The 72089-nt window shown below is 41.3% G+C and overlaps 1 protein-coding gene across 4 annotated transcripts; it reads right to left on the bottom strand.

Annotated features, from left to right (window-relative positions):
• Positions 1–2056: 2056 nt before the first annotated feature.
• NDUFAF6 (NADH:ubiquinone oxidoreductase complex assembly factor 6) lies at positions 2057–27279 on the bottom strand. Of its 4 annotated transcripts, XM_044245263.1 has the most exons (9): positions 27083–27279; positions 20583–20682; positions 18512–18634; positions 14841–14897; positions 10412–10514; positions 9241–9374; positions 8712–8813; positions 5061–5117; positions 2057–2200 (listed from the first exon to the last, which is right to left on the bottom strand). In XM_044245263.1, the coding sequence occupies exons 1-9, from the start codon at positions 27277–27279 to the stop codon at positions 2072–2074; spliced, it is 1002 nt and encodes a 333-aa protein (XP_044101198.1). In that variant the 3' UTR covers positions 2057–2071. The 4 variants fall into 4 exon arrangements, with proteins under 4 accessions (XP_044101198.1, XP_044101199.1, XP_044101202.1 ...); XM_044245264.1 differs by lacking the exon at positions 14841–14897; XM_044245267.1 differs by lacking the exon at positions 27083–27279 and having other exon boundaries at positions 20579–20677.
• Positions 27280–72089: the final 44810 nt, after the last annotated feature.

The following is a 72089-nucleotide window of genomic DNA, read 5'->3' on the forward strand; positions in this document are numbered from 1 at the left end:
GGTTCATCCAAATTTCTAAGCATCAAACTTAAAACAGCTCAGAGAGTATTTTGAAATTATTTACTTAGCGGTGCCTGGGTGGCTCAGGGGGTTAAAGCCTCTGCCTTTGGCTCTGGTCATGATCCCAGGGTCCTGGGATTGAGCCCCCCATTGGGCTCTCTGCTCAGCAGGGAGCCTGCTTCCTCCTCTCTCTCTCTGCCTGCCTCTCTGCCTGCTTGTGATCTCTATATGTCAAATAAAAAAAAAAAAGTTATTTACTAAATAGTAAATTGGCTTCTGAGCAAGTAAAGAATCCAGTAATCCACTTCATGTTTAAACCTTGCTTTTTAAGACCCTTGGACAGGAACCCAGATGCTCAGTAGCTGATTGCTGCCAGATTTAACCTGCGAAGACAAACAGACAATGCTTACTAACGAAGAATGTCACTAATGAACTCAACTCAATCCCAAGAGGAAATGGGGTCCCATTTCCTTGTACTTGCCTCGTTTAGATAAGCTAAAAGTTTCTCTAAAGCCACAGAATTAAACAAGAGGATATTCCTTCAGCATCTGTTATCAACTAAGAGTGTATGAACATATTCAAGCACAGTGCACATTTGCACAGGTCCACGTTCACTAATCTCTCATTTCTCTACTTGCTCTAAGTCAGAAGCCATTCTAGGTGCTGTGGGACCCCAAGATGCATGCACAGTTTTGCCCCCAAGCAGCTCCCAGTTTGAGTTTCATTTGCAAAAACGCCGTATTTTAAGCTATCACTAATTCACCATCAAGTGGGCACTAACTCGAACCGAAGGCTTAGGAGAGAGGAGATGGGGCGACAGAACACTAGAGGCGTGAGTGGGCAGCAGACAGGACCACTGACAGGGCAGGAAAAGGAAACAGCCATAATCCTGGTGTTGGGAGTCAGAGACTCAGAGGGCAGTTCTGCCAACTACCAGCAGTGCACACAGTTGAGTTTTTTTGCAGTTAGTATGTACTTGATGATGGGCAATTTTTTATTTACCAAAAAAAAAAAAAATCCTTATTTCTTTTTAAATATCAAATGAGAACACTGATGAAAGTATATTGCACAGAGCTTATCACTGGTTAGCTCAGCTAGTATAACTAGTTTTAAAAAATGTCATATCCCCCCTTAAAAAGATGTTATTTAATTGAGATGGGGAGAGAGAGAGTGAGCATGAGTGTGGGAGGGGCAGAGGGAGAGGAAGAAGCAGACTGTGCAGGGAGCCCCACCTGGGACTCAATCCCAGGACCCGGAGATCACTACCGGAGCCGAAGGTAGACACTTAACCGACTGAGCCACCCAGGCACCGCATAGTATCCCCTTTGTGGATGCTCAATACAATTTCGGTAATATACTTTACATTAGTGCAGATTTTGTTAATACCGTTTTGGTCACGATCATGATAATGCCGAAGGACAGTAAAGCAGCAGGGTTAACAAAACAAAAGCTTTCAAGTCAGCCAGACCTAAAGTCAAATTCTAGCTCTGGACAGCCATCTACCTTGTGTTAAGAAGTTATTTTCTCATCGTGGGTAAATTTGCAGAGCTGTAAAGATGAAATGTTTGGGATATGAAGCCATTAACATAGTGACTGACATTCCTCAATATTCACTTCACTCTCCGTGACCCGGGAGGAAAGGTATTTCCTCACTGGACTGGCCTGCTGAGTGTGGCTGTTCCGCGTGTTCCGCAGACGACGGTCACCTGAGCTCCCGGCGGGCCTCCAAGAGGGAGGAAGGGAGGAGGCAGGCCTGATTCCTGCCCCCTGGTGGCTGAAGGGCAGCCTGCAGGCTCAGTACAGCTAAAACCACAGGCCCTCCAAGGCTCGGACTTGACAGCACGCAGCACAATGGGTCTGGGCTGCTGGGGACAGAGGTGGTGCCCCTGGCAGGATCTGAGCAGCATCGAGGTGCCCTCGCCCCCCAGCAACGTCTCATCGGTCTGTGAGCCACGTACCCCCAACCTAAAAATCCGCTTTCTCGTCAAGTAAACAGTCAGCTCCTATTGTTTGCAAACCAGTGTACTTCTGTAAAACTAATAAAACTAAAGAATAGTGCCATAAAATTATTTTAATATTTGTTTCTCCATGACTGAATATACAATGATAATGGAAGTAATGTATTCTTCTGCTGTAAAGATGGGTGGAATATGTCAAAATCCACCCTCTGAATTTTCTTTAAGTAGTCCTCCAGGGCAACCTGGAAAAGGAGAGTAATAGTCATGAGGTCACAGAATGATTAACGTTTTCAAAGAAATTAAAGAAAAGGTTTAAGTATTAAGGCTATTTTAGTTTCCCTGAGATGGTCTTCCATGTACTAAGAACTTAAATAAGAATTTTAAAAGGGAGAGAGAAAATAAAGACATCTAAGAAGTTTCTATTAGACCAGTAAAACAGGACCAAAGAGCTAGTACTAGAAATAACAACTCAATTCTGGTCATAACTTATAGAAAGTAAATTTATTATAATTTGTTTTATACAAAATATGTAAAATACTACAGAAACTATTGTTTGTCAGGTGTAATTACTAGATTCTGTAGAAAACAGAAGGGGTATTTTAATCAAGGACACTGAACGCCACCACCACCGCCCCCTCCCTGCCTGCACAAATGCATTGTGCCATGAGGACAAGCTTAAGTTGTTTGTAAAAAAAAATTATTTTGTGGAAAAGTTTTGTTTTTTTTTTAAAGATTTTATTTATTTATTTGACAGACAGAGATCACAAGCAAGCAGAGAGGCAGAGAGAGAGAGGAGGAAGCAGGCTCCCTGCTGAGCAGAGAGCCCGATGCAGGACTCGATCCTGGGACCCGGAGATCATGACCTGAGCCGAAGGCAGCGGCTTAACCCACTGAGCCACCCAGGCTCCCCTATTTTGTGGAAAAGTTTAATGGGTCTCTATGTTCTTGTTAGAAAACAATCTGCAACCTGGGAGAACCACCGCAGGTTCCCTATCCATGTAACCCCATACTTCCCCCCATCACACAAAACTTCATTAAGCTTTCGTGGGGGATAGGGAGCAGGATGGAAAACAGCAGCAATGGGCCATCCTCTTTATTTTATGGTTTTCAGTTATTTTTATTAATCTGTACATTTTAAGTTTATTGCAATAACTTGATTGAAGAGAGAGCCACTTAGTTTTGCACGGCACAATCCTGAGATTGTGCCTTCTCCTGCCTTCTCCGTCCATGTGCACAGCTCCCCCTAGTGTCTGCAGGACAAGCTGGGCGATCCCACAGAAGCCCCGCTGGGGATTCGGGAGAATATACAGATGAGCCAGAAGACAATAAAAGGGATTGTATTTTCTCCCAGACTCTTTTCCGACACACAGACAGACAGGTGTACGTACAAATTTAGCATCTATGTTTTAAGCCCTAAACTTATAGATATGTACAACAGGAGACATGTGCACTGTCTGTACATCTGCTCTGTGTTGTAGTAGCAAAAAACCTGCAATCCAGGTCTTTGACAAAAAAAAAAAGCACTATTCACACAATGAAATATACCGCGGTGAAATGTGTGACCTAGACAGAAACAGGTATGACCCATTTTTATAAAGCTCAAAACCAAAAAACTAAACAACATGTTGGTTAGGAATATATAAAACGGGGAAGAGCCCTTTCGGAATAAAAGCAACAGAATAATAAATTCAAAATTCAGAGAGCTGTTTGGAGGCAGGCAGAGGCAAGGGGATGAAATGGGGGAAAGAACATAACTGTGGTTTGATGGTGACCTTCTCACTCCTGGACTGAGTGTTGAGCTCATGGGTGTTTGTGGTGTGATGCTTTATAATGTACACACATACGTAGTTAAACCACATTCACTTGCAGATATCAAATATTAAAAATTTTTAAAGAGAATGAAATAAAAAACTTTGAAGATATTTTAGTGTACTTTCAGGTTTTCTCTTTTTTTTTTTTGAAAAAAGAGCTCAAGTTATTCATAACATTCTGTAACGTTAAGTGACCAATAGTTAATATTTTGTGATCAACCTTCCATCTCTAAGAATTCTACGTTCACTTTAATAGTTTATAATATCTAATTATAAGGAACAGTTAATGAACTTGAGGTACCAGCACATGATAGAATATTATATAGCCATTAAATAGTAGATTTGTAAATATTTTAAACAATGTGGCTAGATGCTTGATAAGTAGGACAATGACATATAAAGAGTGATTTCAACTATACACAAAAATTCATTAAAAAAAGAGCAAAGAGGGCACCTGGGTGGCTCAGTGGGTTAAGCCTCTGCCTTTGGCTCAGAACATGATCTCAGGGTCCTGGGATCGAGCCCCACATCGGGCTCTCTGCTTGGCAGGGAGCCTGCGTCCTCCTCTCTCTCTCTGCCTGCCTCTCTACTACTTGTGATTTCTCTCTGTCAAATAAATAAATAAAATATTTGGAAAAAAAAAAAGAAAAGAATAGAATAAGCAGTGGTTATGTTTGGGTCTCGGCATTACAGGGGAGTGTTCTCTCCTTCAGAGAATGTAGTTTTTATAATTAGAAGAAAATTCCATTAAAATACAGATGAGGGACACCTGGGTGGCTCAGTTGGTTAATCATCTGCCTTCGGCTCAGGTCATGATCGCAGGGTCCTGGGATTGAGTCCCACATCAGGCTCCTTGATCAGTGGGGAACCTGCTTCTCCCTCTGCCTGCTATTCCCCCTGTTCATGCTCTCTCCCTCTCTCTCTGACATTTAAATAAATAAATCTTGGGAAAAAATACAGATGAAATCTGACCTCAAAATCAGAGCTCCACTGGCCATTCACAAACTAGGGTTTGACCCAAAGGAAAGTCTGGCTAATGGTGTACACAAACACACACACACACACACCTTATAGACCTATGCAGTCTGGTGACTCCCCTCACATGCCCCAGAATCACAGGCATGGCTGTCACCAAAAGCAGAATGTAATGAACAAAACCCACCAGAAGGGAGGGAAGCAAAACAAAAATCCCATGCTAAAGAACCGCATTGGGAACCTTACAAAAAATAGAAAAAGAGATCATGCACATCTGTTTCACTAATTAAACAGCCTTCTCTGTGAATCTACTTACCGTCTGAAGAAAAGCAGGAAATGCTTTCACAGGAACACTTTTGTGGAAGGACCTAGCCTACAAAGGAGGACAAAAGGAAACTGGCTTCAAATGTAGATATTTCTGGAAACAAACACTCTGCCTCTGAAAGTGATCACAAAGCAACACTAGAAGTTTAACAACATGGCTACGGCCTCTTTCAAAGACAAGAAAATAGCTCTCTTGCCAATTAAAATTAATTTCTTAAGCCTAAGGGACTCGGGAAAAAGTACTTTAATAAGAATCCCATTCTTCCTTGCGGACTGGCTTTGGCCTTTTCCAGCTGCCTTATAACATCTTACCACTTTGGCCCCCTAGCTCTCTAGTGAGGGGTGGGGGGAGAAGTACTCGCATCCAGGAGACCCCGCATGGCCCTAGCTTAGATCGTGGCATCTCCTGGTTACAGGAATTTAAGAGCCTCCTAAGTGATCTCCTGCCTGCATTCTCAACCTCTCATCAGTTCATACAGTTTGGCAAATGAACTTCCTTAGTCACTGTTTTATTTTTATGTTCTTTATCTTAACTCCCTGATACACCAAGTCTTATGTCTTCATTTTGGAGTTCCGAGGCCTCCACACTTGGCTCCGACCTCACCTATCCCACCTGGCTCACCAGGACCCCTGACTACGAAGCCGTGACCCACTCACGCGGAGCCCATCATCCTGCACTCACCAAGCCCGCTCCTGTCTACAGGTCTTCGTTTATATTGTCAGACATCACCTCTACTCCCTGACGTCTTGACCCCCGCATTCTGGTTTTCCCCTCACCTGTCTATTAAAATGGCTCTTTTCAAGATCATTCACAATTTACTTAAACCTCCATACCCATCTTTTCAACCTCTCTACGGCACGCAAAATTTTAATACTCCCCTTTCTTAGAATTTTCTCCTCCCTCGGTTTCCCAGAGATTGATTCTTAGTGCATCTACTTCTTTGATCACTAGTTCCTTCTCGTTCCAAATAAATGGCCCTTACTCCTTCGACCTGAGAGGCAGAGGTAAGCCTCGGGGTCTGCACCTGGTCCTCATGTCTAGATGTACATTCTCCTGAGACAATACCATCCACACTTAGAGCGTTAACCATAGGCTTTCTATGTGGATGACTCCCAAATCTCTATTTCTAGCTCTAGCCTCCCTTCAAAGTCACAATCCAGCAGTCTTCAATAGCCCCTCTCCCTGAATATTCTTGAATCCCCTTAAATTCAGTGATGACCAACAGCTGGTCCAGAGGCGACTAATCAGCACCGGCTGTCACGGTAGCCTCTGAATGGCACCATCACTACCTAAACTTGAATTCCACAGCCTTCCCTCTCCCCGATCCTGCCACAACCCAGTCTGTCATCGAGTCTAGTTGACTCCACCTCTGCTGTGTGTGTATAAATCGGTATACACATCCACCGTCTCTAAGTCAGATCCTCTTTCTCTCTGTCCTCAATAAGCCTCCTAACTGACCTCCCACTTCTCAGATTCGTCTCCCGCACTGCTGGCCAGGTTCTCTCACGTCCAGCACTACTGTCCCTGCTCTACTTGATGGTGACAATGAGGAAACACGTCACTTATGACATGCCAGGCACAGTTATAAAGTCTTTATACATGCTAACTCCATTTATCCAAATCACAGCCCTTTGAGTTAGGTACTGATATGACCTTCTACCCAGAGGAGGAAACTGAGGCACAGGGGTTAAGACCATGTGATTAGTAAACTGCAGGGCTAGGACTGAAAGTTCCCGTTCCAGAGTCCGCTGTCCTGTCTCCCATCCTCCAGTGCCTATCAAAAGCCTCCCAAACTCCATACTCTTTCTTCAGCCGACCTTCCAAACCTGTTTTCCAGGGTCCTAGTTCACGTAACCTGCAAACTAGTAGTTTTCAAACGTGGCTGTCTAAAATCATTTGGAAATTTTAATTCCTGGCCGCATCCCAGATTTACTGTATCTCCAGGGTATGTGGCCTGGGAATCTGTTATTTTTCAGGTGCCTTAAGTGTCCATCAACTGGGACTATTCAGGTTCCGACACAGGGCTTTCCTGCTTTTATGATTCTGTTGTGTTCTCAGATCTTACCTAAAACTCTGCTAATTTTAAGTAATTTCTCATCTAAAGTTCCATGTATTTTATTTATATCTCTGTCATGACAGATAATTGTGCTTCAGGAAATTTTTTAAAAAAAGATTAAGATGGACTATCTGCCTTCAGAAAGCTTACAATCTGATTACCTATTTACTATTTCACAAATATTTACTGAGTGCCTATAATGTACCAGGCACTTTAGATGAAGCAATAAGCTTAGAACTAAACAAAGTCACTTACATTCTATGAGGTGCGAAGGCATTAAAGAAACTGTTAGTATGTCAGGCAGTGAAAAGTGCTAAGCCAGGTAAAGGGATTGAGGGTGATGGAATGGGAGGAAGTTATTTTAGATATGGTGGCCAGGAAGGATCTTTCTGATAAGGTCATATTTAATACTGACTATGGGGTTGGCGGGGTGAAGGAGTTGAAGGGTAGAGAGCATCTTCCAGGCAGATAAACAGCAAGAACAAAGGCCCTGAGATTTGCAGGTAAATGACAAGTATTTAGAATCTACTGAAGCTCAAAAAAAAAAAAAAAAAGCAGAGGTGGGAGGTGGTTCACAGGAAGAACCAGGAAGAAATAGCATCATGAGAATCAAGGAAATAGAAATTTCAACCAAGTTTTCACGAGCCACTAAAATAAAGGAATGGTTTCAGGAGAATCAGGAAGGAATAGCATTGCTGGAATGAAGGACATAGTTTCAAGAAGGCAGGGGGCTGCTGGCTGGCTCAGTCAGTGGAACGTGAGAGTCTCGATCTCGGGGTTGTGAATTCAATCCCCACATTGGGTGCAGAGATAACTTAAAGATAAAATCTTAAAAAAAAAAAAGGAGGGGCAGGGGAGTCAACAGAAGACAAATCACCGTGTGAGAAAACATGAAGAATGAACCTTTAGGAAACACCGAAAGTGGTATGCAGGAGAAATCAGGAACCAGTTTAGGAGCCAAGTCAGAGAACCAAGGGGAAAAGATAGCAGAAAGTTTCAAGGAGGAAAAACTGTGTGTGGTGCCAAAAGCAGAAAGAGTTAACATGAATGAGAATTTCCAGTGCCCATTAAATGTGGCAATAGGATTATTTAGTAGGGCTTACTACTGGAGTGGGCAGGAGGGAAGTGAATGATGGCACAGTGAACAGTGCCACGGTGATGCTGGCCTTGAGGGAACCATGAATGTGAACCACTTACTCACACAAGTTTCACTGGGAGGGGGAAATGCCATGGAAGGGTCCACAGGCTGCCCAGAAAGGGGGCGAATTATCAGGCCAGCTGCGGATGCTGAGGACATGAGCTCCCGGGAAAGGAGCCATCAGCCCTGGCAAGGCAGAGACACACACCCTGCCCCCTGAGAGCAAGAGCTGGCGGGTGCACAGAGCAGACAGGAGCTCGGCGAGGAAGGATGGGTTCAGCCACTGAGAGGGAGAAAGCGGGACCGTAAAAAGCAACAGGCCCTGAGATAAATCTATTGGGATTTCAGCGAGAATCAGAATAAAGGCTGGGGACAACAACCAGTCTGTAAGAACGGCCATGTCTAGACATGGTCATCTCTTACATGGTTTGGGCGAGAGGCTACTTACATGCTTCAGGTGCAAGTGGGCCTGACTGGCAATGTCATAGATCACATCTCTCACATTTTTATCTTGGTTCTTCCGTAGAAAATCCTCTTGGGAAACACCATGCTGGGTGGGAAAGTACGTATCACATTGGGAATCTAAAGGCACACTTTAACTTAGTTCAAGAAAAACAGGTGGTAGAGAGTGTGTTCAGTATAATGCCTATTCTGTTTTGAAAATATATGTATTGAAAATATATGTATATGCACATGTGTGTATACAGACACACACACACACTCCTAGGAAGAACAAGATGTTAGTTCACCACCGCTGCAGGTAGAACAAAACTATACAAGCAAGAAAACAAACACATGAATCCATCGTGGATCGAACTGCCTGATTGATAAAATTCTGACTTGCTAACCAGAGCCAAAAAGCAATCAGCATTCGTTTCAAAGAGGTTACTTGAATAGATGAAGCAAAGAACCAAGAGACCATGGCCCTCCCCAAGTTCCCGAGGTAAATCATGAGAGGAAACAAGTAACGGTCTTACCAGCATACAAATATCCATGGGAAGGAACACCCTTCTTCTGCTTCCATGATAGGGCGTTGCTCTCAAGCAAGTCACAATGCCCTGGGCTTTTCCAATGTGACTCGCGGCATGATCTGCATGAATGTCCTTTACACCTACGAGTTCAGAAATTGAGCGACAGGGCTGCTCTTTACTCCTTAAATGCACAACAACTCAATAGAAGCAGCTTGGAGAAACCACTTACACATGGAAAAGCAGGTGTTGATCCTATGTTTTATATCTGAAAAACAGTACTTATTTGAGAAAATTGGGCATGAAAACAAGCTGACTGTTTACCACTGAACAGGTTTCCGAATCTCAACTTTTAAATAAAAGAGTCATCGTTGGACTACAACACACCGAGAACACATTTGGAATTTTAATCAGCTGTCTTGGAAAAACATTACAAGTCTTCCATTTCTTCTTTTCAATGCCATTTCCATATGACCTCATTTTAAGTATACGCTTGACAAACATTCTGCTCTTTGCTCCCTCCTTTCATTGTGTTGGCAAACATGTCCCTGGGTGTACAGGCCGAAGAGGCCTGGGAATCTCAATAGGGACTTGTGTTATTCCTTTAGGGTGACAGAAAGATATACGACCTTCTTCAAAAGAGAGGCTATTGTCTTTGGTCAAAATAATTTCATTACAAGAAGACTTCACCAACTTAGAGTCAGATGAGAAGTATCTAAATTCGTTTTTTTTATTTTTCAAGAGGAAAGAAAAAGAAAAATCTCATAAAAACTTTGAGAAATGCAGTTTTATATTTTCTACTCTTTTTTTTTTTTTTTTCAAACGTGGGGAAGTATTATCCACAGGGAAGGAAGAGTCGGGCCCCAGGCCTTTCAAATTGTAGGGGACGCTTAAAAAAGGAAAATCATCTGCGATTACCAGAGTATTAATTACAGCATTCCCATGAGGTAGCTAAAGTACTTTTATGAGAGCCTGAATATTTTGATTAGTCTGTACTCCAAAGAAAGCTACATATTCCCCCTCTTCGGGGAATAAAAGAATAAAGAAAAAACTGTTCATTTATCGGTGGTACAAAGAAAAACTTTGGTGTTACACTGACCAGACTGCCAAATTATGCAAAAGTCAAGTCTGAAGTGTATTTTCTTTGAAAAAGAGAATATAAAATAGAAAAAAGACTCACCCAATATTTCTAGTGTTAAGTAAAGAAGAGCGCTCTGTGTGTTTTCAGCGTAATTTTCCAATTCCTGGATATTACGGTATGCTTTGTCATCCAAATTTTTTTCCTATAGTCAAAATGGAAATAAAGTTTGATGAATTGTTAATGTATTTTTTTTTTTTAGAAAAAATTTTTTTTTAAGATTTTATTTATTTATTTGACAGAGAGAGAAAGTATAAGTAGGCAGAGTGGCAGGCAGAAGGAGAGGGAAAAGCATGCTCCCTCCTGAGCAGGAAGCCCGATGTGGGCTCAATCCCAGGACCTCGGGATCATGACCTGAGCTGAAGGCAGACACTTAACCAACTGAGTCACTGAGGTGCCCCCAAATTGTCAATATTTTATAAAGAAAAGGTACCATTTTTTTGCCTTAAAGAACTAAAAAAGAACTTTAAAAATTATATATTATTTAGTAAACAATAAGATTAAAATATTAAAGTCCTACACATTCAATACTTACAAATCATCCCTCAAAATAATACCTTGGGACTAATGTCAATGCACCAATCACCACAGCCATGTGGTTAGCTTAATTTTTAATTCCTTTGAAAGCCCAAGGAATACTGAGAAACAAACTTAACTGAGTTCTCATTAAGCACTTTAGACATTATCTTCTTAAACCTAAAAACCTCCTCCCAAAAGATATGGGATTTATGCTTTTTCCATGTTGCAGATAAAGAAACCGAGTCACAAATATATTATGCAATATGCCCGAGGTCACATAGCTAGTAAATGGTGGGGTTAGGATTCAAACCCATACATTTTAACTGCCAAGTCAATATTATTAATAAAAAAGATGCCTAGAAAAGGAAAGGAGATCATAACCAGATCCCTCCCCAAAGAAACCATGTTCAATAAAGTAACAGGGATGATTATGTTACCTGATCACACTATATTCCAGAAACAGAAAAATGTAAATCTCAGAGCAAGAACATCTGGCTGCTGCTTTTATAATATTTACAAAGACTCTATTGCTAAGGAAATACACCCTCCCCTCCTGTTTTTTGTTGTTGTTTGTTTGTTTGTTTGTTTGTTTTAGAAGAAAATGGCACCAGCAACTATCCCAGGGGGAAAAACTTATGTCTAGTCCAATCTTTTACATTTTTTAAAAGTTGAGACTTAATTCACATGCCATAAAATATACCCTTTTCAAATGTACAATTCAGTGGTTTTTAGTACCTTCACAAAGTTGTGCAATTATCACAAAGATCTAATCCCAGAATGTTTTCCCTACCTCAAAAAGAAACCCTGTATCCATTAAGCAGTTACTTCCCATTTCCCCCTTCCCTCATCCGCCAGCAAACCACTCATTTACTTTCTGTCTCCATGGATTTGTTTGTTCTGGACATTTAATAAAAATGCAGTGATACATGGGGCACCTGGGTGGCTCAGTTGGTTAAGCGTCTCCTTCGGCTCAGGTCATGATCTCAGGTTTCTGGGACGGAGCCCGCACGAGGCTCCCCGCTCTGTGGGAGTCTGCTTCTCCCTCTGCCTGTCCCTCCCGCTTGTACACACATACTGTCTCACTCTCTCTCTCTCTCTCTCAAATAAGTAAATAAAATCCTTTTTAAAAATGCAGGGATATGATACCTAGTTTTTTTTAATCTGCCTTCTTTCAGTTAGTAGATGTAAGGTTCATCTGTGTTGGAGCCATGTATCAGTACCTGATTCTTTTTAACTGAAGAAATTATTAAGAATATTCCATTGTATGGATAAAAACATTAGGTTTTTATTCATTCATTGACAGACTTTTTCCCACTTTTGGACTGTTACGAATAATGCTATGAACATTCACATGCAAGTTTTGTACGCACACACGTTTTCATTTCTCTTGAGTACAAATACAGGAGTGAACTGCTGGGTCAATGGTAACTGTGTCTAACTTTCTGAAGAACCACCAAACTTCTTCCAAAGCGGTTGCGCCATTTCCCATTCCCATGAGCAATGCATGAAAGTCTCTAATTTCTCTACATCCTCACCAACACTCGTGACTGTTCGTCTCTTTTATTACAGCATCCTAATGAGCGTAAAGGCGTCATTTATTCTGGTTTTGATTTGCATTTCCCTCATGAAAAGATGCTGACATCTTTTAGCTACTTATTAGTCATTTGTAGACCTTCCTTACAGAAATGTTTACTCAGATCCTTTGCCCAAGTTTAAACTGGGTTATTGGTCTTTTTATTGTTGAGTTATAAAAGTTCTTCACATACCCTAGATACTTGTTCCTTATCAAATATATCACTTGCAAATACCTTCTCCAATTCCATGGGCTGCCTTTTCACTTTCTTGAAATTTTTAATTTTGTTAAAGTCAAATGACCTCGGTTTTTTTTCTTTTATTGCTTAGGCTTTTAGTATCGTATCGAAGAAATCACTGCCTAACCTGAAGTCCCAAAGATTTATGCCAATGTTTTTTCCTAAGTGTTTTAGTTTCAACTCTTGCATGTAGGTGTTTGATCTATTTGGAGTTAGTTTCTGTACATGGTGCTAAATAGGCATCCAAATTCATTCTTTTACATGTGGATATCCAGTTGTTCTGGCATTATTTATTGAAATGGTTATTCTTTCCCCATTGGACTGTCATCACACCCCTGTGAAAAAAATCAATTAACTATAAATATATGAGTTTATTTCTGGGCTCTCAATTCTATGCCACTGATCTATATGTCTATGTCACGCCATTACCCCAGAATCTGACTATTAACTTTGGAGCTAACTTCCTTCTTTTTCAAGATTGTTTTAGTGATTCTGGGTCTCTTGCATTTCCATATGGATTTCAGGATGAGCTAGTCAGTTTCTGCCAAAAGGCATCTGGAATTTTTATAGGGACAGCATTGAATCTAAAGATCAATGTGGGAAACTGATTCCAGTCTTTGGAACATCCCTCCCTACAAATGCCAAATGTCATTTTCCATTAAACCAAAAAGTTATCTCTGTCTTGAATTCTCTGTCTTTACCTCACAAAAACAGAAAACACCTTTGGGGCTTGGGTGGCTTAGTTGGTTAGGCCTCTGACTCTGTTTTGGCTCAGGTCATAATCTCATGATCTTAGGGACATGAGATCGAGCCCCCCTACCCCAAACACACACACTCCACACTCAGTGGGGAATCTGCTTGAGATTCTCTTCCTTTTTCTCTGCATTCCCCCCTCAAACGCACTCGTGCATGTGCTCTAAGATAAATAAATCTTTAAAAAAACAAACAAAACAGAAAACACAGGAAAAACAGATCTTTTTAGTGCCAAATAATGCTGTAGGCCAGCTGAGCAATTTTTTTTTAAATGCTGAATAATTATCTCCCATTTTGGCTTACAATATAATTACTATAGCCTATGGATATTAATGGGTTGTATCCAAATAAACTAAACATATTTTCATGTCAACAGTATGTGATGAATATCAGGCTGATGAGGACACTGAGCCAGCAATGTGTCAGAAAGATTACGTAAGTTAGCCCAGGACAGACAGCAATTTGCATGCTTCATTGGACCTAGAACTCAGTTCTTAGAATCCAGTATAGTACTCCATTCTGTAGAACCATCAGACTTTCCTTATTTCCTCTACTATCTGGACAGAGATTCAAATACTGGGTGTACATAAAGGTATGTGCATGACTACTTAAGTTTGGATGGTATTAAGGAACTATCTGTCATTTTTTAAGGTATGATCATTTATTGTCGGTACGTTTCCTGAAAGCATTTTTTTAAAAGGTTTTATTTATTTATTTGACAGAGAGAGAGATCACAAGTAGGCAGTGAGGCTGGCAGAGGGGGAGGGGGAAGCAGGCTCCCTGCTGAGCAAAGAGCCCGATGCAGGGCTCAATCCCAGGACCCTGGGATCATGACCTGAGCCCAAGGCAGAGGCTTAACCCACTGAGCCACCCAGGGACCCCTGAAAGCATTTTTTTAATCTTTTCAAGATACATATATATTTGCAGATCAACTAATATGCTATCCGGGATTGACTTTACAATAATCCCTAGAGTTTAATGAGAGGAGTTGGTAGAATATAGATGAAACAAGAGTGGACATGTGTTCCTAGCTAAAGCTGGGTTACAGATACATGAAAGTATATTACATTCTCTCTACTTTTGTATAAGTCTGAACGTTTCCATTAAAAAAAAACCAAACTAACTAAAACCCACAACACAGTAGCACATGGCTGTGCACACATATGCCTCTGCCTGGTGCTTCTGTTTGCCTGTCTGACTCAAGACACGGAGGCAGGGGGCTGAGGTGGGTGGTAGGCAGTGAGGGAGAATGGACAGAAGGGAACAGTCCTCTAAAAGTTGCCTTCCTCCAAAATATAACACACATATTAAAACATTTCCTCCCTGAGGAATTAGCTTACAGATTAAAAAGGAAGAAAACACTTACAACCTGAGCACTTTCAACTTACTCTTTCATCAATGATTTTCATAAGCCATCTTTTGGTCAGATTATGTCTTTTGACAGCCTAAAAAAACAACAGTGTTGTAAATTTTTAGAAAGTACTAGAAATGACTTCAGCAGACCTTAATAAAATAAACACACCAATGAGGAAGTGGAGATGCAACATGGGGGAGTTAACGGGGTAGGAGAAGAATAAATGAAACAAGATGGGATTGGGAGGGAGACAAACCATAAGGGACTCTTTATCACACAAAACAACTGAGGGTTGCTGGGGGGAGGGGGGTTGGGAGAAAGGGGGTGGGGTTATGGACATTGGGAGGGTATGGGCTATGGTGAGTGCTGTGAAGTGTGTAAACCTGGCGATTCACAGACCTGTACCCCTGGGGATAAAAATACATTATATGTTTATTAAAACAAACAAATAAATAAATATATTTTAAAATAAATAAATAAATACATAAACATACCAAGTACAAAACTAGGTAAGGAAACATTTGTAATAACTCATCACCAGATAAACAGCCATATTAAAGAAATATCAGGGGAAAAGAGAATGTCTCTAGAAAACATTTCAAAACATTTCCAAGAACAGATGATACATCCAGAACATTTCCACTAGACTTTTTTTCTTATGCTATTAGTAATTTAACAATTGCACTTTCAAAACAAAAACAAAACATGAATTAAATATGAGCTTCTGTTACATGATGCGTCTTAACTTCTATGCTTCTTTATCTCATGTAAACTTTTTTCCACAGGATGAAAATCCTACTTAGTGAAAATAACCACTTCTCCAAATATGGAAAGTATAACTAAAGGTCTAAAGAAAATAATTCACAGGGCACAGTGTTATCTTAGCAAACAAAGACACTCAGTAGGAAAAAGCACATCTAGTGCTTAGATCATGGTCTCCAGGCCCATCCCTCCCAAAGGAAACGAGGCTCTTGGAGAAATGTGTGATTCCAGAGTTGGGGCAGGGGAGATTCAAGGTGATCCTAGAATATTTTACTGTGCTAGAAATAGAAAGTGCCCCCCCAAGTATGGGGTACACATCAAAAGGACACAGGAGCCAGTCTAAAAGGGGTTCTACTGTCCAAATCTGGGCCAGCTTGAACACCAAAATAATTAAATATAGTAATGAATTCTAAACTATGGAAAAAATAATTAATGAGTTTGTAGCAATAATTAATAAACAAATGAATAAACAAACACAAGAGGTTGAGGGCTCTTTCTTATGGTAGAATGTGAAGTGCCAATCAGTAATGTTGACGGCATGCTAGAGTCTGGAAATTATCATTTTGCAATTGTCACAAGACTGAATCAGCAAGAACCATCCACAAATGCTAAGTTTAGGAAGAAACTGAGGAGGCGCAGGATACATGCATCGTCTTAAAGTCAGTTACTCTGTAAGAGGAATTATAATTATAGGTTGGGAAAAACAGGCAACACCTTGACCTTGTGATGAAAATTAACAATGCCAATAAAGGACAGACGGACAAAGTGTGCCTCCAGACATGATACCCTGAGAAGAACATGTCACCTTTGCAGTATTATGGCCAAACACCCATAAACCAAAAACATTACGGAATCCTAATACTGCTTTATTCTTCATGTGTCTAAGTGGAGTGAGGCATGTCTGATCTTTGCAACCATCAAGCACCATTCCTGGTACATAAAGTACTCAAGAAATATTTAACCTCTGAAAGTCAGATTCCTGTTTACTCAAGGCTAAACCCATACCAGCTGCAGTTCCTTGATCACAAAATATAATTCTTCTGTCTAATTCTGGAGGAAATCAGAGAGCAAGGTAAAAAACAGGTATTTAATATGAAGCAGAAAATCTGCTGAATAAAGTATCAACAATTTTAGAAACGGAAGCCAAATAGAATACAAACGTTGGAGGGTGCCTGGGTGGCTCAGTGGGTTAAAGCCTCTGTTTTCGGCTCAGGTCATGATCCCAGGGTCCTGGGATCGAGCCCCACATTGGGCTCTCTGCTCAGCGGGGAGCCTGCTTTCTTTCCTCTCTCTCTCTGCCTGCCTCTCTGCCTACTTATGATCTCTATCTGTCAAATAAATTAAACAAACAAACAAACAAACAAACAAACTTTGGCTATAAATTCAAACTGCAACTAACATTAATACACAGAGAAATGAAAGAGTCCATATGAAACATGTATGGAATTACAGCTATGCAACTATTTTGTACCCTTAAAGCACCAATGAATCACTGTGGCAGAAAAGTGCTCTCTGAACAACACACTGTCACTCTTTCCCTATCCGATCTTCCAAAAGAACCTGACCCTCTCCAAAGAACCAATGGAAAGTTTTACTGGACAGTGGTCCAAAAAGCATATGCTCCAGCAAGATGGGGAGGGGGAGAGGACATGAATGGGGACAACTGCTCTGTACACTCCCTGCTTCTTTCAAATATTGACACGAACCTCAACACTGATCATATCAGAAAGCTGGCCAACAGCAATCATCCAAAATTAAGCAGCTGGACAAATTGGTACATTTGTAAACATTCTACAATTCAGATATGTCTTCTGTTTTTTTTAAGAGAGGCCAAGAACATCAATTTGTGTTGAGGGAAGCTCTGGTCTTCCACGATAATTCCAGGCAAAGGCCAGGACTTTCGATGCAAGTCTTAGCAAGAACCCCCACTGCAGTGACGCTTGCGTGTAAAATCATTGTTTTTCTGGGCTTTCGAGAAACTTTTCTTTAAACGGAGGCACCAAGGTGGAGGTTCTTAAAGTGAGATGAACAGAGGTAAACAACTAATCTAATACTCACAGCTTCCCATCCACTCTTTCTTCTCAGTCCCCAGTTGGGGGGGCCTGGCTTTCCATCCTTACTGGGGCTCTGTGAAGTCAATCGGGGGCCCAGGAATGGGGCCTGCCTCTGCTGGTGCGCAGACCTGAGAAGAGGGGCACCCCTGTCAGGTCTGTTCAGTGGTTCCGTCACAGAACCTATCTTTCCCTACTCATGACACTACAGTGGGGACACAGAGCAGTGACAAAAGACACCTAATTCCCTTCCTTCAGTCATGGTGTAGCGTATTTCCAGACTCTGCAGGGCTGCTCCTGAATGAAGGATCCATGTGAAACTATTTGCTAGATACATCTAACTCTCCAAAGAATAGGTTTCCATTCTCTAATACTTCAGATTCATCAGTGAATATGCAACTCTATCAGACTCAACAAGGCAGTTTTATATTTGGGTGGAGACAATGGTGAGGGCAAGTCTCCCTTCGCCAAAGATCAGTGTGTGTTTTTCAACAGCCCACAGTATGGACTGGAACACTAGAAAAAGGAGCTGCTGGGCAGATAGAACTATTAACCTGCCACTGCTTCAAAATCTCTGGGGTTTAATTTCTACAGCGAATATGTGGAAAATAAATATATAATTGATAACACAAAGAGACCAGATTCCTCTTTTCTCCTTCAATAAAGAAATTCACTGAAGATCTGCATAAATTATTAGCAGATGATTTTAAATTCCTCGGTCAAAACTAGCAGAACTCTGAACATTACATGAGCCTAAGATTATTTTCAGGATAGATTCCCTATCACCACTAGCTGAATTGTATGCATCAAAAGGTATGCTTAAAAAAAAAAATTTTTTTTTGCTCAAATAACACTTAAAAATTAAAAGTAGCATTTTGTTTTTGTTTTTTACCTTCCATAGCTCGAGGGCCACAGGCTGCTGGGGTGGGTTGTCATGGTATATGTCGTCCACTGTTTTTTTCCAAAATTCCATTCTCATCAATCCAATTGTTTTCTCAGAGACAGAGTCTTTAACCTGTAAACAGCGTTCAAATACCTCAGTAAATGCACTCTTCACAGACTCAAAATCTGTATCTGTGACTGCATAATCACAGAATTCAGCCAAAAACTAAGTTTAATTCTATACAGTTAATTTTTCCTTGAAAACTATATATAAATTAAATTATTGTCATTAGGGGCACCTGGGTGGCTCAGTGGGTTAAAGCCTCTGCCTTCGGCTCAGATCATGATCTCAGTGTCTTGGGATCAAGCCCCACATCGGGCTCTCTGCTCAGCCGGGAGCTTGCTTCCCCCTCTCTCTCTGCCTACCTCTCTGTCTGCTGTGATTTCTCTCTGTCAAATAAATAAATAAAATCTTTAAAAAAAAAATTGTTGTCATTAAGAGTTTCCTAAGTAAAACCTGCAAATTACTTCCAATTATTTTCGAGGTTTGCATTCCAAAATAGGAAATATTCTTCTAGAAATAAATTGCAGGGGCGCCTGGGTGGCTCAATGGGCTAAAACCTCTGCCTTCGGCTCAGGTCATGATCCCAGGGTCCTGGGATCGAGCCCCGCATCGGGCTCTCTGCTCAACGGGCCGCCTGCTTCCTCCTCTCTCTCTGCTGCCTCTCTGCCTACTTGTGATCTCTGTCTGTCAAATAAATAAAATCTTTTAAAAAAGAAAGAAAGAAAGAAAGAAATTGCAAGAAAAAAACATATTCGGGGGGGAAACATTAAGATTAAAAGAAATTTGATAGAGGAACCAGTTGCTGTATGTGGAGTTTATCTGAATCCTGATTTGAAGAGAAAAAAACAACTGGGAAAAATCTGAATACTGGATGTTTAATGATATTAAGGATTTCTTAAATTTTTAATGTATGACAATGGTGTTATAGTTACTTTTTAATGAGTTATCATCTGGAGATACGTACTGTAATATTTACAAAAAAAATTTATCTGAGACTTATTTCAAAAAAACAGAGGTGAGGAGGGGATAGGTGCAGATAGAGATGAAAAATCAAGATTAGCCATAAATTAGTACCTGGTGGAGCTGGGTGATGGGTTTATGGGAGTTTATTATACTACTCTCTCTAATTCTACATATGTTCAAAGCTTTCCATAATAGAAAAGTGTTTTAAAATAAGTGGAAGAGAAGAAAAACCATCTTCATTGATTAGTGATGGTAAAATTATTTCCAAGTCTGGCAATAAACCTAGGAAACAGAACCGGGGGCTTTCTAGATTAAAGCAGGGAAGGAAGTAACATGTATCAAATGTCCAGGAGTGCCAGCTCTTTGCTAGATGTTGTCCCAGAGATTATGTGATCACAGTCCTCACCACAAACCCGCACAAACATACCCATTTACAAACAGAGAAATTGTGGCTTAAAAAAGTGTAGTTTAGCTCATGCTCTGCATGCTCAGATCTCTTATAATGGAACGAGAAGGGTATGCAAAAGACTACGGGAGAGGGAAGCAGCTGACTACAAAGGGGCACATGAGGGAATTTTGGGGGGTTGACTGTTCTTTTCTCATGACTATGGTGGTGAATGCATGACTCTATGCATGTCTGAAACCTATAGAACTGTATACCACAAAAAGTTAATTTTATTATATGTACATTTAAATAAACTCATTCATTCACTCAACTAAGTAATTTCTCTCTCTCTCTTTTTCTTGAGAGCGCATGCATGCAAGTGGGGAAGGGGTGGAGCGGGGGGAGAGAGAATCTTAAGCAGCTCCACACTCAGCGAGGCACCCTACCCAGGGGCTCAATCCTAAAACCCTGATATCATGACAAACATTAAGTCTGTTAGCTAGTTTATGTTTGGAATTGAATTGGTAAACCTAAATAGTGGGACAAAGAAATCACCAGCAGAGACCTTATGCACATCTAACATATAACTGTTATTTCTTTATGGTTCAGCATTAAACACATTATATCACCATTTTCGCAAATAATTTTTTAAGGTATTTTAATACCAGCCTGAGCCAGTTCCACATTGAAGGCCCTCAGTGCAAAAGCAGAGCTTCTGGATTCTGCAGGGAGCAGCAGGGAGCATAAATAGCCTTCATAATCTCGTTTCCTACAACAAACAGGCAAAAAAAGACAAGTCACTTTTCACTTTCTAAACTGTACACACAAAAAATGCTGACTAGAAGTAACTGGAAAAAAAAAAAGAGGTTTCAATTCAAACTAGGCCTGAAATTTCTTATATTTTATACTTGTTTCTTTAAAATTACAAAAAAAGTAATTGCCCCAGAACAGTTAAAAAGAAACAATCTCCATTAATTCATTAGGATTTACATAGTATTTATAATTCTTATTGTTTCAGAATCACTTTTAGTAAGAATTCAAATGACCTACTGAGGTAGAAATCAAGAAAGTAATACCAGCAAATACTGGTATGAACTCACAGTTTTTAATACACAGATAGGACATAAGAACAGAAAGTAATATGGACATGTGGGTTTGTGTGCCTGGGTGTACACTTAGGTTTCCCAGCAGCATCTGCTGATGGAACCTAGGAGCAATGATACTCCCCACGCACCCAGTATCAGAGAACACACCTAACACCTAGATCTTTGGTTTCTAAATATCATTCTTCACTAGAAGAAACTAGGGCTCATTGGAGGAGGGACTAAGTCCAGGGTGGGGGCAGGGAAAATACAAGGTAAGCCAGAAACATCTTCTTGGACAGAAAGTAATGAAATATTCAGAGTGGAGGGACTTTTCAAAATGACAAAGACACTGACATTCTCACTGACAAAGCCTGGGACAATCTGAGCATCAAAAACAAAAAATAAAAACAAAAACAATGAGAGTAACAGAATGTAACAGAATGCCATAAGCCCATACCAATATAAAAGAATGGATGACTAGGAAGAGAAGGAAAATCTTGACAATAGTACAATGCCAAATTGTACCATTTGATAATTCTGATAAATCTAGAAGACATGCTGAAAATTTTTTAAATAAGCATTTGATAACTATCAATCAGTCAAAAATCATCAATAAATGTCTTAAAATGTTAAATGGGTGAAAGTTTGACAGAAACAGAATGTTGATATATCCTGTGAAGTATCTTTTCACAAAATACACAAAAATACAAAAAATACTAATTAACATTCTTATGAACTAAATTTATAGGGGAGAAACCCAAAAGATATCTTTTCAGCCAAGTAATAAAAGGTTTGCACCACAGAAATAGGATACTCAACATTATGTACTTCCTGAAACGTGACTGAGAAAAACACAGTGTCGCTTCTGTGATATTCCTGCCAAAAATGTATAAATCACAAGGAAACATTAAATAAACCCAACTGAGAAAAACTCTACATAGTAACTGGCCTGTTCTCTTCAAAAACCGTCAAGGTCATGAAGGATAAGGAAAGACTGAGAAATTGTTCAAGGCTGGAGAAGACTGAAGAGATTTGACAACTAAATGTAGCATATGATCCTGGATATATGAAAGTCATAATTGAAAAACCAGTAAAATTTGAATGGAGTCTGTAAATCCAGTAGTAATACTGGATTGATTTTAATGTCCTGATTTTGATGGTTGTACTACAGTTATGTGAAAGAGGACCCTTGTGCATATTAAAAAATACCCACCAAGGGGCACCTGGGTGGCTCAGTTGGTTGAGTGACCAACTCTTGCTTTTGGCTCAGGTCATGATCTTGGGGTTATGGGATCAAGCCTGATGTCAGGCTCTGCATCTGGTAGGAAGACTGCTTGAGAATCTCTCTCTCCCTCTCCCGCTGCCTCTCCCCACTCACACACACACTCTCTCTCTAGCTTGCTCACTCTAAAATAAATAAATAAATAAATCTTAAAAAAAATACACACCAACATATTAAGGGGAGGTAATGGGGCATCATGTCTACATCTTTTTCTCAAAGGGATCAGAATGTTAACAATGAGGGAATTTGGATGAAGAGTATATTGGAACTCTGTGTACTATCTCTGTAATTTCTATATCAATTTGAAATTACTTCAAGATATAAAGTTTAAAATAATATCCTTATTGGGACGCCTGGGTGGCTCAGTTGGTTGGGCTGCCTTCAGCTCAGGTCATGATCCCAGCGTCCTGAGATGGAGTCCCACATTGGGCTCCTTGCTCGGTGGGGAGCCTTCTTCTCCCCCTGCCTCTGCCTGCCACTCTGTCTGCCTGTGCTCGCTCTCTCTCTGACAAATAGATAAATAAAATCTTTAAAAAAATTAATAGTATCCTTATTATATACATCATAGGATGACTGCCTATCAACAAGGCTACTTCACTATAATATACTGGAACTTTATTATAACATTATTTCCTATAAAACAGTAATCTAAATAAAGGGGGTCCAACCTCCTTCTATGGAGTTTAGGTACTGAAATTCACGCTACTCCCACATTTCAATGGCTCACTTTTTTTTCAATTTAATTTTCTTTTTTGAGACAGAGAAGAACAATGTGAGCAGGAGGGAGGGGCAGAGGGAGAGAGAGAGAGAATCTCAGACTGGCACCATGCTCAGCGCAGAGCCCAACATGGGACTTGATTTCACCACTCTGAGGTCACCACCTGAGCTGAAATCAGGAGATGGACACTCAACTGACTGAATCACCCAGGGCCTCCTCAACTGGTTCACATTTTGTTGTCTGCCTAACAGAGAAGTTAAACCTCTTCTAGCCACAACCTTCACAATTTCCTCCCAACTTCCACATAGACAAAAGGAAGCAATAATGACAAGTAACGGTGCTATCACAAAATAGCTCTACTAAAAAAATTTCACCATAAGTGGCTACAGCTGCAAAATAGACAGTGTGGGCAAAACAGCTCTATAATTTATATTTTTACATACATACAGATATATTTTAAAAATTTAATTTTAATATAAAAAGTCTCTGAACTTCAAAATTGTTTAAAACACTAGGATGTTAATATGAAACAGTGAGAAAATAGTGACTTGGAATCAAGACCACTATCTTTTATTTCCATTCAAGTAGTCGACAGAAATGATACCTGCCATATCTATTTCTTAACTTGCAAAATAAGGCTTGATAACCAAACTGTTTCATATCTCCTAAAAATAATATGTGAAGTTCTTCAGGTTTCTTATAGCAAAATGAAAAATGAAGACATACTAGTATGGTAACAACCTTTGGGAAATAAGATACTCTACGCAGAGAAGGATTTCCCTGTAAGGTTTCTTTTTTTCTTTCTTTCTCTTTCTTTTTTTTGGGGGTGGTGGTGGAAATTTTTCTAAACAATACTACCAACTTCTTTATACTGAGTAAGGTACACTGAATATTTTATCATTTCTTCATCACTCAGGATCGCTGTTATAAATACTGATTATTGGCAGACAAGGGTATCTTAAGTAGCCAAATAAGGTCCAGTTACTGGATAAGTATTCCAGATAGTGAGAAATTCCATACTATGATGGTTTTATACAGCAACGGGGCCAAGAACCTTTCATTTTCATTCATTCATTGTAACATTTATCCAGTGCCCACTATGAGACAGCACTGTGTTAGACGCTGAAGATAGGTATAGACTTCCAGGTCTGGTAGAGAGAGGCAGACATAAGAAAGATAAGCATATCTGGTGTTAGGACTGCTGTGCTAGTTCTAGTTCCATAGACCTGTGCCATCAAGTCACAAAAAGGTGGTTCCCCAGTGAGGCTGTAGGAGAATGCACAGTACACTTTCAGACATCACCACTAACACCTCCTTACCTCCTTATAGCACTAATCCCAAGGCCTGAGGCAGCCTTGGGGTTTCTCAAAATGATACCCCCAAGAAACCTATGTAAATTAGGTTTGAGATATTCCCAAGAACCTAGCCTCCTAGCAGAGCTCTGGCTGGCTAACCTGAACATCTGGCCTGGTATCTTTTTCAGTATTTGGAGGCCTTTCATAACATACATGCCCCTAACAACCCTGCCCAGATCATTTCAGAGGTCAAATCCTGCAAAGATTAATGGTCAGTCAGAAGCTAGAAATTGTAATCTTTCTTTCAAGTTTTTGTTTTTATTTTAAAACTACTATTGTGCATATGTTCTGTGCCAGCATTTTTATATACATCATTGCATTTAACCCTCATAACCAGGCTATAAAGTAGTAGAAATTTACAAATGAGGAAATAGCTGAATCTTAATGTGAGTAACTTTCTCAAATGATGGACCTAGGATTAATAAACAAGACGAGGTCTGCCTGTAAAATCCAAGCTTTTTAATAAATCACTAGAGTCAAAGGTGTCCATCCCACTCAAATACCTATATGGACAGATTAAGTATCTGCCCATTTGTAAATAAATATTTGAGAAAACTATCATGTGATAACCATAGACTATTACTGGAAGAAAAGTATGATCACTATATATACATATATATAAACACACACTAGTGTATATACACAGTGTATGTGTGTATATATACACATATATATACTACTGTGTATATGTGTGTGCACACACACACATATATACTACATACATGTAGTATATGTATGTGGTGTGTACATGTACTATATGTAATGTATATGTAACATGTGACTACATGTATGTAGTATATCTATTTCTACATATATAGTATGTGTATACATATACACACACTGCATATATACACTAATATATGTGTAGTAATATTTATGTAATATATTACTACATATATGTAGTGATATATATTATATGTAATATAGTGATTGTACTATTACTTATACGTAATAATACATAAGAAATTAGGAAGAGTGAAGGTGCCTGGGTGGCTCAGTCGTTTAAGTGTCTGCCTTCAGCTCAGGTCATGATTCTGGAGTCCTGGGACCAAGCCCCACATTAGGCTCCCTGCTCAGCAGGGAGTCTGCTTCTCCCTCTCCCTCTGCTCCTCACCTCCTCATACTCTTTCTCTCGTTCACTCTCTCTCTCAAAGAAAATAAAATCTTAAAAAGAAAAAAGAAGTTAGGAAGAGTGAGTATTCACCTCCGGATAGGGAAGTTAGGATACTGCAAGTGTCAAAAATTGCACTGGACGGAGCGCCTGGGTGGCTCAGTGAATTAAAGCCTCTGCCTTTGGCTCAGGTCATGATCCCAGGATTCTGGGATCGAGCCCCGCATCCTTTCCTCTCTCTCTGCCTACTTGTGACCTGTCAAATGAATAAATAAAATCTTTAAAAAAAAATTGCACTGGACAAGTGGATATGGGTGGTAAACACTTTGGCAACTTGTGTCTTTTTATCATGAAAAAATGATTAAATATATAAAAATGAATACAACTTTTTGACAGTTTTGGCTTTTACAAGTTCTTATCGCTCTGATTTCCACAACTGTTATCTTGTTTCAGTTATAAGTAATAAATAGAGTGGGACAGGAACATTATTTTTAAAAGTGATTAAAAACAAAATTCTGAAATGCATGGGAATTCTGTTGTGTTATGCAATCTTTTGCTAAAATGAAATTCAAAAACATTGGATTTATTAGCCTAGTCAAATCCAAGGTAGCTTAATTATTCTAGCACTTCTCAGAAGTTAAAACCAGGTACATTAAGAATTTCACCACTGTTGTTGTTTTTTTTTCATTGCTTTGTTTTTGGGTTTTTTTTTTAAAGATTTTTATTTATTTATTTGACAGAGCACAAGTAGGCAGAGAGGCAGGCAGAGAGAGGAGGAAGCAGGCTCCCCACTGAGCAGAGAGCCCCATGCAGGGCTCAATCCCAGGACCCTGGGATCATGACCTGAGCCAAAGGCAGAGGCTTTAACCCACTGAGCCACCCAGGTGCCCCATTTCACCACTGTTTTAAATTAAAGGCAGCAGAAGGGCAGCAGGTCCTAAGCCACTAGTCTTTGCAGTCAGGCCCAATTCCAAGGCAGGAGCCTGCCCAGATCCACTGGGTCACCTGGTGACCTGATTCCATGTGCCAAGCCATTCCGTTGTTATCAGGGTGAACAAAATTGTCACCAGGCCCTGACTTGATGAGACTATTCTACTGAATCTCAGGCAAATTCCCTAATCTCTCGAAACCTTCATATCCTCATCCATTACATATGATAATAATGGCCTATATTGTACTCACTGGGCCCTTGCTTTGTGCCCTGTTCTAAATGCTTTAATCCTCAAAACCCTCAATGGTAAGGTCTACATTTTTGCCTCAATAATTTTTAACGAAGAAAAAAAAAATTGTAACGAAGGTAAGTAAATCACTTGTACTCTGCATAGTGCCTGACACGTAAGAGCTCACTTAGGTAAAAGTCGTCTGTCGAATTTTTAAGAAGGTGTGCATGCAGTACGTTTAGGTAAAAATTAAGTTTCAGTCAAGGTGACAGACGAAGGAGTTTTGCCACAATTCTGTGACCGCCGTGAAAGTTCCCATGGCCTCACTCCCCGCCAACCCGAGCGCAGGAAGGCAATGGGGTCCGCTCGCCCGGGCCAGCCCCGAGTCCCGCCGCGCCCGCCCGGGCCCCCTCGGGCAGAGCCCCGACCGCCAGCCGGGGCAAGCCGGGCTCGCTCACCGCAGCAGCTCCATGCAGTAGCGGTCGGAGCCCAAGGCGCCTGCTCCGCTGGCCGCGGCCACGCTTCGCGCGGACCCCACGAGCCCCGGGAGCCGCCGGGCTCGCGCCCACAGGCTCCGGGGCGGTCGGCGGCGACACAGACAGGGAAGGCCGAGCCGCAGCGGGCCGCAGGGTGAGCGCAGCACGGAGGCCGCCATGACACCGACGCCGCGTGCCCTTCGACCCCGCCACGCCCCCGCAGGTCCACGTGCCCGCCTCTCCGCGGGGGCCGGCAGGCCAGGGGACGCAGCTCGGAGCGGAGCCAGGTGTCGCTGTGGTCCTCTGCATCTGGGCCGCCGCCGCGCTCCTCTGCCCTGTGGGTTCCAGAAAAACCCCGCCGAAATCCGGTGGACTCCGCCCCGGCTCTCCGCCTTCCTTCCAGATCCTTCTGAAAATGTATTCATCGAGGTAGGAGGATAGAGAATATGGTATTTGACAGTTTATTAGCTTAACTTACAACTTTTAAGTATTTGTCACATGATATGTGAGCTTTCTTTGGTACTCTTACCCGCGGCCTTTCAAATATTAGAGCTGGGTCTAGTTGCCAAGACCTGCCCTGGTCCAAGCCATCCCTGCCTCTGTTTGGATCCCAGTGACACCTGCCAGGACTATTCATGCGGTAACCAGACAGGTTCTTTCAAATTATCCATCTGATCGTGATCCTTGCTTGCTTGACAGCCTTTACTGTGCATTGGATAACACCCCTCCACGATTATGGCCTCTACTTTTCAGCCTCAACCCTAGCTATTTGCATTTGTGATTCCATCTCCTTAAACCCAAAAGAGTGTACCCTGTTGCCTGGACCTTAAGAACTCCAGCCTGTTCACCCTGCTTTAGTTTTACTCCCTGAGACCGCCTCTCTGCAGCCTGCGCAGGACCTCAGTTCCTGCTGCATCATGTTCTCTTTTCCCTCTGGGCTTCTGTCCTTCAGCTCTGACAGACACACGCTAGTGTTTTCAATACCACAATTTAAACCTGATCCGTATAATGAATACTGTTTTTCTGAAAATAAATAAATTGGGAAATAAAATAAAATAAACCTGATCCGTAAAAAAAAAAAATCACTCATCTGATATCTCCAGTTCTGAGCTCCTGCCCAGCAGGACGTTTCTATCCTGACATCTTACCATTACTTCGAAGTCCACAGGCTAAAAACCAAATCAAACTACTGCCCTTCTTAGTCTCTTTATCTGAACAGTATTCCCCCGTCTCACAACTAGAGGAAACACTTTGGAGTCATCCTTCCCTTTTCCTCTTCTATATCTAATGTAATACAGTTGGTCAGGTCCATCAGTTTTGTTTTGTTTTGTTTTGTTTTTTCCCTTCACATACATCTGTGGCTTCATAGCTGATGAGAAACCTGGACTCAGATCCTGGCTCCACTTCCTATCTCTGTGACCTTGGGTGACAGATTTACCTTTTCTTATGCCTCAGATTCCTCCCCTATGAAATGGAAATAATAATCCTACCTCATAAGGTTCTTATGAGAATTAAATAAGTTAATGCATTTAAGGCACCTAGGCTGTGTCTGGCCCAGAAACAGCACTTAACACAAGTCAGCTATGTAGGGAAAATATTGAGAAAGACTGTTTAAAAGGAGCAAAAAGTGGTGTCTGGGTGGCTCAGTCCACTAGATGTCTAACTGTTTATTTCAGCTCAGATCATAGTCTCAGGGTTGTGAAATCAAGCCCTGCAATGGGCTCCGTGCTGAGTGTGGAGCCTGCTTCAGATTCTCTCTCTCCCCCTCTCCCTCTGCCCCCTTGCCCCCCAGGTGCTCTCTCTCCCTCTCTCTAAAAAAATAAAAGGAGGAAAAGATTGCTGGGTGTCCTAATGGGAAGCTAGACATCGGTCAGGTTAATTGAGTCTATGGGGTGTTTGTGCCTTTTACTATCTTTGAGCTGTTTTACACTTCCATAAGCTGCAGGATATTGACAATAATGCAAATAATTCTTGTCCATAAATATGCAAATTGTGTGTGTAGGAGATTCTGTTGATTAATAATAATAATGGATATTGACCAGTTTTGTGTCTGTTAAGCAGATATACTTAAGTATTCCTAACTGCCTATTTAGTCTGGTACTGTGATTACTTCTTTGAATACGTCATAACATCTTCCTGGTTCCCACATTAAGTAATGAGTTAAATGAAAAAACTTTTTTTTAAAGAGTTTATTTTGGGGTCTCCTGGATGGCATAGGTGGCTAAGCATCTGACGATTGGTTTCAGCTCAGGTGGTGATCTCAGGGTTGTGAGATTGAGCCCCGGGTCAGGCTCCATACTGAGCATGGCATCTGTTTGAGATTCTCTGTTCCTCTCCCTCTTCCCTCCTACTCATGCTCTCTCGCTCCCTCTCTCAAATAAATAAATACATCGTTTAAAAAAAGATTTTAAGTAATCTCTACACCCAACATGGGGCTCAAACTCACAACCCCAAGATCAAGAGTCTAATGCTCTACTGACTCAGCCAGCTGGGTGCCCTTTAAATGAAATTTTTGACCCGTGTTCATTTTCATCTGTATGAGAGTTGTGGTTATACAATCTTGTTAAAAATTATTCTTTAAGAACTACCATTAGGTGTTACTAACTTCTCTTCCGTTTTATTTCCAGTACCTACTTTCGCATCTTTCTGACGGACATATTTCATTTACTTACTTATCTTCAGGTCAATCAGTCTATATTAAAAAATTACCATTTCTAGGAATCACAAATTGATACAAATCTAAGTAATGTATACTATGAGCCTATAGATATATAAACCTTAAGGCAGAATTCCAAATAATGGCAATAGAGGAAAAATTAAGAACTTTTAAAATTATGCTATGGATAACACCCTGCTACCAACTAACATTTATAAGAACATCTATTGTTTGCTAATCTTCAAATTACTTTTTTATAATTATGAGCACATAAAATATTTCCTTAGTCTAATTACTTGATATCAAACCAATATATTTGAAATATGCATATACTTTTATTCAGTCAAGGTTATAATCAAGGCAGAAGCTTAACCCCAGAATTAACATTTACAAATAAATGACCGCAGAGCACAATTTGTTAACTTGGCCTTTAGCCATGGCATTTGCTCACTATATCCTTTCTGAGTATATGGTGATTATAACTGTTCCATCTGTGTAATTATGGATGAAATATGATAACATTTCTTTCCAAGCTTTAGCCCAATAAAGATTGTCCTATGGTTGATCTCTGTATTTTAAAGAGTTATGCCTTATTATTCCAGAATATTGCTCCCCCTCTTATTTTTTCCATGCCCTCTATCAAGAAATGAGTTTCATTCCTTATGTTAAGAGTCAGCCTGGCATTTTGGTTTTAACCAAAACCATTTTGGTTTTAACATGACACCTTGAGCATCTAAACAGTCTGAGAGGGTCTACACCAGATCACAGATGGTTAAATCTCCCAGAATAAGACTACTCCACACACTTTCTCCTCCTTCTCCAAGGCCCTCATTTCTTAGTCCATTTTATTTTGTTACATGTTTTTCATCATTTATATATATATATATACATATATATATCTTTTTTTCACACACACACAACATACATACATTTGCCTGTATTTTTCAGATTTCCTTTAATGATATATATATATATCACTAAAGAACACATATATATAATAAAGTATTTAAAGCTTCCATATATATTTTGGGAAAAAAATCATGCTAAAACCAATAATTCAGTGTAACAGTATTCATTGTTTTTGCACCACACCCAGTGCTCCATGCAATCCGTGCCCTCTATAATACCCACCACCTGGTACCCCGACCTCCCACCGCCCCCCCCCCGCCACTTCAAAACCCTCAGATTGTTTTTCAGAGTCCATAGTCTCTCATGGTTCACCTCCCCTTCCAATTTCCCTCAACTCCCTTCTCCTTTCCATCTCCCCTTGTCCTCCATGCTATTTGTTATGCTCCACAAATAAGTGAAACCATATGATAATTGACTCTCTCTGCTTGACTTATTTCACTCAGCACAATCTCTTCCAGTCCCTTCCATGTGGCTACAAAAGTTGGGTATTCATCCTTTCTGATGGAGGCATAATACTCCATAGTGTATATGGACCACATCTTCCAAATATATCATTACCAAATTTAGGAATAAATAAGCATAGGTGGAGAAGTTTGCATTGTTTTTCACAAATACACTGTTTTTTATGGAATATTTTATTTGGTTTATTTATTTTACATTATATGCCAGTCACTATTCTAATGACGTTATGTATATTAACTTATTCAAATATATCAAACTCTTTGAAACAGAAAAAAAAACAATAATTCAAACAATTACTGTTTACATTTTGGTATTAGCTCTAACTTTTTTTCCATCCATAGGCTTTTTGCTTGTTTTAAAATATTGCCTGTACAGTATTATTTGAATACCCAAACATGGTTATAAATATTTATTATGCTATTATTTCATTTATTTTAAAACATTTATTGGAAGTCTGCTTTGCTCCTACATGATACCAGGTGCCCAGATTCCAGAGTGAGCAAATAGACCTGATCCATTTCCTCAAAGAGCTTGTTCTTGAGCTGTGGATAAAGACATTTACCCAAAAATCATCATGAATAAATATATAATCATAAAATGTGATAACTGCTATTGTGTTAATAAGGGCATAAATTCAGCTGCTCAAATAAAAACGTAGAATAACAGTGCTGTAAACAAGATAAACATTTATCCCTCCGTCACGTAGCAGTCTAGATTGCATGGAGATCCCAGAGACTTAAGCTCTTTCAGTCTGATCCCTCCACCATCTGAGGAGTGTCCCCCTTGCTGGAATGTCCAGTATGGCTCTCTAATACTTCCACATGGCAGCCAGTAGCAAGAGTGAAAGGATAAGGGGCAAGATGCCCTTCTCTTTAAGAGAATAGTCATTTTTGTGCCATGACGTATGACAACGTATGTGCTTCTTTAAGCATTAACTAATAAACTTGCAGTGAGTCTAATTTCAAATTTCATAGTGGTGATGAACATAAACCATATATTAGATATATACAAGGGTGTCTGGGTGGCTCAGTCATTAAGCATATGCTTTCAGCTCAGGTCATGATCCCAGGTCCTGGGATGGAGACCTGCATCAGGTTCCCTGCTCCTCAGGAAGCCTACTTCTCTCTCTCCCACTCTCCCTGCTTGTGTTCCCTCTCTCGCTGTCTCTCTCTATGTCATATAAATGGGTAAAATTTTTAAAAATCTGATATATATGTATATTAGATATATGCAGAATGATTATGTGATATGAAAATGTCTGTTATTTCATTTGGTGACAGGACCACAGTTTCTGCCAAAATTTTTGTGCTTCATTGCTGTATTCATAATTGAAGCAAATGCTAAATTTCAGTTAGCAGTTCACAAAACACAGATGTAATTCTTTTCCCATTCTAATTCACAGGCTCTGAGAATTCTATCAACAACTTCTTTAGGTTAAGAACTTCCCTCCCACTTGGGACACCTAGGGGCATGGCTGGTTGAGCCTCTGACTCCTGGTGTTGGCTCTGGTCGTGATCTCCAGGTCATGAGATCAAGCCCTGTGTGGGCCTCCACACTGAGTGTGGAGTCTGCTTAGAATTTCTCTCTCCCTCTGCCCCTCCCCACTGAGCACACTCTCTCTCTCTCAAATAAATAAAGAAATCTTAAAAAAAAAAAACAAAACCCCAAAACGAAAAGCTTCTGTTTTAAGGGAACACCCCAGAATTTACACATATCACATCTCCTCATATCCCATTGGTCAGAATTTAGATTTCTACAAGAGAAGCTGAGAAATAATTTTTATTCTAGTCAGCCATGTGCCCAGTTAGAAATCAGGGGTCCTATTGTTTTGGGGGTTTTTTGTGTTTTTTTTTTTAAGATTTTTATTTATTTGACAGAGATCACGTAGGCAGAGAGGCAGGCAAAGAGAGAGGAAGGGAAACAGGCTCCTCACTGAGCAGAGAGCCGATGCAGGGCTCAATCCCAGGACCCTGGGATCATGACCTGAGCTGAAGGCAGAGGCTTTAACCCACTGAGCCACCCAAGCACCCCAGGGGTCCTATCGTTATCGAAAATGAGGAGAATGGATATTGGGGTGCCACTAACAAAAAAAGAAATTTACACTCTGGAAGAATTTAACAGGGAGTCCTAATCCAGATTATGGAGTCAGAAAAATATCTCTGAGAAAGTGACAGTTAAACTGAGATCTGAAGTGTAATTAATAATGGTAGTGACAATACTTGTTACTCATTGAGTGCTTACTAAGTGCCGGGCATTCTTCTAGTTTGCCGGCAGTATTAACTCAATCTCACAACCACACTCACTTTAGGGTGACTGTTGAGGTTTTAGTGCTGAAAGTCCTACATCCTGGGAAACCCCTCAGTCGGGGGCAAACTGGTTGGTTGTCACTGTGTTGGTACTGTTGTTATCGTGTCCATTTTACAGAAAGGGAAACCAAGGCATGAAAAGGTTAAGTAAATTGCCCCAAATGAATCCGCTAGTAACAGGCAGAGGCAAGATTTCCATCTAGGAAGGCTGCTCCAGAATCTACCAGCTTCGCTACCGGATGAGTTTGCAAGGGCTGCCCTAATGACGTACCACAGACTGGGGGACTTAAACGACAGAAACTTATTTTTGCTCACTTTTAGAGGCTTGATGTCCAAGATCAAAGTGTCAGCAGGATTGATTTCTTCAGAGGCTTCTCTCCTTGACTGGTAAATGGCCCCCTTCTCCCTGTGTCTTTACATGCTCTGTCCTCTGCGTCTGTGTCCTCATATTATCTTTTATAAGGACATCAGTCATCGGATTAGGACCAACCCTAATGACCTCAATTTACCTTAATTACGTCTTTGAAAACCCTATCTCTAAATAACAGTCACATTCTGGGGTACTGGAGGTTAGGGCTTCAAGATACAAGTTCGGGGAAACACAGTTTGAGCCCATAACAGCCACTCGATTCTGCTACCAGGCAAAGGGTGTGGGGAGGCGGGGGGTTGTGTTCCAGGAAAGGGAACTCTGTGCACAAACCCTGAATCACTAGAGTGTCCAGTGCATTCAAAGAGTGAAAGCCTGGGTAGCTAGCATTTACTGCATGTGCAGGAGGGCAGGAGGGTAGGCCAAGTCAAAGTGGAGATGTAAGCAGGAACCGAGAGATGTGATGTGTTGTGGGCTAAGTTGAGATGGGAGGATTTTAGTGCCCAAGGAAGCCCCTGGAGGGATTAAAGCAGGGGTTGGGCATAATCCAACTTAGATTTTAAAAGACAGCTCTGGTGTCTGTCTGAATACTAGACTGGGAACAGGAAGAGTGGTTAGGAGCTTGTGGCTGGAGCCTGGCCCAGCATTGTTGGTGATGTGGACAGGTGCAACAGTGGAGACAGAGAGAAGTTGGGTGAAGGTAGCACCAGCAACTTGCCAGTTCACAGGAGGGGTCAGAAAAAGGCTGTATCCTAGCTTCCTCCACCTGGCAGAACCCTTTTTGTTCATGTTTCCACCTTCCTCCCTTCAAGGGGCTAGATACCACCCTCGGCCCATAGAGATATATCTTATGAATGAAACTAGGCATGGTATTTCCACTTCCATCACCAGTGACTAGGCCAGTGCATGGTTCCCTGCTCTGTCCAGTGGCACTTAAGAAAAAGTTTACTGTGGGGCTTCTGAGAAATTTGCCTCACTAATAAAGGTACAATGAACCACTTAAGAAATATTATTGCCAAAGATTTAGCATTAATCTAGTTAAGTGCCTAAATCTAATTTTGAAGTTCACCAGAAATACAAAGACTAGAGGAACAAAATAAATGGCATCATGAGAAAATATATCAGAATGATTCAAAAGAAAAACACAAGGCAACACAATGCAATGAGAATCAAATTGAGGCAATGTTCTAAATGAAAAGGGGCTAAAGAAACATAAAACCGAATGCAGTGTATGAAACTTTATTGGATTCTGGTATAAAAAAGATAAGTTTTAAAATACATTTTAGGGACTACTGAGGAAACTGGAACTTGGACTGCATAGTAAGCAATACTGGGGAATTACTGTTAATTTTTCTTAAATGTGCCGTTATTGTGGATCTATAGGAGACGTATTTATTCTCCAAAAATATAGGCTGTTGGGGTGCCTGGGTGGCTCAGTCAGTTAAGTGTCTGACTTTGGCTCAAGTCATGATCTCTGGGTCCTGGGGTCAAGCCTGATGTCGGGCATCAGGCATGGAGTTCAGTGGGGAGCCAGCTTCTCCCTCTCCCTCCACCCCTCCCCCCAACTTGTGCTCACTGTCTCTCTCTCTCTCAAATAAAAAAATAAAATCTTTATAAAAAAGGAAATATAGGCTGAATCGTGCAGGGGTGCAGTGTCGTGATGTCTGCAGCTTACTTTCAAATGATACAGGAAAGAGTGAAGAAGAGAGATTGAGCAATTGTGGCATGTAGCAAAATGTTACCAGTTGTTGAATCTAGGGGGCTGCTATAGCCTTCCTCGTTAACTACTCTCAGCTTTTCTGTATGTTTAAGATTTTTCAAAATGAAGAGGTGAGGGGGCAGAGAGACACCAGGAAGACACCTACCTCTTCTCCCTCTGGAGGTCCTCTGTTCTGAACAGGACGCCTGTCACCGAAGCGGCCGCTGCGTGGCCCTGATGGAGACTAGCGTGAGCATCTGGCTAAACCGCTGACCTGGCCCTGGGCCCTGCTGACATTAGCAGTAGCTGCCTTTGCAGCCACTGCTGCTGCCTTCCTCCCAGCCCTCTGTTAGTGAAACAAGCCGTATTCCTTACGACTTAAGCATTTTGGGTTGAGCCATTATCTCACGTGGAGACAGGGAAAAAAGACCAAACACAGAGGAGTCAGGGAGGCAGCAGGGAAGCCAGAATGCCATGGTGGTACATGTGTAAATCGTAATTTGTGTATAGTGTTGCTCTGTTTATTAAAATATGACATAAATTTTTCCATACCATTAAAATTTACTTCTAGACATTTTTATTTAACGTTTTGAAGTAAGTAATATGTTCCTGTGGTAGGTTAAATAATGGCCACAGATTTTTTTTTTTTAATTAATTTTTTTTTTTAAGAGAGAGACAGCACAAGCAGGAGGGGCAGAGGGGGAGAGAGAGAGAATCTCAGGCAAACTCTACCCTGAGTGCAGAGCCCGACTTGTGGCTGAACCCCAGGACCCCAAAATCATGACCCGAGTCAAAACCGAGAGCGGGACGCTTAACCAGCAACACCACCCAGGTGCCCCTAAATATGGCCAGAGGGGTCTTGCTAGTTACTACTCTTGTCAAGAGGTAGAGTCTGTTCCCCATCCCCTTGAAGCTGAGCTGGTTTTATATTGTTTGGGGTTTCTTTTTCTTTTCTTTCTTTCTTTTTTTTTTTTTTTTTTTTTTTTTTTGAAGCACAGGTAGCTGTCAGTGTTACATTAGTTTCAGTTATCATCACTGTGTGTAGTCTCCATCTGTCACCACACAACATTGTAACTATTTTATCACTGATTTTATTTCCTATGCTGTTCTTTTCATCTCTATGATTCATTTATCTTACACCCAGAAGTTTGTACCTCTTAATCCCCTTTATCTATTCTACCCATCCCCTTCCACCCATCTCTCCTCTGGTAAACCACCTGTTTGTTTTCAGTATTTAACAGTCTGTTTGTTGGGATGCCTGGGTGGCTCAGTCAGTTAAATGTCTGCCTTTGGCTTGGTTATGATCCCGGGTCCTGGGATTGAGCTCCACATCCGACTCCTTCCTTGCTCGGTGGGAAGCCTGCTTCTCCCTCTGCCTCTACCTGCCATTCCCCCTGCTTACGCTTTCTCTCTGACAAATAAATAAAATCTTGAATAAAAAAATCTCTGTTCTGGTGGCTCTCAAAAAAGTCTTTTTTGTTGTTGTTGTTATTGTTTGTTTTGTTTCACCTATAAGTTCTCTTCACTTATAGGTGAAATCATGTGGCTTTTGTCTTTCTCTATCTGAAATCTGAGCTGTCTTTGACATTTGCTTTGACCAAGAGAAGATAACAAAGGTAACATTGTGCAAGTTCCAGAGCGTTTGCCTCAGAAACCTTGCAGCTTCTGCTTTCCCTGTCTTGAACACTTCTCTGTGTCCTCCATGCAAGGAAGTTGGTCTAACCTACCAGAGGCTCAGAAGTCATGGGGAGGAAAGCAAGAGCCAAGACCAACTGACAGCCACATGAACAAGGTCAACTTGGACCTTCGGGCCCACCACATCTCCCGCTGAACGCTACCACATTACCGAGGCCAGGTAAACAAGCAGAGGAACCACCCAGTCAACCCACAGAACCAGGAGAAATAAAAAGTCATTGTTATGCGGCAACTGATTATTAATACAATTTCCATGGTTTGAAAAATTTTAATATAAAATTATACAAGTGAGGACTCAGAGATATTTGTACACAGATGTTCATAGCAGTATCATTCATTATAGCCAAGGGGTAGAAGCAAACCACATGTTCACTGATTGATGAATGGGTAAAAATAGGATCTATCCATACAGTGGAATATTATTCAGCCTTAAAAAAGGAAAGAAATTGGGACGCCTGGGTGGCGCAGTTGGTTAAACGACTGCCTCCGGCTCAGGGCGTGATCCTGGAGTCCCGGGATCGAGTCCCACATCAGGCTCCCAGCTCCATGGGGAGTCTGCTTCGCTCTCTGACCTTCTCCTCGCTCATTCTCTCTCTCACTGTCTCTCTCAAATAAATAAAATAAAATCTTTAAAAAAAAAAAAAGGAAAGAAATTCTGACATGCTATTATGTGAATGAACCTTGAGGACATCATGCTAGGTGAAATAAGTCAGTCACAAAAGGACACACACTATATGATTTCCTCCTATATATGGTACTCGGAGCAGTCAAATTCAGAGCTAGAAGGAATGGTGGTTGCCAGGGCTATAGGGGAGGGAGGGGGCAGTTATTATCCAATGGGTACAGGGTTTGAGTTTTGACAAGAATTTTGGAGCCAGATGGTGGTGATGGTTGCATGACAATGAGAATGGACTTAATAATGCACAACTCTACCTTTAAAAATGGTTATGATGATAAATTTTGTTATATATATTTTACCACAATTCAATATACCAGTAAAAGTTTTTCTCTGACCTATTCCATATATGCCCATCTCCTCACTCTCCCATTACTCCTAGGTAACCACTATCATTAGTTAGTATGTATCTGTGGTAGTTTAAAAACCATGTCCACAAATTCTAAAATAACTCCTTTGTTGCAGAGATCAGGCTTAATTTCCTTCCCCATGAGCATGAAGCTATTTGCTTCTAACAAATAGACCGATATTCCTCTTCTGAGATGAGGTGATGAAAGGTCTGCCCTTGCCATCTTGGGATATCTGCCTCCACCCCACCCATCACTTGCTCTGTGGGAAGCCAGCTGCCATGCATGTGAGCAGCCCTGTGGAGAGGTCCCTCTGGCCTCTGACACCTCCTGCCAGCAGTCAGGAGTGAGCTTAGTAGCGGACATTCCAGCCCTTTCAGATGACCGCAGCCCTGAGTGACAACTTCCCTGCAGCTTCACCAGAGACCCTGTCCCAGAGACATCCAGGGCCACCCAGCAAAGCTGCTTCCTGATCCCCAGCCTTCAAAAGTCCTATGAGGTATTAAATACTGGTTGTTTTAATCCATTAAGGTTTGGGGTAATTTGTTATAGCGCCATAAATAATACAGTATCCTTTCCTTTATTTATGCATATATATGCAAATATGAATATAGATTTTATTCTCTCCCCCACATTTTTACATAAAAGTATATTGTTCACATTATCATAATTTGTCATAGACACTTCCATAGAAGTTCATAGTGAGTTTCACCATTTTTTTTGTTTAGATTTTATTTATTTATTTGACAGAGATCACAAGTAGGCAGAAACATAGACATCTTAACAATATTTGTTCTTCCACTCCATGAGCATGAATGTTTTTCCATTTCTTTGTGTCTTCTTCGATTTCTTTCATAGGTGTTCTATAATTTTCAGAGTACAAACAAAGAGTACCTCTTTGGTTAGGTTTATTCCTGGGTATCTTAATAGTCAAAGTACTGTTGAAAAAGAAAAGCAAAGCTGGAGGCACCACAATTCTGGACTTCATGCTCTGTTATAAAACTATAATCATCAAGACAGCATGGTACTGGTACAAACACATAGATCAATGGAATGGAATAGAGAACCCAGAAATGGACCTTAAACTCTATAGCCAACTGATCTTCGACAAAACAGGAAAGAAATCCGATGGAAAAAAGATAGTCTAAAAAACGGTGTTGGGAAAATTGGACAGCAACATGCAGAAGAATGAAACTGGATCACTTTCTTACACCATACACAAAAATAAATTTAAAAGGGATGAAAGACCTAAATGTGAGACAGGAATCTAACAAAACTCTGGAGGAGAACACAGGCAGCAACCTCTTTGACCTCAGCTGCAGCAACTTCTTGCTCTACATGTCTCCAAAGGAAAGGGAAACAAAAACAAAAATGAACTGCTGGGACTTCATCAAGATAAAAAGCTTTTGCGCAGCAAAGGAAACTGTCAACAGAACTTAAAGGCAACCTATGGAATGGGAGAATATATTTGCAAATGACTTATCAGATAAATGGCTAATACCCAAAATCTATAAAGAACTTATGAAACTCAACAGCCAAAACCAAAAAATGCAGTCATGAAATGGGCAGAGGACATGTACAGACATTTCTCCAAAGAAGACATCCAAATGGCCAACAGACTCATGAAAAAATGTTCAATATCACTGAGCATCAGGGAAATACAAATCAAACCCACAAGAAGATACCACCTCACATCAGTCAGAATGGCTAAAATTAACAACTCAGAAAACGGCAGGTGTTGGTGTGGATGTAGAGAAAGGGGAACCCTCTTACACTGTTGATGGGAATGCAAACTGGAGCAGGTACTCTGGAAAACAGTATGGAGGTTCCTCAAAATGTTAAAAATAGAGCCACCCAATAATCCAGTAACTGCATTATGGGTATTTAACCAAAGGATACAAATACAGTGATTTGCAGGGGTACATGCACCCCAATGTTTATAGCAGCAGTTTCCACAATAGCCAAAATAAGGGAAGAGCTCACATGTCCATCGACAGATGAATGGGTAAGAAGTGGTATACATACGCCATGGTATATTACTTGGCCATCAAAAAAAAATCTTGGGACGCCTGGGTGGCTCAGTTGGTTAAGCGGCTGCCTTCGGCTCGGGTCATGATCTCAGCGTCCTGGGATCGAGTCCCACATCGGGCTCCTTGCTCGGCGGGGAGCCTGCTTCTCCCTCTGCCTCTGCCTGCCTCTCTGTCTGCCTGTGCTCGCGCTCTCTCCCTCTCTCTGACAAATGAATAAATAAAATCTTTAAAAAAAAAAAAAGAAAGAAAAGAAAAGAAAAAAATGAAATCTTGTCATTGCGATGATGTGGATGGAACTAGAGGGTATTATGCTAAGTGAAGTAAGTCAGAAACAAAACAGATGATCATAGGGGAAGGGAAGGAAAAATAAAATAAGAGGAAAACAGAGAGGGAAGCAAACCACAAGAGACTGTTAACTGTAGGAAACAAACTGAAGATTTCTGGAGGGAGGTGGGGGGGATGGGGTAACTGGGTGATGGGCATTAAGGAGAGCACTTGGCGTAATGAGCACTGTTGTTACATGGAACTGATGAATCACTAAATTCTACCCCCAAAACCTTAAAAAAAAAAAAAAAGAAGAAGAAGAAGAAGAAGAATTCTCTATTGGATGTCCTTTTCAAGACTCTTGAAGATTTCATGCCACTTTAAAGAAGTTGAAATTTGAAATTTTGGGTAGCACATTATAGGTGCAATTTATGCAAAAAAGAGATAACAAGGATCCCCAGTGAGGGCACCAGGCTCAAAGAAAAGGCTTGGCCCCATGTCAAAATATTGGCAAATAGGGGTGCCTGGCTGGCTCATTTGGTAGAGTGTGGGACTCTTGATCTTGGGGTTGAATTTGAGCCCCATGTTGGTCACAGAGTTTACTTAAAAAAAATGTATATATATATATATATATATATTTATATATATATAATATTGACAAATAAATGACACGTTTTAAGTTAAATTATTTAAAATATAAAAAAGACAACTTATAGGAAAGGATATAAGAATAAAAAATATTCTCACTATGAATAGGATTCAAAAGTATGAAAAGATTCTCATTTTCACTTTTCAAGAGGGAGAGGGAGGGAGGAGGGAGGGTGGGAGGAGAGGGGCAGAGGGAGATGAAGAATTTTTTAAAAGGATTTATTTATTTATTTGAGAGAGAGAGAGAGAGGAGAGTAAGCAGGGTGAGAGGGAGAGAAAATCTTCAAGCAGATTCCCTGCTGTGTGTGGAGCCCAGTGCGGGGGTGGGGGGGTGGGGGTGGAGGAAGGGATAGGGTGTGGTAGGGGGCTGTGGGGGGGGGATTCTGAGGACCCTAAGGTCATGACCTGAACCAAAATCAAGAATCAGTTGCTAAACTAACTGAACCACCCAGATGCCCTTCATCTTCACTCTAAAGAGAAATGCAAATTAAAACTAAACTGAAACACCACTTTTTTATTTACCCAATTAGCAAAAATGTCCAATCTTTCGGCAAGGCTGTGGAGAAATGGGTTCTCTCACAGCTGGTAGGAGTGCAAAATGCCATAAATCCTATGAAGAGAACTTAACAGCATCCATTAAAAATGTAATTTTGACCCAGAAATTCTACTTCTGGAAATTTATTTATGCATTTGCATGCAAAAATAATGTGCAAAGCTAATAATTTAAGCACTAGTTGTGACAGGAAGTGAATAGAGAAAAACAAGTGTCTACCACTAGAAAAGTAGTTAAATAAACCAGTATGTACTGATAAAAAAAAAGTGGTGAGGGGGCGCCTGGGTGGCTCAGTGGGTTAAAAGCCTCTGCCTTCGGCTCTGGTCATGATCCCAGGGTCCTGGGATTGAGCCCTACATCGGGCTCTCTGCTTGGCAGGGAGCCTGCTTCCTCCTCTCTCTCTGCCTGCCTGTCTGCCTACTTGTGATCTCTCTCATTCGCTCTCTCTGTCAAATAAATAAATAAAATCTTTTTTAAAATAAATAAATAAAAATAAAATGTCTATGCTACCCAAAGCAATCTACACATTCAGTGAAATCCCTATCAAAATACTATCACCATTTTCCACAGAGTTAGAACAAGCAATCCTAAACTTTGTAAGGAACTAAACTGTCATTTCATAAGCTTTGCCCACTTTACTATGGGTTACAGGTCTAACATATTGATTTATAGGAGTTCTGTACACATGAGAGAGATTAGCCCTCTGTCTGGGACATAGATTACAACTTTTTTCCCAGTTTGTTTTGGCTTTGACCTTTCTTGTAGAATCTTCCCATGTAAAAATTTTAGAATATATTTAGAATATATTTTTATATAGTCAGACTTAATATTTATTTTTAAATTCTGGATTTTGAATCATCATTATAAAGACCTTCCCATTAAAAAAATTTTTTTTAATTTTTTATTTTTTATAAACATATATTTTTATCCCCAGGGGTACAGGTCTGTGAATCGCCAGGTTTACACACTTCACAGCACTCACCAAAGCACATACTATCCCCAGTGTCCATAACCCCACCCCCTTCTCCCAACCCCCCACCCCCCAGCAACCCTCAGTTTGTTTTGTGAGAGTCACTTATGGTTTGTCTCCCTCCCAATCCCATCTTGTTCCATTTATTCTTCTCCTACCCCCTTAAGCCCCCATGTTGCATCACCACTTCCTCATATCAGGGAGATCATATGATAGTTGTCTTTCTCCGATTGACTTATTTCGCTAAGCATGATACCCTCTAGTTCCATCCACGTTGTCGCAAATGGCAAGATTTCATTTCTTTTGATGGTTGCATAGTATTCCATCGTGTATATATACCACTTCTTCTTTATCCATTCATCTGTTGATGGACATCTAGGTTCTTTCCATAGTTTGGCTATTGTGGACATTGCTGCTATAAACATTCGGGTGCACGTGCCCCTTCGGATCACTATGTTTGTATCTTTAGGGTAAATACCCAGTAGTGCAATTGCTGGGTCATAGAGCAGTACTATTTTCAACATTTTGAGGAACCTCCATTCCGTTTTCCAGAGTGGTTGCACCAGCTTGCATTCCCACCACCAGTGTAGGAGGGTTCCCCTTTCTCCGCATCCTCGCCAGCATCAGTCATTTTCTGACTTGTTAATTTTAGCCATTCTGACTAGTGTGAGGTGATATCTCATTGTGGTTTTGATTTGTATTTCTCTGATGCCGAGTGACATGGAGCACTTTTTCATGTGTCTGTTGGCCATCTGGATGTCTTCTTTGCAGAAATGTCTGTTCATGTCCTCTGCCCATTTCTTGATTGGATTATTTGTTCTTTGGGTGTTGGGTTTGCTAAGTTCTTTATAGATTTTGGACACTAGTCCTTTATCTGATATGTCGTTTGCAAATATCTTCTACCATTCTGTCAGTTGTCTTTTGGTTTTGTTAACTGTTTCCTTTGCTGTGCAAAAGCTTTTGATTTTGATAAAATCCCAATAGTTCATTTTTGCCCTTGCTTCCCTTGCCTTTGGCGATGTTCCTAGGAAGATGTTGCTGCGGCTGAGGTCGAAGAGGTTGTTGCCTGTGTTCTCCTCAAGGATTTTGATGGATTCCTTTCTCACATTGAGGTCCTTCATCCATTTTGAGTCTATTTCCATGTGTGGTGTAAGGAAATGGTCCGATTTCATTTTTCTGCATGTGGCTGTACAATTTTCCCAACACCATTTATTAAAGAGGCTGTCTTTTTTCCATTGGACATTCTTTCCTGCTTTGTCAAAGATTAGTTGACCATAGAGTTGAGGGTCTATTTCTGGGCTTTCTATTCTGTTCTATTGATCTGTGTGTCTGTTTTTGTGCCAGTACCATGCTGTCTTGATGATGACAGCTTTGTAATAGAGCTTGAAGTCTGGAATTGTGATGCCACCAACTTTGGCTTTCTTTTTCAATATTCCTTTGGCTATTCGAGGTCTTTTCTGGTTCCATATAAATTTTAGGATTATTTGTTCCATTTCTTTGAAAAAGATGGATGGTACTTTGATAGGAATTGCATTAAATGTGTAGATTGCTTTAGGTAGCATAGACATTTTCACAATATTTATTCTTCCAATCCAGGAGCATGGAACATTTTTCCATTTCTTTGTGTCTTCCTCAATTTCTTTCATGAATACTTTATAGCTTTCTGAGTATAGATTCTGTGCCTCTTTGGTTAGGTTTACTCCTAGGTATCTTATGGTTTTGGGTGCAGTTGTAAATGGGATTGACTCCTTAATTTCTCTTTCTTCTGTCTTGTTGTTGGTGTAGAGAAATGCAACTGATTTCTGTGCATTGATTTTATATACTGACACTTTACTGAATTCCTATACAAGTTCTAGCACTTTTGGAGTGGAGTCTTTTGGGTTTTCCACATATAGTATCATTTAAAAATTTTTTAATCTTTGTTTTCTTCTAGTACTTCTAGAGTTTTAATTTTTATATTTCTATGTCTTTCTTGGGGGTTTGTTGTTGTTGTTTTGGAGGAGATAAATGTTGCAAAGACATGGATCCAGTTGTTTTCTTTGTATCTTTCTAGTTTTCTTGACATCATTTACCCATGGGTCCACCTTTTCCCCTTTGACTTAAGATGCTTCCTTTTCCATGGAATGAACTAATGTATGTATTTTATGTCTGTATTGTTCCATTTATCTCTCTATTCATATTCTAGTACTGTACTCTCTTAACTCTTGCATAAAATGTGTTTTCATGTACATCTGGTAAAACTGGTCCTTTCTTATTGCTTTTTTCCCTTGCCAGTGTTTTCCTGGCCATTCTTGTTTATTTTTCCATTTGACTTTTAGGATCCATTTTTCTATTGAAAAGATTCTAAATATATTTTTATTAGAATTATGTTAATTTTATATCTAACTTATGGAAAGTAAGTATTTTTAGTACATTGAGACTCATAAACATTTTTTTAGGATTTTTTTTTTTTTTTTTTTTTTTGAGAGTGAGAGAGAGAAGCGGACTCCCTGAGCAGAGAGCCTGATGGGGGACTCAGTCCCAGGACCCTGAGATCATAATCTGACTCAAAGGCAGACACCACCCAGGTGCCTCCAGAAACATTTTTGATGGCACTATTATAATTTACCTTAATGTTAGAAATAATGCCATTTATTTAAATGTGCTCTTATTATTTGATCCTATGTTTTCCCCACTTTTTGATTTTATAAATAATTCTTCGATGAACCACTATAATTTAATCTTTGTCCATATCTATAATTTTATTACCTTGTGATAAATTTCTAGAAATAAAATCACTAGTCAAAGGCTGTGAGCTTTGGGGGCATCTGGGTGGCTCAGTCAGTTAAGCGTCTTCCTTTGGTTCAGATCATGATCTCATGGCCCTGGTATCTAGCCCTGCCTTGGGCTCCCAGCCCAGCCAGGAGTCTGCTTCTCCCTCCACTCTGCGCCTCCTCCCATGCTCTTGCACTCTCTCTCTTAAATAAAATATCTTTTTTTTTTCTTTTCTCACTTTTTTTTTCCAATTTATTTATTTTCAGCATAACAGTATTCATTATTTTTGCACCACACCCAGTGCTCCATGCAATCCATGCCCTCTATAATACCCACCACCTGGTACCCCAACCTCCCACACCCCTGCCACTTCAAACCCCTCAGATTGTTTTTCAGAGTCCATAATCTCTCATGGTTCACCTCCCCTTCCAATTTACCCAAAAGCACATACCCTCCCCAATGTCCATAACCCTACCCCCCTTATCCCAACCCCCCTCCCCCCAGCAACCCACAGTTTGTTTCGTGAGATTAAGAGTCACTTATGGCTTGTCCCCCTCCCTAGCCCATCTTGTTTCATGGATTCTTCTCCTACCCACTTAAGCCCCCATGTTGCATCACCACTTCCTCATATCAGGGAGATCATATGATAGTATATACACAATGGAATACTATGCAGCCATCAAAAGAAACGAAATCTTGCCATTTGCGACAACATGGATGGAACTAGAGCGTATCATGCTTAGCGAAATAAGTTAAGCGGAGAACGACAACTATCAAATAAAATATCTTTTTAAAAGGGGAGGAGACTGTGAACTTTTGAGATATCTGACATTACCAAAATTCTTTTTTTTATAAAAGATTGTATTTATTTATTTGACAGAGAGAGATCACAAGTAGGCAGAGAGAGAGAAGAGGAAGCAGGCTCCTTGCTGATCAGAGAGCCTGTTGCAGGACTCAATCCCACGACCCTGACATCATGACCTGAGCCGAAGGCAGAAGCTTAACCCACTGAGCCACCCAGACGTCCACATTGCCAACATTCTTACCAAAGAAATTATGTATTCTCACAAAATATGGATGAAAGTGAGATTTATTAAATTTTTTTAAGTCTTGGTACCCTAAAATGTAAAAAGTGTTATCTCACTTTTATTTTTCGTTTAGTTGATTATTAGTGAGATAGGACTTTTTTCTTTACAACATGTTTAGATTTTATTTTCAGTGATTTATTGTCAATATCCTTTTTTTGTTAAAAACCTAGTAGTTTATTTCAAAGTATAATTTTTTCTTACCCATTTTTTAAAAGATGTATTTATTCATTTGTGAGAGAAAGTGAGTGTGCACGTACATGCACAAGCGGTGAGAGGGTGAGGGGCAGAGGGAGAGAATCTTCGAGCAGACTCACTGCTGAGTGCCCAGTCCCTTGACCCATGAAATCATAACCTGAGCTGAAACCCAAAAGTGACTGCTCAATGCACAGAGCCACCCAGAGACCCCTTTCCTTACCCATTTTAAGGCTGATGGTCTTAATGTTCTTCTTTTTGATTTGTATGAGCTTTTATATATTAAGACTATCAAATCTATTAAGTCTTACCATATTTGTGTCAAATTCTTTTCCAGTTTGTTGTTTATTTTTAGTTATTTATCACGTTTTGGTGTGTGCAATTTTCTTTATTTTAAAAGACACATATAGGGATGCCTGGGTGGCTCAGTCAGTTAAGCCACTGCCTTTGGCTCAGGTCATGATCCCAGGGTCCTGGGATCAAATTCCGCACTGGGCTCCTTGCTCTGCGGGGAGTCAGCTTCTCTCTCTGCCTAGGCCTGACACTCTGCCTGCTTGTGCACTCTCTCTGTCTCTGACAAATAATAAATAAATATAGTCTTTAAAAAATAAAGAATAAAAAATAAAAGACACATATATGCACTAACTAAATTAAAGAATACAGAAACATGCATAGTGGAAATTGAAATTTCTCTTTGCTCCAGCCCTCTCACTTCTGCTAAGGGATATGTGTGGTGATATTTTTTTTGACATTCAGAATTTTAAGCTTTCTTTGTTGTCAGATATATGTAACTCACCCTTTCTTAATTTCTTCCATCAGTTTATGCTTAGAAAGACCTTTCCATACTGAAATCAGAGATGGAGGGGAGCCAAAGTGAGTATAAAGAAACCAGTCCATGGGATATTGAGGTTGTCTGGGCAAGAGATTATTGTGGCTTGGAGTGGGATGGTAGCAGTGGACATAAAAAGAAGAGGACAAATCAATATATAATTTGGAGGTCGGCTTGCTGACAGACTGATGGGAGGAAAGTAGTGGAGAAAAGAGAGAGAAATAAATGATGGCTCCTGGATTTTTGGCATATGTGCCAGATAGAATGGGGTATGTTTTTCATTCCTGAGCTGAAGAATGTGAAGCCTTTTTAGGGCGATTGAAGACATTTTGGAGCATGATACTTTCCCAGTGCTATTCATTGACATGTGATCCCTTTTGCAGGATCCTTAAATACAAGCTGACATACCCTTCAGCTCTCTGTGGCTGCCCTTGGTCTTTTTTATTTCATTTTATTTTGTTATTTTTTTACCTGCCATGTTTTAATGGGCCTGCCTACTTTGCAGGAATGTTCTTTTGTGTTTACAAAGTGTTCTTGAGTTTGTCTCGTGTTCTCATTGATGACTCCTACCTGGGTACTAAGATAGGCCAAGGTTTTCCATTCCCTAGTCAGTGGGAGCCTCCAGAGGAGTGTTTTGGGCACTGGAGGATCACAAACATGGGTGGGGAGGTACTGCCTAGTTCTTGTTGCTGTTATCAGATTGTTGCAATGAGGGCCCTCAGGCAGTTCCTGAGGGCTGGTGCTGCATAACTCACCACCTCCTTTTATTTCAACATACAGGCCTCAAAGGAGAGCCTAGTTTATGAGTGTGTGGCCTGGAATAGCTAGTTTGCAACTAATCAGTAAAAACACAGTCAGCAGGTTTGTTGCTGTTGTCCTTATTGTGCTGAACAGTGCCCAGTGAAGCTTCCAGTCCTCCTTGAACTCCACAAACAGGTTCAGAGGACACCGTCATTTCCGTACATCACAGCAAAGTCAGAGTACCTACAGTAGGGGCCAAAAGAGAAGTCATTGCCACTGATCCCCCACCCTCTACAGTCAGTGCAACTGTCGTTCTGACCCCTCTCCCTTACTGACCCAGGGAAGCGCTCTCTAGCTCTCTAGCTCCCTGCGGAAAGGACATACACCTCCCTGTTTTTCTGACAAGTGATGGTGGCTTCTGTGGAGCTCTGCTGTGCACACGCCTCCTCCTGATTCTTCTAGCAACCAGTAGAACATGCCAACAGAGGGAAAGGTTCATTAGAGTCAGAAATGGAGTCCGTGGTCTTTGAACAGCTTTTCTGGGCAAAACTAACTGATCCTTCTAGGGAAATAAGCAACCTAGGTCTTTCAAAATTTACATTCCAGCTGATCCACAATTCTATTGCATAATCAAAGGTCACACCTGCAGCCAAATTAAATGTTTGTCACTAAGGATATTTCCATCTGGCAAACAAAATACTATGTATTATACTGCCCCCTCTTCCTGGAATGTCCTTGTGTGCTGTATCTTCAAGGAGGCCATTTGGCCATGTTCCCAATTCCCTGGCCTTTGACCAGCCACCTCCTGCCTCCGCAGACTCCCAAGAGAGCTATGTGGGGGGACAGTGCTGGCAAATGAACACTGTTTTTTCACGCTGTTTATACGAGCCCCGCTGCTGAGCTTGTCTGGATCACTTCAAAGACAAAAAGAGACATAGACAAACCCAACAAAAATGGTGGGACCCAAAACCTAGATCAAAGTGTTGAAGCTGACGCTTGGGCTTTCCTGAGGCTGAAGCTACAGGAAGAGACTCCCAAGCTTATCCTTGTTATCAAAAGCCCAAGTGCCCTTTTCCCAGCTCACGAACTTCTACTCATTCTATGAACCCCAATTCAGAAGCCTCTTCCTCTGAATTTTCCTTGACCACAGCCCCATCTGAGAAAAATGAGTGGCTCCTTCGTTTGTGATTCTGTTTGTGTTTCTCTTTGATCACTTTACTAGGTCTTATTGTGGTAATCTGTTTATATGGCCCTCTTCCCAGACACCAAAGGTAGACTCTGTCTTATTCTCCTTTTTATTTCCAGCACCTGGCCAAGTGCCTGGCACTAGGAGGTGTTTGGTGTAGTGTGCCATGTTTTTTTGGCACCGGCAACAAGGCACCTGGTTGTACGGTGGGTGCAGTGCACAAACGGGCTGGGCGAAGTGGGTGAGTGGGGCTGGTGTGGGGTGGTTTGGGGCTGTTTCTGAGGAAAGGGAGCCTATGTTTTCCCATAGAGGCACAAGCTCCCAGGGGTGTGTGAGCCCAAGGGGGCACTTCCTAAATTGCACCAAGATACTACATAGACTTGCAATCTTCTTGATTGCAGACCCAGACAAACCAGACCCAGCAGAATGGCAGAATGTGAAGAAATTCAAGCTTGAAAGGAATAGTTTCCCTTGCAAAAAGTTTCCACTCCTCATCTAATAGGCAAGCCTTAGAGTTATCTGATTTTAGAGAACTTACCGTCAATTATGAATAAGAGGAATTTGAATACATTATGCTTTTCAATGTAGTATACTTATCCTCAGTTACAATTTAAAAAATGTATGCAGTTGTACAACTTTAGACCTGGAAATTATCTATTGGGTTTTTTTTTCAGCATTTAATACTGTCTATATGCTCAGTACAGACTAGGTATTAGAAACTGTAATAAAAATTGACTAATGTCGGGCGCCTGGGTGGTTCAGTTGGTTGAGCAGCTGCCTTTGGCTCAGGTCATGATCCTGGACTTCCAGGATTGAGTCCCGCATCGGGCTCCCAGCTCCTTGAGGAGTCTGCTTCTCCCTCTGACCTTCTCCTCTCTCATGTTCTCTCTCACTCATTCTCTCTCAAATAAATAAATAAAATCTTTTTTAAAAATTGACTAATGTCATATATCTATTTAATAGCAGGTTTTTCATTTGCTAAAAGGGCATCTACTGTACAATTTGTATGGACCACATCAGTGGATGCTCATGACTTCTGCCTTCTAGTTGGGTTCAGTTAGAAGTCAAAGAGAAGGAAGAAGGAGAAGGAGGTCAAGTTGTTTGATCCCTTTGTTCTGTTGCTTTTTTTTTAAAGATTATTTATTTGAGAGAGAGCATATATGTGAGTGGGGGGAGGGGAAGAGAGAGAGAATCTTCAAGTAGACTCCTCACTGCACATGTCACTTGACACAGGGCTGGCTCTCACAACCCTGAGGTCACGACCTGAGCCGAAACCAAGAGTGGGACACTTGGCCAACTGAGTCATCTGGGTGCCACCCCCTCATCGTTCCCTTTCTATAAAGTTGCCTCCAGCTGACTGTGTCTCTCTTTTTTTTTTTAACATTTTTTTTTAAGATTTTATTTATCTGTTTGACAGAGAGAGAGAGAGATCACAAGTAGGCAGAGAGGCAGACAGAGAGAGAGGGGGAAGCAGTCTCCCTGCTGAGTAGAGAGCCTGATGCGGGGCTCAATCCCAAGACCTTGGGATCATGACCCGAGCCAAAGGCAGAGGCTTTAACCCACTGAGCCACCTAGGTGCCCCCTGACTGTGTCTCTTGACTGAAGGTCATTGCTCCTCTCTGATACAGAGTAGCAACTCTAGATGACTCTATATGACTCTCTGTAGATAGATAGTTATCTTGTCTCTTCTCTTAGGTCTAATAACCATCTTTTCTCATCCCTGCGGACTTATGTATTAAGAGCTCATACACACACACACACACACACCTTTGAGAACAGTGCTTTCATATTTAAGACACCCCAAATTAGCCCTTTCTGAGTGTGACATCTATTTTCTCTTTGGACCTTGATTGATCAAAGGCCTGGACTATGACATCCGAGTTTTTCCTCCTCCACAGTAGTTAGCACCCAGGCTTCTGTCCTTCACTTAGCAGATGCCAGAAGAGAACTTTAGAGAATTACCTATAAATACTAACCTCCTCTCCATAGGTGTTATCCTCAGCTCTTTCTAAGTCCTTTTGTCCTCTTCTTTCCTACCATGAAGTTATGGAAACAGAAGTGGTAAATGACTGCAAAACATTTGAAAATATATTGCCAGCATGAAATAATTATAATCCTCCTTTCATCAATTCCATTTTTTGATCACTTTTGGTCACTTTGCCATCTTCGTATACCAATACATTAATATATATAAATCATAATCAGTGGGGGAAAATCTAAACATTCCATCTACTATGTAATGATGTGAGGGGAATGTGTGTGATTTAGTTAATTTGAAATATCATGGAAAGCAACGAACAATAGAAATGGTAAGCATCTGGAATAATGTCTCTGGGCCTGGGCAGGGATGTCTGGTGATATCAGAAACTCTTTAACGCCTTCGCACATACTATTCCTTCTGCCTGGAATACTCTCCCTTCCTCTCCCACTCTTCTGGCTAATTCCTATTTATCCCTTAGTATTCTGCCTAAATGGCACAACTTCAGATAAATCCCTGATCCCAATCTAAATTAACCCCCAACCTCCTGTTAATTTTCTGTGATAGACCCAGTTCTTGTCCTTCTTCATACTTATCACAATATAAGTATATATTTATTTGTGTGTTCATTGTCCAATGTCCGTCTCATCCATGAGGACAGGAACCAGGTTTGTTTGGTTTCACCCTATTTGTAATTCCTGACGTAATACCTGTCAATATTAGGGGCCAATCTATAGTTGTGAAGTAAATTAGTGCCCAAAGTTCTTAGGAAGAGCCATGCATGTGTGAACCATAACTCCATTTATGCTACTGTCATCAAAGGCAAATTATTTGCTTGCCTTACACTCAAGAGTGTGCCGTAATTAGGACTATGGGGTATCATTCTTTAGATAAAATATAATATGTATATTTCTGCTCTAGATTTGCATTTTATGAGTCATATTTTGTTCTAGGAAGCGAAATGTCCAGCCAACTTTGCATAAGAGACTTTTAAAAAAAAGAGTTCTTTCTTAAAGTTATAAATGATTAGTTTTGTAATTAGATGTACTAGAGGATGCCTGTTGTTTTTGCCTGCACAACTTCTTTTCCCTCTTCCTTAGGTTAGAGAACCAGGGACCACCATGTATGGTCTCTTAGGGATTGTACACTGCAGTGGGTCCCGTTCATATAGACGTTAACATGAATCAGAGTTCTGAAGCTGTACAACATTGTGGTCCTGACATAACACTTTTCTTTTGGTGAATGCTCCTCACCCACCTAGATAGTCCAACCTGTAGGTCTGCTTCCTTGACCCAGAAGCAGACATGTGATCTAAGCCAATTAGTCAAAGAATTGTCTCTAGAAACGACCATTGATTATTGTAGAACTAGGCTCATGACCAAGGGAGCCAAACAGTATTGTTTGGGAGATTATGTGAATGGTAGGAGAGAAAGAATCTCTAATACTAAGAAGCATGAAATCTAGGGCTGCTAGTGGTCCTTTTGCTATATTAATAAAAGCTTACCTGCAAATAAAGTCAACATAGAAGAAAGGAGAACTGAAAGAAGGAGAAAGGGAAACAGATTATTGATGATATGGATTCATCCCCAGCTCTGCCTAAATTACTCATGGGCTTTTTAGTTATGGAAGCTAATAAGTTCCCTCCCTTGCATGGGAGAGTTTGAGCTGAATCTCTGTCCCTTGCAACCCCAAGAGTCCTGGATAAAACAGATGCATAAGCGAAACTATAAATCAGAAACTCAGAACTTGTCTTCTGCTCAACAGAAACCTAAACATGCTACTTTTGACAATGATTTCACTTCTCTGCCTACAGCCCTCCAATGGCTTCTCATCTTACCCAAGGAAGAAGACAACTATCCACACATGACCAGTTGGTCCCTACATGGTCTGACCTTATCTCTCCCCCTCCTCCCCACTTTCCTTCACTTTGTCACTGTACTTCAGGAACCCTGACCTTGGCAGTCCTTACCCTTGCCACTCATGTGCTCCCACCAGAAGATATTTGCACTTGTTTATCCCTCTGCCTGGCCTCTGCTTCTCCCAGTGTCTCTCTCGCCAACATTCTGTTCTCTTTTTATACGCAAACTTCCCTCATCACCCCATCTAAAATCTTACTTTCCCCTTTTGGTATTAGTTTCCTAGGGTAGTCATAACAAACTGTTACAATCTAGGAGGCTTACACAACAGAAATTTATTGTCTCACAGTTCTTAAAGCCAGAAGTCTGAGGTCAAGGTGTTGACAGTTGGTTTGTTCTGGAGGCCATGAGAGAGAATCTATTCCATGTTTCACTCCTAGCTCCTGGCGGTTTGCTGGCAATCTTTGATGTTCCTTGGCTTGGAGAATCATCACCCAGATCTCTGCCTTTATCTCCATATGATGTTCTCCCTTTGTGCATGTCTCTTGTGTCCCATTTCTCCTTTTTTATAAGGACACTAGTCATTGGATTACGGCCCGCTCGGAGGGCCTCATCATGACTTGATCATCTGCAAAGATCCTATTTCCAAATGAAGTCACACATTCGCAGGTACTGGGACTTCAGTTTTGGAGGGGACACAAGTCAACCCAACCCATGATACCCTTCTTATCTTGCCTTATTTTCCTTTATGGTATATATCACTTTCTGACATATTATAAACTTACATTTTTGCCATTTAATGTCTGTCTCTCTCTCTCCAAACTAGGATGTAGATTCCATGAACATGTGGATATAATGTTACTTAAAGCAGTGCCTAAGTGTATAGAAGGTATGCAATCAAATGTTTGGTAAATGAGTGAATACTGAAAAGGAAAATAGATTCTATAGTTTTAAAATAGTAAAGTCTGAAACTTCTGTTTGCATAGTCAAGAATTTGAAGAAACTGGGGTGCCCGGGTTGTGCTGTCAGTTAGGCGTCCAACTCTTTCTTGGTTTTGGCTCAGGTCGTGATTCCAGGATCCAAGTTCAGTGTGGAATCTGCTTAAGACTCTCTCTCTGCCCCTCCCCCCTCACGTTCTCTCTCTGTCTCTCTAAAATAAAATAAACAAATAAATATTTTTTTAAAAAATGATTTGAAGAAACTAAGACTTCTGTTTCTTTAATGTACATATTTGGAGTCTAAGACTCCCTAGAGATCTTTCCTAAATCTCTATCACAATCTAACAATTACCATTACTTTGAAAATAGAAGACTGGCTAGAAACACTCAGGAAGAATGGAATTTGGGAGTGGTAGGTTGAGAGAGGACATGCGAGAAGCAGTAGAAGTTGAATGAGGTCAAAAGTGGTCAAGTTAAGGCAAAATCTAAAAGTAGTGCTCTTTATGCCTGACTTCATGATAAAAGTATGCCAGGGGCCTTCAGTGGAGTTACATTGAGTTTGTTACACATTAAAAAGCATTTTTTTAAGTGCACCTGGGTGGCACAGTCAGTTAAGCCTCTGACTCTTGATTTCGGGTCAGGTCATGATCTCAGGCTCGTGGGATTGAGCCTCACATGGGGCTCTGCATTCAGCAAGGAGTCGCTTGTCACTCTCCCTCTGCTCCTCCCCCCACTCTCTTTCTCTTGCTCTCTCTATCTCTAAAATAAATAAAATCTTCTAAAAAATAAAAAGCATTTTTAACATGAAACCAAATTTTGCCTGCTGCAGATATTAGAAGTGGCTCCTAGGGCATTTATTGTGATGTATCATCTGTAGATAATTTCATCAAGTTTTTTTATTATTATTATCTGTCTTTCATCTGATGTCCCCACTAGACTGTGAGTTGAGGGGCAGGAAGCTCTGTCTTTGCTGGTCCATAGGCAGTCAAAAGACAAGTAGTGAATTAAAGGAAAATATTTGCAGCAAATACACACACAAAAGAGTTAAGAGCCCTGGAGCGCCTGGGTGACTCAGTGGGTTAAAGCCTCTGCCTTCAGCTCAGGTCATGATCTCAGGGTCCTGGGATCAAGCCCGCATCGGGCTCTCTGCTCGGCGGGGAGCCTGCTTCCTCCTCTCTCTGCCTGCCTCTCTGCCTACTTGTGATCTCTGTCTGTCAAATAAATAAATAAAACCTTTAAAAAAAAAAAAAAAGAGTTAAGAGCCCTTACTTACATAAGGTTTCCCTAAATCAGTAAGAAGACAAATGACCCAGTGGATCAAAGAAAGTGCAGGTGCCATATAAACATTAAAAGTTGCTCAATCTTGCCAGTAGCCAGGGAAATGCAAATTAAAATAATAACAAAATTGAATTTCTGCCCATCTGCTTGGCAGAAGTTGAAAAGATTGATAACTTCCAGGCTGGTGAGGGTGTGGGTGATCAGACACTTTGAAACTTTTGGGTGTGGGACAGTATGTGGAACTGTATTGTTTAGATTTGAAATACATTGACCTTCTGACCCAAAAATCTCATGTTTAGGAATCTGTCCTATAAAAGAGTCAGCCTTCAAAATGATAAAGATCAGTTAAGACACCAGAATTTCAATATAGGAAAGATCTAGGGGTGCTCATTTGGTTTTAAACAAATCAAGAATATGATATTTCTTGTACTTTCAAATTTATGGAGTAAAATTCCTGCTCCGTACAGAATTAATTATGAATTAAATAGCATAATCAGCATTTATCAAATGGCAAGTAGTGGCAAGGGGCGTAGTCAGTTTCCTTGAAATGCTGTGCTGGGGATTTGGTTGTGAATATTTAAGACAGTAATTCTTCAGCTTCTGCCATTCCCTCACTTACCCAGTCCCTCACCCAAAGGTGAACTTAGGTGAGAAGTGGGAAGGGCAGGCATGTACCCAGGGAAGGAAATCTCTCAGCCTTTTCCCCAAATGTCACTTTCTGCTCTCACCACCCCTGGTTGTTTCTGTTGGTAATGAGAAGGGGAAAGCGCGACTTAGAGCAAGAATTTGGCCACAACCACTTTGTCATATTAAGGGAGTGGCTTCGTGTTTTATATTTTTAGCCAGGGAAAAGACGGTGGTGGGCCTCTTTGAATAGAAAAGAGGAAACTCCTCTGACTAGGAAGGAAGCTATTTTTACCGTGTTAACTGCCCTGTAACAAAGTGAGAAGCGCCTGGACTTTAGCATGAGGAAGGAGAGGAGGGTCAGGGAAATGGGTGAGATTTGAGGGGGTTTGAGAGCAAACGGGAGATTCAGCCAGCGCGGGGTACTGGAGGCCTGGGGAGTAGAGCTGCTCTAATGCTCCCTCCCCATTTCGGCAGCCCAGCTGGGAGCCACATCATGCGTGGTTGGCCAACAACCTCCAGCTTCTACCTCCTTCAGTAGCCACTCCAGCGGGGCTTTGTTGTTTTTTAGGAGGCGGGGAGGCATCCCTCTCTTTTTAGGGTAGCCCCCAGAACTGACTGAGGCAGGCCATGGACAAGGCCTAGACGTTTCTGCTTTACTGGGCAAGCTGTGCTTTAAGCGTCCCTGATTCGGGCCCAGCGTGTCAGGTGGGCCTGGCTTGGAGGGCGCCTGCCCCCTGCCCAAGCAGGCTTGCCTCCCCTTTGTCGTCACAGCTTTTACCTCCCCAGAAGACTTTCCCACCCTTTCCCGTCTCAGCACCCGTTCCTGGGAGAGCCCACCTGGCTCAGCCAAAGCCCCCAGATTTGCAACTGCAGACGTTTCACACCAGTGGGGATCGTTAAGACACCAGAAGGAACTTTTTCTCATTTTAATTTCAAGTTCATAATTTAAAGCCGAATAATTGCCAATCTGTTCTTTGCCACACAGTCACTATTTAACCTTGACTGATAACTGATTTTGTCTGAGCAAACAATCACAAACTCCTTCCGGAATATATTTTTTTTCTTTTCTTTTCTTTCTTTTTTTTTTTTGTTGTTGTTGTTGTTGTTAAAAAGAAATGAAAGAAGTTCTGGAGGGAAAAGGCCTAACAAACATTGCAACAAAACTTTCTAACTTTTATGAACAATTGATTCGCAGCTTTAGAATAAGAGCTTGAAATTCTGTTGCTTTGCATGGGAGCATTCATCCACAGAGCCCTTGAAAATTGTCATCTAGATCTCCAGTTACAGAAGCAGACAACAAACAACACAACTTTGCAACCATGTTAGTAAAAAGAGTTAACGTTCCAAATAATTATAACGAGGTTTGCATTATTCAGGATTAACTGTCATACTTGGTGGTAACATCCACCTAGAGAAAGTAGCACTTAAGTTACTCAAGGAGAACAAAAAGTTCAATCTTTAGCATCTTTTCTTCCTGTTGGATACGTTTTCCCTTTCCATTGTTTTAGTTAACTAATTGTATGTCTTAAAAAGACGACCCAGTTTTCTTTTTCAGAAAAGCAATACATAAGGCCATTTGGACTTTTGATTTTTCTATGTGCTTGGGGAATTGGTAATCATTAACTCAATACAGTATATTTTTGTGGGGAGGGGCATTCTTTTTTTTTGTTGTTAGGAAGAAAAAGGTTACTTTAAAAATGTGTAACTTTGAAAATAACATTGATAAATAGTTATTACTTGTTTAATAAGCCTTTTGAATACGTTAGGGGGGAGGTTGACATTCAAAATTATTTTTCTGGGTGTTTAATTAGGGGAATATCTTTGTCAATTCCTTTTATTCTCTAAATGCTCAGTTCTCTGCCCTCTTTTGTGATCTCTGCTGAAATTACATCTGTGCTTGGCACTTTCACCTTTGTGAAAAGGAAAAGCTCAACTTCGGACCCAGGTTGCTTGACCTTCACTTATCCACTTTCCACCCCAGCTGGCCTAGAGTAGATGAGGTTACAGGGAGATTTCTCAGCCTCTTAGAAAGACCTTGGTCCCTAGACCTTTCTCTGCTGCTGCTTTGATGAGCTCTGCTGCACCATCCACCCTCTCTCTCCTGTGACCCACTGACACCGGAGTTCCCACAGCAAGATGGCTGATGATCTAAGTCCAGCTCTACCTGGTTTCTGTTGACACCATGGAATAGCCAACTTGTCTGTATGAAAGGGTACTTTCAGCTACAAATTACACACAGATGGTTGCATATCTTTTCTGTGCTACTAAAACTGAGACAGGGTGTTTCCAGGAGGCAGTCCTTTGAGTGAAGGGTATTTGCTTATGTGTCCTTGTATGTATGTATTATATATTGGCTAAGAATGATGGGGTGTGTGTTCATAAGCATAGAGTTCAGGATATTTCCACAACTCTAATATGTATGTGTAAATGTTAATATAGCCCATATCATAAGTGGAAAATTGTTTTCCTGCTTAAATCTTAAAGTAGTGTAAATGGAAACTTCCCAATGAGATTAATTACTGTTTTTAGTAACAGCCTGGGATAGAGTTCCTTTGTAAGGAGCTTGTGATCTAAACAAGACTTATCAAACCAATACCTATAAAAACTGGCTAAGAAAAGCCCATTTGCTACACTTCTCCAAGCTAGGATTATTTCAGAGTTTTGAAATAGATAAGACCCAATGATTATCATCTTTAATTCATTATGTTTTACTAAATGATAATCTAGTTTCCCACTTATTAACTAAATATTCTTGGCTTATGGTAAGGGAAAGGAAGAGGAAGAGGAGTAGGCACAGAGTTGGAAGGCTATCTGGCCGGGTCCTTGCATTTATAAAGGGCCTTGAATTTAGGCTTTTGACTTTATCTCCAAAGAAGATTACACAAAAATATGCTGATGGGATTGAAAGAAGACTACCTCATCGAAATTTAAAATTGAGATCCCTGACTAAAATATATCACCTTTAGTGTACTATAGATTTTAAAAATTAAATCTTTAAATTATCTTCTGACAAGCACAACTGTTTTGTGTTGTGATTTTATTGTGTTACAGTCATCAGTTGTTAAAAATGTGAACATTCAAAGCTCAATTTTTTTTTAAATACTTATTTTTGAGAGAGAGAGAGAGAAAATGAGCTGGGGGGAGGGGCACAGTGAGAAGCAGACTTCCCGCTGAATAGGAAGCCCGATGCAGGACTCAATCCCAGTACCTTGAGATCATGACCTGAGCCAAAGGCAGATGCCCAAACAACTGAGCCACCCAGGCGCCCTTAACACCATAATTTTTAATCCTTATAGCAATTTTTAAAAACTTAATATACTGGTAACGTCCGGGTGCCTGGGTGGCTCAGTGGGTTAAAGCCTCTGCCTTCAGCTCAGGTCAGGGAGCCTGCTTCCTCCTCTCTCTCTCTCTGCCTGCTTCTCTGCCTACTTGTGATTTCTCTCTCTCTCTCTCTCTCTCTCTCTCTCTCTGTCAAATAAATAAAATCTTTAAAAGAAAAAAATATATATATATATACACATACTGGGAACCTCAAAAATAATGGAGGTAGCCTAGATCTCTCTCAGCCTCTGAGAAGTTCAGCAATTATTTGGTGAGAATGCAAGAATTCCCATGAGGTAGCAGGGGCATTTTCATATAAACCTAAGAAACCATAGACTAAGCAATCTAGAAAATAGGAAATTACAGGAAAGAATAAATTGTATGTTTCAAATAAAAAGTCATTGTGTGGATGCCTGAGTGGCTCAGTGGGTTAAACCCTTCTCAGGGTCCTGGGATCGAGTCCCGCATCGGGCTCTCTGCTTGGCAGGGAGCCTGCTTCCTCCTCTCTCTCTCTGCCTACTTGTGATCTCTCTCTATCAAATAAATAAATAAAAACTTTAAAAAAAAGTCATTGTGTATTCTTTTTTTTAATCTTTATATTGGATTTTATGGACTTTGAGTATTTCAGTCTTACCATCCCAACATATTAATACATATTTAAGATATAGAATATCTGCACCTTGAAAGCAGATTTTCTCAGTATAAAGTCACTTACTGGCTTTGGTAAACTTATAGAACTCACATGTGTGTGAAGCCATGACTATTCAACCAGAGTAAGCTGAATGCTGAACAAGAATTCTTGGACACCCGAGGCTTGGAATGCTAAAGTAAAACCTGATTGATAGAGGGTCTTTGAAAGACAGGTCTCTCAGTGATGTCTTAAAGGAGAAAGGAGGGACAACTAAAATCAAAAGAAAGTCAAATGTCATGAGTTAGAAGGGAAGGTTAATCCTGGGTAACAGGTCAACAGAGGTCATTATCTGAATTATAAATATCCTGAAAAAGAACTTCTTCCTCTTGTTTGCCCAGTTCCCACAACTGCCTTGTCTGCTGGGGAAGCATTTATGTTTATTTCAGCAAATTCAGTACAGAGTCATAGAGACAACCATTTTTTAACAGACATAACAAACCATTATTTAACAGACTGAAATATGAAGGCGTCTGTCCAGTTGGAGTTAGGAAATTAGATCTTTGAAACCAACAGGCATTGGTCTGGCCAACGGCATTTAGAGAACAGGGGAGACAAAGATGCAAAAGGCACCGTAGGTGAAAGAAAGCCTTGAGTCTGGATTCCATCTCTGCTATGGAGTTAACGTATTCCTGCTGGTCCAAACTCAAGTGCCTAAGGTAAAAGCACAATGAAAGGAGGAAGACTCATATCGGCAGCCCCACTTTGAAGAGGCCAGTGTTCTTGGAGCTAAAATATAAGCTAATGACCAACCATGGCACAAGTTGTAACTTTCTAGGACTCCACAGAGGGTAGGTAGAGGAAGATTTTTAAATCTGCAGTGGTTTCCAGAAAGGAACAGGACAGATACAACTAAGGGTCTGATTCATGGTAACCTGAAATCTCCTTCTGGAGGAACCCCATGAATGGTTCCGAATGTGCTGTGTAATCTCAGGTATTCCTCATAGCATCTCTGTGAGTTGGAGATTTTTACTCCCATTTTACAGAGAAAGAAACTGACCTCAAAGAAAGTTAATCAGGTCATTTGCCCAAGGCTGGGGAGGAAAGTTGGGCTTTCGATCCATCTGACTCTAAACATGATGCTATTTCTACAGTATCTTTCTGTGTCATTCTTACTGTTACTTTAACTACTACTTGTAAATTGACTTGATTTCCCCAGGTACACAGACTTGAACCTTGGAAACTTTAGTGATCCTTCCAATCAGTCATTCCACCACTATTTACTGAGCATCTAGTAAGAGCTAGGCATTGGGGTTAAAGAATTAATGAAATAAAATTCCCACTCCCAAAGAGCATGGAATCAGTTACTAAACTGATTTAGTATATATCATTTCTCATATATATCTCTCCCCATATTTCTCTTCTGAGTCTCTGGTACAGCCCTCACTGCCTGGACAGTAGTCTTGCTGGGGACCACTTTCTGGGTGGCTCAGTCCGTTAAGCTCCAGTTCTTGGTTTCAGCTCAGCCCATGATCTCACAGTCATCCTGGAATGGAGCCCCGCCTCAGGGTCTGAGCTCAGTGCAGAGTCTGCTTCAGATTCTTTCTCCCTCCCCCTCGCTCTTACTCTCTCCCTAAGAAATAAATAAAATCTTAAAAAGAAAAAAAAGGGGGGGTGCCTGGGTGGCTCCGTGGGTTAAGCCTCTGCCTTCGGCTCAGGTTATGATCTCAGGGTCCTGGGATCAAGCCCCGCATCGGGCTCTCTGCTCAGCAGGGAGCCTGCTTCCCCCCACCCCACCCCACCTACTTGTGATCTCTGTCAAATAAATAAATAAAATCTTTAAAAAAAAAAAAAAAAAAAGAAAGTGATTCTGTGTTATTAGCCAGGTAATGAGAGATCTACTCAGAGGTTTGGGCAGGGTAAAGAATTTGTCTGTTTGTTTGTTTGAGATGTGGGGGAGGGACATGGGAGCAGAGGAAGAGGGCCAAGTGGACTCTGTACTGAGCATGGAGTCTGATGTGGGGCTCAATCCCACAACCCCAAGATCACGACCTGAGCCAAAACCAAGGGTGGGATGCTTAACCAACGGAGCCACCCAAGCACCCCAGGGCAAAGAATTTTTTTAAGTCATAGGGAGACATCCAAAAAGTAGCAACAGTGAGAAACTGCAACCCTGCCTAGGGCCAAGATATTCCAGAGCTGTCTTTCTTCAGGAGCTACAGCCATGGAAGGAGGGAGCTGGGATACGTCTCTCTTCTTCTGCCCTTCTGATCTCTTGGAGCCCACCCCCTGCTCCAGCTCAGAAGCCAGATGACCAAACGGAACCAGGACTGCAATCCCAGGGGTCAGCTGCCCCATGCGTGGGGAATGGATCAGGTAGGGGCAAATAGAGCATAGGCAGCACTCTCTCTCTATTCACTCACTTAACAAATGCATCCTGAATGTGTGGTCTGCGACAGACCTAGTGCCTAGAGGAGTGAACAGACCAGATCTTCTCTTCACTGAGCTTCCAGTGTGGCAGAGGCCACTGAGAATGAGCCTGATTCAAACAGAAGGAAGAGTTGTGAAGAAAGGGAACAGAGGTCAATAAGAGAGTGTAAGGAAGGAAATGGAACCAACTTTGAGAGCTAGGGAAGGTCTCCCAGAGAAAAGGACGGGAGTTGGGAGATCAAGGAGAAGATTAGAGAGGAGAGAAAGGACTGGGGACAGCGTCAAGCAGAGGAGGGAAGTGCCAGTGGCGGCAGGGAGCAAGGTTCATCCAGAAACAAAGAGAAGCACGGAGTGGGGGAAGGGGGAGCGCTAGAGGGACCAACGGCCCATCATGGGAGGGTTAGTGGGCCAGGCTAAGGGTTTTGGCTGGTACTCTAACAGCAAGTGGGATTCTCAGTAACAGAGAACTTTAATTTAGGAAGGGCATGAGGATGGAGTGGCTCCAGTCAGATATCAGAACTGGTAGGAAGATCACTCTGGCTATAGCACAGAGACTGAATTGGAGAGTGAGTAGGGACCACCTCTCGGTGACTGTGGAAGTCCAGGAGAGAGAGAATGAGAACATGACCTGTGATGGTGGAAACAGAGACAGAGGACAGTGAAGATAGGAAGAGCAATTTAGGAGCCATAAGAGGACTTGGCTTTGGACATGGCGGCAGGAGCGAGAGAAGTGCCGGGATGACTCCTAGGTTTGTAACTTGAACAAATGATTAAGGTAGTCCCTAAGCTAGGAAAAACATGGTGGGCCACATTTGGGGCTTGTTATGGGTTGAATTGTGCCCCCTCGAAAAAGGGGTGTTAAAATCCTAAGCCCCAGTACCTCAGAATGGGACCTTGTGTAGATAGTGTTTTACAGTGGTAATCACAATAAAATGAAGTCCTTAGGGTAGGTCCTACTCCAAAATGACTGCTGTTCTTATCAAAAGGGGAAATTTGGACCCAGAGACATTCATGGAGAGACCATGTGAGACACAGGGAGAACACCATCTGTAGGTAAAGGCATGCCTGAGGCTACCGGAAAGAAGTGGAACAGAATATTCCCCATTGTCCTCAGCAGTAATCAATCCTGCCAACATCTAGATCCCAGACTTCCAGCCTCCAGAACTATGAGACAACAAATCTCTGTTTTGTAAGCCACCCTGTTTGTGGTACTTTGTGATAAGAGCCCTAGGAAACTAACATAGGAATGAAAACCAGAAATCTAATTCTGGACCAACTGAGTTTAAGGGGCTATTTGAGAAAAAACATAACAAGGTAATTAAAAGTATGGACCCTGGAGCCATCTGCCTGGGTTTGGACACAGGCCCGCTATTTACCAACTGTGGGAGCATACTCGAGTTAATATAAATCTGTTAGACACAGCCCCCTTGTCTGTAACTAGGAATAACACTACCTTTCTCCTGGGGTTGTGATGAGGAGAAGATGAGCTGGTCGTAAAGCTGTTAAAATAGTGCCTGGCACAGGGGTGCCTGGGTGGCTCAGTGGGTTGAGCCTCTGCCTTCGGCTCAGGTCGTGATCTCAGGGTCCTGGGATCTCAGGGTCCCGCATCGGGCTCCCTGCTCAGCAGGGAGCCTGCTTCCCCCTCTCTCTCTGCCTGCTGCTCTGCCTACTTGTGATCTCTGTCAAATAAAAAAAATAATAATAACAAAAAATTTAAAAATTCTTAAAAAAAAAAAATAGTGCCTGGCTCATGGTAAGCACTACAGAAGAGTTGATTTCCACAGACAATACATAAAGCCTCCCAGTACTGAATGGATTTAGTAAAAGAATCTGGAATTCAGGAAAGAGTTCTCCATTTTAAGGTTGGGATTCACTGGCATTTACTGAAACTGTAGATAGCACGTGTGGGATGAGAAGAGGAGAGGGCTTCTGGACAAGTCTTGACACCTTAAAGTCCAACCTTTATGGCTAGAAAGAGTAGATTGAATCATCAAAGGGGATAAAAGAATGTCTAGAGAAAACCACAATGAAATACCATCTCATCCCTATTAGGATGTCTGTTAGGGACTGATTTGTGTGTCTCTCCAGCCCCAGATTAATATGTTCGAGCCCTAACCCCCAACGTGACTGTTTGGAGATGTGGCCTTTGAGATCATTAAAGTTAAATGAAGTAATAAGGGTAGGGCCTTAATCTAGTAGCACTGATGTCCTTATAAGAAGAGGAAGAAACTCCAGAGCGCTCGCTCTCTCGCTCTCTCTCTCTCTCCTAGCATTAACAGAAAAAAGGACATGTGAGGACAAGTGAGAAGTTGCTGTCTGCAAGGTACGAAGAGAGGCCTAATCAGAAACCAACCCTACTGGCATCTTGATCTTGGAATTTTGGCCTTAAGAATGGTGAGAAAATCAAGTTGTGTTGTTTCAGCTACGCACCTGTGGTATTCTGTTATGGCAGACTGAGCAAACGAATGCAAGGCCTGTAATTTATAGAATGGGAAATAATGTGTTGGTGACAATGTAGAGAAATTGCAACGCTCGTGCATTGCTGGTGGGACGATAAAATGGTACAGCCACTGTGGAACACAGTATGGGGGTTCCTCAAAAAGCTAAACATATAATTACCATAGGACCCAGCAATCTCACTTCTAGGTATATATCCTAATTAATTGAAAGCAGAGACTCAAACAGATACTTATATGCCACTGTTCACTGGAGCATTATTTGTAGGAGCCAGAAGATATATCAACGGATATAGTATATCCATACAGTGAAATGTTTTTCAGCCATAGAAAGAAATGAAGTTCTCCTACTCGCTAAAATATGGATGATTCTGGAAGACCTTATAAGTGAAATAAACCAGGCAGAAAAGGACAAACATTATATGATTCTATTTATATGAGGTATCTAGAATAGGCAAGTTCATAGAGACAGAAAGTAGATTAGAAGCTACCAGGGTCTATCAGGGGAGGGAGAGATGGGGAGTTATTTACTAATGGGTACAGAGTTTCTGTTTAGGGTGATAAGAAAGTTTTGGAAAGAGATAGTGGTGATGGTTGCACAACAAGGTTACTAATGACCCTGAATTGTCTATTTTAAAATGGATAAAACACAAATTTTATGTTATTTTTATTTTACCACAAAAAATAATCATAGCTAGAGAGTTTGGAAGAAAGCAAGAGGGTGGCATCATGGAGCCAAGGAAAAGAAAGTTTACCGAAGGAGGAAGTAGTTAAGAATGTGAAGAAAGGTGATTATCTGGACTGATGCACTTAGCAAGAACTTGTCAGTGGGAAAGACGGTGGTCAGCGGGAGACACGATGGGGGGAGGGGGGAGTGAAAGAGGAGAAAATGTGGATGGTTGTAGCTAAGTCCTTCAGGAAGTTTAATAAAGTGAGAGAACTGAATATGTTTGATGTTGATGGGAAAGATACAGATTAAAGAGACGGGTTACAGAAGAACGAAGGGATCGTGTAAGGGGGGGGATGCTCGAGGCAGAGCCCCGGAGTCCAATGCATAGGTGCAGTGGCGGGGCTGAGGCAGGGAGAGGGGTAGCCCCCAGAGGGAGAGGCAGAGAAGGAGAGAGGACGGCCATGGCAAGTCAAAGTGGAAGGTGAGATCCACCAGCCGGGGGCATGAGATGGGAGGGGAGAAGTTTAAAACAGTGGAAAAGATCTGAAGTCTTCATGTGGGAAAGTGGACAGTGGATGAAGGTGGATTGTCTAGGCAGCGCTGAGGGCTGGTCGTAAGTCGGCCGTCTGGGATTTCTCTCGGCCCAGTTTGCCCTGGAGTGTGACTTTCTCCAGCACTGCTCAGCTGTGGAATCAGGTATGGAGAGAGCCCTAGAAAGATAGGCCTGCCCTGGGTTAGGCTTTTCCCAAATAGCACAAAATTGAAAGTGTAGGAGAGTTGAAGGCTGAAGAGGCAAAAGCCACGGGGAGTTTCCAGAGAGCCTAGGGCTCTGGAGATGGGGTGGGTGGAGGGGGGAGCGCTGTGAGGTGAGGGGCTAGGAAATAGAGAGCATGGCTATCTATATATCACACACACTTAACCCAGGCACGTTTTTTTTTAAGATTTTATGTATTTATTTGACAGAGAGAAATCACAAGTAGATGGAGAGGCAGGCAGAGAGAGAGGGAAGCAGGCTCCCCGCTGAGCAGAGAGCCTGATGCAGGACTCGATCCCAACCCCGAGATCATGACCTGAGCCGAAGGCAGTGGCTTAACCCACTAAGCCACCCAGGCGCCCCCCCCAGGCGCGTTTTTAAAGGGCAATTTCAATCACATCCCTCCTTTGGAGTCCACCAACTTAAGTCAAGGCTGAGCTTGCATTAAAAGCTTAGCCCAGCAGGGCCCAGAGACCCCGCTTTAGACATATCTCCAAAACCTTCCCTATCATCTTCCGTTCCTTCTGTTCCTCTTGGAATACCTCCCCAGTGGTGAACCAGAGTGGACCAGAAGTTCTCCACTGCTTTCTCACCTCTTTGCCATTGCTTACGTACATTGCTCCTTCAGGAATGCCCTCTCCTTGACATGAATCAGTCCTTTCTCATTGTTCCTGTGGAATTTAATGCAGAGCTCTATTACAGCCCTTTTCACACTTTGTTAAAACTTTTTTGTTTACATTTATAAAGGGTATCTGTTGTGCTCATCTGCCCGAGATCCCTTCTTCCATGGCTCTTCTCCTTTTTTTGGTAACAGGTCCGCCCCGCAGTTAGAGAATTGCCCTTCCTTCACTCATGTGGATCTAACATGGCTCCCAAAGGTGCCATGTTAGGTCCCAAAGGTCCCAAAAACAATATACATGTTGTCTCTTCTGCTAGACTCTACGTGCTCAGCTAGACACAGACTTTGAACCATACCATCTAACAGAAAGAGTGCTCAATAATATGAAATAAATGTTGAAATCCTAACAATTATTCCCAGTCCAATTCAAATCTCATTTCCATCTATAAAAATTTTATTGAACCCCCAAAACAAGTAGGATCATTTTCAGAACCCTAACGCATTTGGCTATGACTTCCAATGGCGTGTTACAGATTTTGCTTCTTATTTTGGTTGTTTGTGTTCTTGGCCATCTCTCCCTACCAGATAGTAAGTACATTGGATGCAGGGCTTAAGTCTGTGTAGTAGCTGCTCAATAAAAGGTAACTGTTCTTAATTGCACTCTCATGCACCAGCTGTGCAGAGGCAAAAAAAGATGGATGAGATTCAGTCTCTGCTCTGAGGCACTTGAGGCACACATACAGCAAATAATGTGAGTTGCCTTGGCCTGAATGGAAAATAAATAGAGAAGAAAGCAAGTAGCCTAGATCCTTGCAGAGAAACAAAGCTCTAGACTGAGAGCAAAAGATATTTTTATCAGGAAGTGTTAGAAGAATGCAGAACAAGCTCGGAAACATTTTTTAAATAGATCAGGAACCAAATATCCTGGAAAGATAAAGCCACTCATAAATGAAGTCAAACAGAGCATTTCCACAAACATAAATGAGCAAGCATAGCAGTCAGCAAATCCTCTCTTCATTGTCTCCAAATTTCTTTCCAACTAAATAAGGGTAGGTTGATCTGATCCTCTAACGCTGTGTCTAACTCTAGGCAAACGTAACGGCTACAAAACACTCTGCTTCTCCAGAGAACACTGAGGAAGCTTAATTGTTTGAACTATTCCAGCTCTATGTTAAATATGGTGGCAGAATTTCATTCAACTCTGCATCCCCACGCACCTCCCCCCGCCGAAACTTTCACTGTGCAGGTTCTCCGGGAAGGCAGTATCTGTTGAATGAATGATGAGCCACTCAAATAATCAAATCTTCTCCCTCGGGTGTGCTCCTACTGAACTTCCTCAAGTTGTTTCCTCTTCAGCTCCTGCAGAGGTTTAAGAGTCCAGCCCTGGACAGCCAAATCGAAGCACAAGTTTATGCAAGAATCCAGGAATCTTAGTCTAATCTCTGGACAGCCTGAGGGGAATCAGGCAAAAGGCATCTGGGTAAATTTACCCAAAGTGATTATGTCATCTCAGCAGTAATAGCATTGCTCAGTGTCCTCAGTCCCCTGAAAGCTTTCCTTGTGGCAGTTAAGATATGGGTAGACCAGCTGGCTGGCTGCTCGGTAGGGTGTCACCACAAAATGGCATTACCGGGGTGAAGCCCCACCTGGGGCCTCAACTATTCTGCATTTGATTAGAAATTTGATTAGACCTAACCTCCTGGTCAAGATAGGTGTTATTAGTCAGGCATTCTCCAGAGAAATAGAACCATGAATGGCTTGTACAATAGCATATATAGGAGATTCAATCTAGGAACTGGCTCACGTGGTTATGGAGGCTGATCCACAAGCTGGAGAACCAGAAAGGCTCATGGGGTACTTCTATTTGGGTCCAAAGGCCTGAGAATGGGGACTACAGGGAGCTGTGGGAGGGTGAGCATGAGGGCGTAAGTCCCGGGTGAGCAGAAAGCTCAACAACCAGGAGCTCCAATATCTGAGGGCAGGAAAAGATAAATGTCTCAGCTCAGGTTGAGAGAGCAAATTCACTCTTTCTCTGCCTTTTTATTCAATTCAGACCCTCAGTGGATTGAATGGTGCCCGCCTCATTGGTGGTCTACTGATTCAAATGCTTATCTCTTCCAGAGACACCCTCACAGACGCACTCAGAAATAACGTTCTACCAGCTATCTGGGCCTCCCTTAGCCAAATCAAGTTGATAAAAATAACCATCTTAGAAGGGTGATCAAACTCTAGGAAACTGAGTTGCACTCTCCCAAAACACATCCCAGTGGGTCAGAGATTCAACCAACCTGAAATTCAGGCTTCTACCCTAATGAAGTAAATACAAAAACTTTACGTACATAAAGGTCTGGGGATTTTTTTTTTGTCTTTTTCTCTTATTTTGAGATCTTATTTATTAACCTGAGAGAGAGCAAGCAAGAGAGCACAGAGGGAGAGGGAAAAGCAGGACCCCAGGATCATGACCTGAGCCAAAGGCAGGTTCTTAACCGACTAACCCACCCAGGCACCCAAGATTTCTTTCTCTTCTAAGAAGAGGGAGTTGGTGGGGACACCTGGTTAAGCATCTGACTCTTGATTTCAACTCAGGTCATGGTCTAGGGGTCATGAGATCGAGATGCACACCAGGCTCTACACTCTGTCTGCTTGAGAATCTCTCTCTCCCTCTGCCCCTCCTAAAATAAATAAATCTCTTTTTAAAAAAAGGTGGGTGGGATTGGTGTATTATACTCTATTACATAGTTTGAATTTTTTTACAATAGGCATATTTTACTTTTATACTAAAATGCACATTTTTAAATTATGACAGGAAATAATTCATCTGTGAGACCAAATTTTGGTTCTATAAGGGTAGAAACTGTGTTTTTATTTTGCCTTGGCACTGTACCTTTAACATACAGCACAATGTCTAAGACACTGTGTGAGCTGAATAAATATCCAAATAAGCTTCTTGACTCTTATCAATCTATTCTAACTTAAAAAGGGGTCACGGTCTTGTAAATCAGGGAAGGGCTGATTGGTCAAAAGACATTCAGAACCTGTAGACACTAGAGTCCACAGTTCCCCAACGTTCAGATAGTGCTGATTAGTGGTTTGTGAAATCAGTGTAGTGAGTCACAGCTGGCATTTAAAAAAAAAAATAGACTAGAATTCAGTAGGAAAAACAAAACAAAACAAAAAAAAAACCCAGTACATTTAAAAAGGGTATTGTTTTGTGAAATTTTGTTTCCGTTTTGCACATACTGTGTGGTGATGTAAAATGTATTTCTTAACTCTGGGCTGCAGTCAAAAAGTTTTTTGAGAGCCACTAGTCTAGTCTAAGTTACACACACACACCCTGCTCCCCAGCCATAACAAACCACTTTCATTTCGCCAAAACATCACGCTAGTCCTACTCAAGAGGACCTGCGACTTATCACTCCCTTTACCTGAAATGTGCTTGCCTTCTTGACAGCCTGGGGACCACCCCTCCCCCAGCTTACTCTTCAAGATCCTGCTCAAGCATCTTGCCTATGAACCCTCTGTGACCCTTTGGAGCAGAGCCAGACCTCCTGCTAGCTGCTCCTACCTCCCCTGTCCCCTGATTCATCACAGTGCTGGGCACTGACAGTTGGTCACCTCTTTTCTCTTAGGGTCGATCCCAGGAGTGGGGACTTTGTGGCCCTTCCCTCGTATGCCAAGGCCGCACACAATGCCTGTGGTACTTGGTACATGACTGTCAGATAGTTACAGAGAAAAGCGTTTATGAAGAACAGAGAGGTTCTTTATGTAATGAAATAGAAGAGCATGCAAATTTTTCAGCAGTAAATGAAAAAAGCAAGGTGCCATACAGTATGGATAAAATGCTGCGTGTGTGTGTGTGTGTGTGTGTGTGTGTGTATCTGGTGGCAGAGAGTAGCTTTGGAAAGACTACAAAGGAAACTAGTAACAATGGTTGCTACCTGGGGACAGGCATAAAAGGGAGACTGTTTAACTATCTGCCTCTTGATTTTTGTGCTTTATGCATGGGTTACCTCTCACTTAAATTAATTAATAAATATTCCTCCAAAATGCCTTTATAGGCAATGAATATAAGAAAGTCAAGATTTAAAAAAAAAAAAAAAAGCAAGATTTATGGCTTCCAAATATCCCTCATGTAGAAAGACATAATTATTTTTCTCCACTGATTTAAAAGGGGGAGAAGGAGCCTTTATTGTCTGTGATGCTGAAAGATAAACCTAGGCTTTTTCTGATTTACCACAAAAAAGAAGTTGCATCTCCTTCTAGACCAGGAGAGCAGCCTGGATGTAAGAGGCAGACTGGGGTGGATGAAATTGCAGTTTCCCAGAAATAAGCAACCCTCCGGTCTTTACGGGAAACCACAGGTCCTTAGGAAGGCTGGACTAATGAACACTCAGCACTTGTCAAAGAAGGCAATGGTAACAAAGGGCAATCTGAGCTAATTTTGTAACCATTTGAAGAATAGGGTTCTTCTTCCAGCAGTCTTCTGATGGAGCTCTCTAAGTTCTTCACCTCATTAAAATATTTCTTTATATAAGCCTAATTATCAGAATTAAAAGAGCTGCTTATTACAGACCTGGGTTTCTATGGCAACAGTAAAATAATTGCCAAAGTGTCTGAAGCATCGAGAAAAATAATATACACTAATAATAGGTAGCCCTGTGAATCCTTTTAATAAGACAACTAATTGAGAGCCTGCTACTCTGCATGTTGCAACAAGAACGACCATGGAGATCTGCAAACTTCTTAAAACCCAGCCAAACATCCTCTGTTAAAGTCACAGAAAGGATTCTGAGTTAAAAATATATTCATGGCTACTTTAGGGATCTCGCTGAGGTGTTCCAAGCCTATCTGGTGTGGAAGAAAATATCATTTTCCCTTTTATATTACAAATCTGTCTCTTACATTCCACACCCCCCTCTCTCCTACATTCCCCCCACTTTCTGTTTTGCATAAGTGCCTGCTGAAATCCTCGCAGGGGTGACCCCGGCCCCGGGTCAGGGCCTGCCCTGTGGCCACGTGTGAAAGCACCAGGGAATTCCTTCCTTCTGCTGCATCGGCGCCT

This window comes from Neovison vison, chromosome 4, assembly GCF_020171115.1.
Source record: "Neovison vison isolate M4711 chromosome 4, ASM_NN_V1, whole genome shotgun sequence".
Lineage (NCBI taxonomy): Eukaryota > Metazoa > Chordata > Mammalia > Carnivora > Mustelidae > Neogale > Neogale vison.

What these genes read in the sequence shown, in the direction of transcription:
- NDUFAF6 (XM_044245263.1), bottom strand. Translation starts at nt 27,279, where the DNA reads ATGGCGGCCTCCGTGCTGCGCTCACCCTGCGGCCCGCTGCGGCTCGGC. An exon ending in TACTGCATGGAGCTGCTGCG is followed by an intron (nt 20,683 to 27,082) that starts GTGAGCGAGCCC and finishes TGTTTGTTGTAG; the next exon opens with GAAACGAGATTATGAAGGCT. An exon ending in TGGCCCTCGAGCTATGGAAG is followed by an intron (nt 14,898 to 18,511) that starts GTAAAAAACAAA and finishes TTGTTTTTTTAG; the next exon opens with GCTGTCAAAAGACATAATCT.